The sequence below is a fragment of the Brachycentrus maculatus genome, unplaced genomic scaffold (assembly GCF_059751285.1).
Source record: "Brachycentrus maculatus isolate JH-2025_06_01 unplaced genomic scaffold, ASM5975128v1 h1tg000604l, whole genome shotgun sequence".
NCBI classification, from domain to species: Eukaryota; Metazoa; Arthropoda; class Insecta; order Trichoptera; family Brachycentridae; genus Brachycentrus; species Brachycentrus maculatus.
Genome location: NW_028281343.1, coordinates 47,042 through 119,130, shown reverse-complemented (window position 1 = coordinate 119,130; position 72,089 = coordinate 47,042). Strand labels below are relative to the sequence as shown.

General features: G+C 33.6%; 4 protein-coding genes across 5 annotated transcripts in view; 2 read left to right on the top strand and 2 right to left on the bottom strand.

Moving 5' to 3' along the window:
* The window catches only part of rump (heterogeneous nuclear ribonucleoprotein rumpelstiltskin), a 17,754-nt gene extending 6,983 nt beyond the window's left edge, over positions 1-10,771 (bottom strand). For both annotated transcript variants that reach the window (XR_015838838.1, XM_088273800.1), the window contains exons 1-8: positions 10,232-10,771; positions 8,730-8,892; positions 8,310-8,370; positions 7,764-7,920; positions 7,539-7,685; positions 5,417-5,692; positions 1,970-2,117; positions 215-543 (exon numbers count right to left, since the gene is read on the bottom strand). Coding sequence is in view for 1 of the 2 variants with exons in the window: in XM_088273800.1 (XP_088129926.1) it covers positions 215-543; positions 1,970-2,117; positions 5,417-5,692; positions 7,539-7,685; positions 7,764-7,920; positions 8,310-8,370; positions 8,730-8,892; positions 10,232-10,420 (1,470 nt within the window). In the remaining variant the exon portion in view is untranslated. The remainder of the gene's footprint in view (positions 1-214; positions 544-1,969; positions 2,118-5,416; positions 5,693-7,538; positions 7,686-7,763; positions 7,921-8,309; positions 8,371-8,729; positions 8,893-10,231) is intronic.
* Positions 10,772-12,351: 1,580 nt separating this feature from the next.
* IntS3 (integrator complex subunit 3) lies at positions 12,352-20,401 on the top strand. Its single transcript, XM_088273788.1, has 5 exons — positions 12,352-12,514; positions 12,729-15,341; positions 15,824-15,949; positions 17,188-17,322; positions 18,415-20,401. Exons 1-5 carry the CDS (start codon positions 12,440-12,442, stop codon positions 18,478-18,480), a joined length of 3,015 nt encoding a protein of 1,004 aa, XP_088129914.1. The 5' UTR covers positions 12,352-12,439; the 3' UTR covers positions 18,481-20,401.
* Positions 20,402-26,084: 5,683 nt separating this feature from the next.
* On the bottom strand, positions 26,085-33,013 carry LOC148301113 (uncharacterized). The gene is made up of 8 exons (XM_088273789.1): positions 32,778-33,013; positions 32,441-32,662; positions 31,635-31,788; positions 30,199-30,299; positions 28,898-29,027; positions 28,005-28,111; positions 27,744-27,858; positions 26,085-26,907 (listed from the first exon to the last, which is right to left on the bottom strand). The coding sequence occupies exons 1-8, from the start codon at positions 32,799-32,801 to the stop codon at positions 26,810-26,812; spliced, it is 951 nt and encodes a 316-aa protein (XP_088129915.1). The 5' UTR covers positions 32,802-33,013; the 3' UTR covers positions 26,085-26,809.
* Positions 33,014-35,461: 2,448 nt separating this feature from the next.
* On the top strand, positions 35,462-52,961 carry Mfap1 (Microfibril-associated protein 1). Its single transcript, XM_088273791.1, has 9 exons — positions 35,462-35,644; positions 36,327-36,529; positions 37,700-37,935; positions 39,554-39,741; positions 41,307-41,488; positions 43,115-43,236; positions 49,912-50,055; positions 50,556-50,652; positions 51,600-52,961. The coding sequence occupies exons 1-9, from the start codon at positions 35,578-35,580 to the stop codon at positions 51,789-51,791; spliced, it is 1,431 nt and encodes a 476-aa protein (XP_088129917.1). The 5' UTR covers positions 35,462-35,577; the 3' UTR covers positions 51,792-52,961.
* Positions 52,962-72,089: the final 19,128 nt, after the last annotated feature.

The window sequence follows — 72,089 nt, the reverse complement described above, 5'->3', positions numbered from 1 at the left end:
AAATATTTTATTATAACTAAATTATAATGTCTACCGGTTTCGCAGCTAACCGCTTCTTTTTCAAGACTTGAAAAAGTCGTGTGTCAGTACATTTCAAAAAGTCTTGAAAAATGGAAAATCACAAAGTTATTGCTTCAAACATAAATTATAAAAACATATTATTATACACCGAGGTTTTTTACTTAAAATGATCAATTTACTAGCAAAAACTTACAAATTTAATGATCACCATGTCCCCGGGCTTGTCCTGGTTGTCGAGGCTCACGTCCGCGTCCCGGGAGTGGCGGTCCACCTCGAAGGCGCGGGGGGGCGTGCGGACCGCGGGGGGCGTGCGGCTGCCGGGCGGCTGGTGCGGGAACCCCATGCCCAGCCCCGAGTTCATGCCCGAGCCCTGGTTGGAGCCCAGCCCCGAGTTCATGCCCGAGCCCTGGTTGGAGCCCAGCCCCGAGTTCATGCCCGAGCTCTGGTTGGAGCCCAGCCCGGAGTTCATGCCCGCACTCTGGGACATGCCGAGGCTGCGCCCGAACGCCGAGTTGCTCAAACCTTTAAAGGCGTAAAATCATGCAACTTTTTACACAGTGGTACAAACCAGAGCCCTTTTTATTTTTTAAATTACCTAGTTTAGTGGAATATTCCAATTCAGCGAAGGATGAATCGAGGAAAAATATTAAAAAGTAAACTAAGGAAATTACGAACATTCAGTATTTCAGGAATAAATGGGTGTTAAAATGAGCTTAAATACACAATGGTTTAAACTTACGATACCTAAGTACCTACCCACATCGTACTCCTGAGCTTACTTGTGGTAGTATTTTTTTTTTAAATTACCTAACGTCCAAGTGACTCTGAAATCTAGCTACGGCTTATGCAACACTGCTTATCATGTCCCTACTCAGGCTTCAACTTTTTAAGTTTTATAGCCTATGGCTACTCGTGAGTGGATTTGCTCTTTATGTTTAAGGTTACTATAATTTAATGAGTGAAAATTCTAGGCAAAAACACTCGCTAAACCAGAGCACTGATTTCACCCGTGAATATATACATACACAAAACCCTTATCCGTAATCAATGGTGCATAGGGCACTGCATGATATAGACGCAGTGTTATCTTGATCGTTTTATATATAAATATAAATATATATAAATATATATATATACATAGATATATATATATATCTTTATACATATATATATATATATATATATATATATATATATATATATATATATATATATACATACATATATTAAAAAAAATTTTTTTCTTTTTAAATTTATTTCTACATTCTATATTTTACCGGGACGCGCGTTTTATTTTAGCACAGGAAGGAAAAGGTTAATCCTATCAGAGATGGCTGTTGTGAAATCAATCACGGAACGTCACCAGATTGATCAAAACCATAAAACACAAAAAAAATATTTTGAACATTTTACAAAAATTCTATTGGCAGTCAAGGTGTTAAAGAATAGTAGAAAAAATGTCCTAGGAATACATTAACATATTGACTGCCTCGGCAATTTTCAGAACTCCGGTCTAAAAATCCAACCTTCAAAACATTATTTTACTTCTGGATTTTTAATAATTTTTTTATAATTATATTTTCTGTCAATAAATTTTCTGTTCATGTAAGCCAGCATTGATTTTTGTTCTCTCCATATGCGCTATCTACCCATATTAGCACTGGCATACTAGGAATTTTATCATAGCTGCATGAATATGACAAGTACATCTGTTAGTTTTCGAAACTAGTAGTATGTAATGAAATAAAACTCATTAAGTGGTTTTATACAAGTGTTTAATTACAAAAAAAAATCAACTTGTCATTCCACAAAGTTAATGCCGAATCAATAGATAATATAACAGTACGAGATAACTCATAGTTGGCGTCCTAGCAAAGAACCCAATCTACGAGTTATCTCGTAGTTGGCAGTCAACGTGTTAATACAGTTCTAAAGGAGATTGGTTTACCTTGGAAAGAACCGTTAGAGTAGGTATTAGTTCCGATCTGCGATCCCGGAAGAGAGTTGTTAACTCCCAAGTCTTGCAAGCCCAGACCGGTTCCGGCCAATCCGGCAGCAGCACCGGTCAATCCCGACAAGTCACCCGATGCCAGTCCCTAGGATTTCCAAATTATCACAACACTTAAAACAGGAATGTTTAACCGTCCCACCATTCCTAATAAGCGCTGCTTTAGGTTAAGTATTCGTTAAGTTGCAACTTTATTTTTCCTAAATCCACATAAAATTTTACGTAATTAATTATTTTCTTAAAACATCGAAAATCAGCATGGAAAAAATAAGTTTTTATTCGAAATAATTATATGGTTTTGAAGAGAACACAGTAATTGAAAGGTAAGGAGTTGAAAAAAATATGTAAAAATATTTCTCCATATATATTATAGCTAACAAAAAAATATCCGATATACATATTTTTTCAAATTGAGCATGAGCACACATGCAGCCCTGAGCAGGGCTGAACGCATTCTGATTTGAACGCTTGAGATCTAAGCCTTAAATATTTGAATTTGTCAATATCCTTTGCATGAACACATTGTTGTTTTTTCATCAACCCCGATCCTAATTAGTATACTAATTAAAAGTAACTACAAATCCAACTCCGATCTGTACAATGTTTTTTGGCATCCCTCGTGCTCTACCGAAAGTAAGCAGATAGAGCGCATATAAGCATCTCTCGCTCTCTACCAACAGTATGTAAAAGACGCTTTCATATAAATATATCATATTCCAAGTTTACAAACACGCCGATAATTATCAAGAACAGACTTATAAACTCCATCAAACATTTTGGTAAAAATACACTTTACAAGGAACAATACTCACTCGGCAGGCTTCATAATCGGCTACATAAGTTTTTCTCTTCTTATTTGGATAAGTACCCTGTATTGTGTTAATTTCACATAAACTAATATAAAATTATTTTTTGACATCTCATCAAAGATGAAGAAGAAAAAATTAAATTAAATTCCTATTCTCGTGGACAAAATAACAAGAGCTTGAATCAAATAAAGATAGAAAATAAATACTTAATATTTTAAGAATAATAATAAAGTTTTTTTTATATTTAAAAAATTATAAATATTTTGTTGATGTACAAAAATTGGAAACATCATTTGTTTATGGAAAACGGGTGATTTTTGTTTTTAAATTTACTTATTTGTTTATTGACTTTTTACTAAAAATTTAATTTACCAGGGGAATAAGTTCTTTTTTGCATACGTCTTGGGAGTATCTTTTTTTATTATAAAATTGTAATGGTTATTTTTATATCCTCTGCTAGATGACTATATAGATGAAATCGGGTTCAAATGACAAATCAGTCTTGCAACTTTGGTTCTTGAGCTGTTTTATTGTAACCCACTTTAATTATTATGAATCACATAAAATATTTTTCAGTAATTTCAAACTTTTGATGAATTTATAGTTGCACATTTAAAAATCTGCTTAAATATTTGACAAAAGATGATTTCTTTACAAACATCTCGGAGCTCTTGATGGTTGTGGAAGTTTCAAGTTCCAAATGGAATCTTCTATGTATTCTTAGTATGCCGGAATGTGGAATGGTGACAGGAACGTGCGGATAAATGAGAAGACATGGGAATTTACTACCCACATTCAAAGGGTAATATGAATTAAAAGTATATTCAATATGATTATTGAAATTGGAAGACTCTGATTGTGCATGAGGAGGAACGGTTATGACCATAAGACTACAATCAAAGACCTGTTACTTTTTTAAATTCAATTTAATTGCAAAAAATACAGTCGGATCCGGGAAATCACATTCCCAAAGACTCTAGACAAAAATAACAAAAAAACAAGAAATAAGTAAAAAATCACGCACTATTTACCAAAGACGCATTTTTTGAGATTTCATTATTTTTTATACAATAGTATATTCAAAAAGGTATTTGAAAATCAATTAGACTTAATAAACATAAATATTGGATCTAAATATTGAAGGGATGAATTGTATAAACACTAGACTAAAAACATTAACAAAACCATCCATTTTAATTAGAAAGTCGATGGATTTTCTAATCCTTTCTGTGTGGCAATATGTTGGAAACAAAGCCTTGTTCAAATTATGAATCAAGCGTCAACAGAATGACAGTTTGTATAGAAGATCCGGAAACAATATTCAGTATGGAGATACAGGAATGCAATGGGAATCTCGGCCTCAACTTTTCTCTATGTTGAATTGAAAATGTGAAATTTCGGAAGCCAATCCACCAACAACAATAAAGTTAAATGAATATAATCTTTATGCAGAATTTTCCCGATTTATATAATGGTACACAATATTTCTAGAACTTTTTCCATATCTGGTATACAAGAAATAAAAATCATATACTAAGGATTTAATATCTATGAAATACATGATACGGGGTTTTAATATGATTACACATATTACCCGTGGTTTTAATGTAATATGTATATATAACCACCACCAATGTATAACTTTATTTATACATTAGTGAATGTAACTATAAATATGTATACATTACATGTATATTAACAATATCTCTTTTATCACATAAAATTTTAATTTTAGGTTTTTACTAAAATTATATTTCAGGTATATTTAGAAATATCAAACGTAACGATGCCGGGCCTATTTGTGTATACATTTTGGAGATTCGCAGTTCGATTGAAATATGTACTTTTAACTCGAGGTACTTCATACAAAGGCGTAGATTTTTTAGAATTATTTAAAATACAGGTTAGGAAGTGCCCATTTATATTTCATTCACTCGATAACTTTACTTTTGCAAATCGCATCTTAGTTTGTGTTTGCGTTAAAGTTGGACAGCCTCGTAAAAAATAGATTGTGTCTTATTAATTTAAAAAGTACTATATTAATTGACAAAAATCAAAAACAATATGATTTTACTAGACAATGTATATCTCAAAGCGTGCCCATGCTTGCCTTGATATTGAGAAATTGCTGTTTCCATACCCTGTTTTTTGCAGCCAGGTTAGATGATTTAAACGATGGAATTACAGGATTTACAAAATATGATATTATTTATTGTTTTTTCTACGAGACATTGGATTATTCACCCTACGGGTGATATATATTAATATGAATTATATGCGTCTGAACCTTACACACTATGGATGGGAAAGATATTTATACCCGTTCGGTCGATTGATGCTTAAAGACGGGTATTTTTACCTTCTGTGCTGGCCTCAGAAAAGAAGGAATTACATATTTAATGTTTTTATATGAATATAATGTACCAATCTCTTTGTTGGCCTAACCATTACACTACGGAGGGGGACAAGGGTTAGAAAAATAAGAGATTATAAACAGCCTTAGGCTTCTAACAACAATAAAGTAAAACGTTATGATATGAGACGTGGGGCAGAGTTAGCGTAATTTAGACAAGTGCACCTGCTGCAGGAGCTGGGACTGCAGTTGGCCGAGGGCTTGCAGGGCCGGGACGGCGCCCAGCAAGCCGGGCGCGAGGGCGCCGGGGACGGGGGCGGCGTTCGCGGGGGGCAGGCTGGCCGCCACGTCGCGCAGAGCCTCCCCGTTGGGCCCCAGCCCGGGCCCCACGGCCTGCAGCCCCTCGGGCAGGCGCGCCTCCGAGGGCGCCGAGTTGGCGCGGTCCATGCGCACCGCCAGACGCCGCTCAAACAGCACCTGCTTGTCCAGCATCGAGATGGCCTGCAATCGCAAATGGGGTTTTATCACTCGGGAGGAACATCTAATTTGACATTCTCAACCTATAAAGGATTGTGTAAGACTCGTTTTATGTTTAAAACAGCCAATATACAGGCAGGCCTCATCTTTCGCAAAATTCGCTATTTCACACATTAAAAAAAAATCTTTTTTGGCAAAAATATTTTATTTCCAGTTGTTTCCCTTTTACAATATAAAGTGTGTATGAACCGGGTCCGTACTGTGAAAAGTGTTATAAATAAAATAGTCAATAATGAAAGGTTCATAGAAACGACTATGGCCAAAAATTATAGGTGTTTTCATAACTTTTGATAAAACTCCAGGAACCATCACACTTGAAAAAGTAAACCTGGATGTTAACAGTGAAGATGTTAATGAGATAATTGAATCTCATTCTGAACCCTTGACTAATTAATTTCTAATGAAAGTGAGAAAGAAGAACCTGAAGAAAGCATCAAGACCTTAAAAATAAAAAATATGAATGAAGCTTTTAACGCATCTCAAGACATTTGAAAAAAATATTGAATAATGTGATCCCAATGGAGAACACATATCTCAAGTGCGCAGGGCAATCCATAATAGCACTTCATGTTACAGAACTATAAAGAAAAGAAAAAAAAATAGTAAAATGCAACTAATTCTTGACAAGTTTATTATGTAATAAAATTTAAAAAAAATATTCAATATGTACTTAGCTGGTAATTTTTGATAAATACAAATTTTAAAGTACAATTTTTAGTGTTTTTTTTATATTTATTTTTTTACATCCCTCAACTTTCGAACATTTAACTTTCGCACACATTTTCAGGAACCAATAAGTAGAAAGTTGAGGTCCGCCTGTAATCAATATTTTCATTCATCATTTTCTTTTGCAAAATTAGCCTTCTCGCCAAATGAATACATAACTATATTTTATAATACTTTTACGTAATATGTACATAGTTGTATTACGGAGGTATACAAAAATTATGAGCCCGTATCTATTGTATTTTGTATCAATATTCTCGTTATTAGACTCGAAGTATAGTAAATACATATCACCGGGAAAGAAGGGGTAACTTTCCTAATTGTTGTTTTTACTACAACATTTTTATGTAAATATCTTCAATCTAAATTTATGTATTTTTAGATGAAAACATTTTTTCAATATGAAATAAAGCCAATTTCGCATAATCGAGAAAAAAAAAACAGAATATTTGACCCAATTAACACTGACGCAAGTGTACACATAAACAATGAGTTTTATTTTCAAATATGTTTAATTAATGAACATATTATATGTATTTCGGCTGTTTTGTCCGCCTCCGTAGTGTAATGGTCAGCATGGTCGGCTACTATTCTGGAGGTCCCGGGTTCGATTCCCAAGGGGGCTCAAATAAATATAAGTCATTTTTTCACTCTAATATTTACTCAATATTACCCTGGACTGGTACCTAAAGCGGAGGGCTGATCACCTTTCCTTCGTGTGTTAACGATCAAGATAACACTGTGTTTATATAATGCAGTGCCCTATGCACCATTGGGGTGCGGATAAGGGTTTGAATTGAAAATTGAAAATGAACATATTTGTAAATAAATAATAAACTTAGACAAAACTAAAATATGTCCAAATTATAGCTTCTCAAAACTGATTTCTGCAGGACCGAATCAAGTGAAGATACTTATTTTTGTTTTTGCAATTTTACACTTCTACAAAATCAGCTCAGATATCGAATAGCACATATGGACCTTCTTTCTCACATGTCATAATAAATTTAGTATAAAAATTGGCGGCAGTAGTGCTCCCAGCGAGTTAACAGGAAGTCGGTCAATTGTTTGATGCAGCAATTACCTGTACCGCTTCCACTGGATGGTCGTATTCAATAACAGCAAATCCTCTGCTATTTCCATCTTTATCCATGCTCAGATCGATATTTCTAATTTTCCCCGCCATTTTAAATACCTCCTTCAATTTCTTTTTGTCCACTTTGTAGTCAAGCTGAAACAGAAATATTGTTCAAAGTAAGCGCTGCGAGTTTTCAAGTAAAGGATTTTGAATTTTCCGAGAAAGACTTACATTGGCCACGAATATGCGGTTCAGCAGCGGTCCGCGCACACTGATGGAGTCTAAGAACTGGATGCTGAGCCCGTAGGTGTTAAATCTTTCACCGTCTCCTTGGAACCCCCCTCCCGATATACCAGACCCCTGCATGTTATTCCAGTTGTCTCGGCTTCTACAAACATGAATATTATCGCAAGATTTTAATACACATAATTCATTTTTATCTATTTAACTAACTAACTAACTAACCTTTACGCCGCTTCCCGTAGGGGTAGGCAGAGAGAATATCGCTACATCAATCTGTCTTTGCAATTTTTCTTCACCTCCTCCACATTCATGCATCTCCTCATACATACCCGCCGATTATTTCGACTCCTGACCTGACCCCTTTCAAGGTATTGACATACCTGATCATGCCAATCGATTCATGTATTTGAGATACCTGATCATTTATATTTAAAAGCAATATAAAAATTCCGTAACATATTTACAATCCTATATTTCACCCTTAGATAAGCCCAAAACAGACTCGATTATTTTACATAAAAAATGAGGATTTACCTTATCCCGGAAACATCTCGATCGTGTTTCTCAGTATGCCCGTACTTATTGCGTATAATACCTGAAAGACATTTCACAATTATAATTTTATTTATTAAAATAGTTTAGGCAGCAGGCTCTTTCATTTTTACAAGAATTCATAATGCAAACGCAACTTTATCTTATGACTTCAAAAGGCAGCTAGCATTGCAACACTGGTTTATAAAGTTATAAGAGTCTATGGCAATCGAACCGGAACCTCCAGTATGGTAGCCGAGCGTGCTGACCAATACACTACGGAGATACGTAGATAGGTAGAGTATAATTTCCATTAACTTGTGCAGTATATTATATAAATTAATTTTTAGTATAAAGTATATTATAAGCTTAAATTTGAATAAAAAAATGGTCAAAGGTAATCCAATATCAATAAATCTGTACCAGAATCTTCCTTCAAGACGAGCTTCCTTCCTTCCAAGGGGTACCTATGCAACACTTCCATGGCCTTCTTAACATAATCAGAGTTGGAGAACTCGACAATACCGCAGCCGCGCGGCTTGTCATTCTCATCCTTGAACAGTTCCACAAATACTACATCACCAACCTAAAATTAAAAATGCATGAAAATAGGATTTTTATTTTTATTTTTGAAACATTTATGTATTTGTTAAATATATATTTACATCCAAAATTATGGTTTTTGAACGAGATGAATCTCAAGATCTCGATTTCGCACCTCCGAGATGAATCTATAACCGTAAACAAATTGCGAGACTGAGTAAGAAATACCGACATCCGGAGCATGTGTAAGACGGAGGATATCGCGAGGTGGGGACGACAACGAAGGCGATACTGGAAGGAAAATATAAACAGAATGTCAGAAGACAGACTTCCAAGTATCGCCCTCCAAGGCAACCCTGAAGGGCGCAGACCCCCAGGCAGACCTCCGAAAAGATGGAAAGACAGCTGGGAGTCAACGTCCCAAGAGCGACATGCGGAGGCACAAACAGATCCCTAGGATCTACAAAAGAAGAAGAAGAAGAAGAAAGAGATGAATGGAGATCTGAGAGTGAAATATTGGTAAATGGAGACATTTTGGAGCAGGTAAATGATTTCGTATATTTGGGTAGTATGTTTTCTAGGGATGGAAAGATTGATAAAGACATAGAAAGGAGGGTGAATGCTGGGAACAAAATGAATGTAAAGAGCTAGGTATTCAATATTTCATTGAACATGTTGCGCTTGGGGCATGCGCTGTTGTTCGCTGCGTCTTTGCCGTCGGATCCAATCAATGCTGATGCTGCTGATGAACAGTTGCACGTTCTGAGCGAGTGAAACTATTCATTACTAGCAATTGTGAATCGTAACTCGTTCTCTTTCATAGCAGATATTTGGCATGATTATACTAATTTTTATCCCAAACTTCGGAGTAAATTTTCAGGCCTCCATGGTTCAATGGCATATTCATTATACATTGTATAGTATACAATGAAAATACATAACATTTTTTTTTTTAAAATGAAGTAAAAATAATGAAGTAATAATTAATGAAATTTACAATTTTAAGGAAACATGTACAATTTTTTTTATAAATTTGATAAAGTTATAAAATTATGTATATATGTTTTCATCCTCAAATAAAGTATTTTTTTATTAGTTTCTAAATGATGATTTGTTATTGTAGAATTTTATGTGATTTGGTAATAAAAATATGAAATTTTGAAAAAACTCATTTTTGTACTGTAGTATGTTTAAACACATGCCAGTTTTGTTTTTATAATTATTAAAACTATTCTTTTAAAAAAAATCTTTTCTTGTGCAAAAACAAAAATATTAAGGTATAGGACCCTCCACGCCATGTAGCGAGAATTTACATTAATTTTATTCAGAAGCTATCCCTATGAAGCATGAAGCGGCTAGTTTGTTATGTAGTAGGTACTTACATGGCGTTTGAAGAGATTTTTAACATCAGTCCATTTGTACTCGTACGGAATGTTTGAGACAAATACAGTATTTTCTCTAGCCGGCTTTTCCCGAGAGCGGTCCCTAGGATTAGCATCAGAAAAGCGTGAAGGTTTGTCACCTCTCCGGCTCCAGTCACGCTGCCGCTGTTCATTATCAAAGTTTTCCATTCCTGCTATATATTTTTTAACATAAATACGTTTAAACCAGGCGCCCGTGTACTATTGCAATAACTTGAATTTAGCAATCTCACTTATCGGCGAATCAAAAATAAATGCATTTACATAAAAGCTTTGACAGAAATAATGGCAAACATTAAAACGAATGTAAGCTAAGATCTACCCACAGACTAACTATGGATCTACCAGTATATACTAAACTGCTGTACTTTTTGAAGAAAAAAAAACAAAATATTACGAATTACTCCAAACTTCGATGAATGAGACGGTACGAGAATATATTTTATATTTTACTACAAACTCCAAAGCACCTTTAAAGCACTTCGAAGATTGTTTATGATTAACCGTCGGTGTTTTCTATTGGAAAATAGCATTTAGCAACTAAAATAATACTGATGGGTCCTACCTGCGTTCATTCCACAAAACAGCAATATAATTCGTAGCTTTTCATTACCTACTAAATGATTTAATAATAACTAATATGTTGTAATAATAATCCAATAATAATATAAACAAGGGTATTGATTAAAAAAACAGAGGCAAGAAATCAAACCCTACAGCTTGTTTGGATAAGAATATATAAAGGAATATTTGGTTATGAATAAGCACACACTAAAGCTAAAGAAGCAACTCAACGCCTGAATACAATAGATTTTCCCTTAATTTTCCAAAGAAATTGATTTGAGAGAAAATGTAAAATATTTGGCATAATCGATTTATAAAAGTAGAACACGGAAAAAATACGAACATTTTCATCCCTAACGTAAAATTGTCTGCATTTTCATTTTTAAAAAAACTCTCAAATTTTCACGGGTCATGGAGGATTTCTAGAATACCTCTTCCGTTTTATGGCTAATTATCTTTACTGTTTGTGAATGTGATGATCACAAGATGTTCCTCATTTAATGTGGATACGTCCATTTTTTTAAAGGAAAGATTTAAGTTGGAAACAGAATGTGTAAAAGAAGGTATGCAGTTGACAAATATTCGTGAGGTAATAGGGCATAAAAATTAAGCAGGTTTAATGTGTCTTATCTAAATAATATGAAAAATAAAAGCACTTTATGATAAATCTTGATTGGTATAAAATATTGAATATAGTATTGTTTTTAGGGATTAACTTTATATACTTATTATTTAATATACATATTCACTATTATTTTTAAGATGTATAAACCGGAAGGCAGCCAAAGAAGACAGAAAATATTTACGGCAAATATGAGAGGGAAAACAGAACGAGGACGACTGAAAAAGACTTGGCACGGCCAGATCAATCAGAACCTAAAACCTGGTGGGGTCAAAAGTTTACGTGATCGGAAGGCCTGAATGACTAGTTCACTAAATGTATGGACGTGAAGGAAGCTAGGAATTTATGTCATGATAGAAGTTTGTAGCATTCCATCCTCTCTACCTACCTCTACAGAGAAACGGCGTGATGGTATTACTAGTAGTAATAGTAATAACTAATATCTCTATTCAAAAATACTTGAAAATATTTTACTAATGAAAATATTTTATTAAAATAATTAAATCATCTACAAACTTAAATAAAATAAGTATTACATCACCAAATCAGAGTCATTGAGATTTAATTTTCTGTAACTTTTTTTCCTCTCTTTGCCACCATCATATTCTATTTCATTTATAATTCTCTTTTTTTGGTTGTCGTCAGATTTTATAAAGAACCTTATAATAAACTGCTTAAATTGCAATTATTGGGACTTCAATGTATTTCTATTATAATCATTCTTTGTATTTATATATGACAGCAATAAAGGATAAAAATTCAGTTCGATTATTCGGTTAGCAGTATTTATTTAGAACGAGGTAGGTACTAAAAAGCACGAACACTAAAGTTAGACTTTTGTTTTTGTGTATGGCTACCCTGAGAACTGGTGGCTCGCGTCAATTTTTGTGCATTCACAAACATTTTTCACTCCTCGGAGCGATGCAGGGAATGGCCTGCCCTAGTTAATCGTATTTTTTATCGCTTGGTCTGCATACGGGAGCATGGAGCAGACAAAAAATAGTACCTTAAGGTTATTCGTGTCATCAGTAGTCGAAAATAAGGACGAATTAGACGAGGTAGATAGAGATAATCTTAATATTATTAACAAAGGACTCCCAAATGGGTAGCCATATCGATCGGAATCCACGGGTCGCCGCCTAAGGCGACACCTATGTTTTTTTCGCGCCCTATTTTTGAATAATTTATTGAAACTTCACTTCAAAAAGTTCGAATGATTTAAAGCGCATAGGCGGTATTTCGCACTCTTAATTGTTTTCTTTTCTTTCACAGAGGTATGAACGCGCTTACATATATCTTCAAGGCATTATTTCGGGTTTGGGAGAAAAGGAGGCCCACGATGCCTTGAATAACGCCGTGTGTAAGGATAAGAACCACGAAGATGTTTCCCTCGGACTTCTGATGGGCATCCTCACCGAGCCCTCGAATGCGGCCAAATACTACCGAGATCTCACTCTCGTCTCGAGAGACGGACTCGCCTCGTTGCTGGCGCACCTGTCCACCCTCATTCTAGAAAGGTATCTCCGGTTTCACGATACCGCCAGAAGCCAGTTGATATGGCTCGTCAGAGAAATGATAAGGAACGCCGTCTCCAACATCGACAACATCTGCTGGAATCTGATGCGCTACGCTTCCGGAGGCGATATAACTCCCAAGAATATAAACTTGATCGAATCGCTGCTCGATATTTACGTGGAAAACAAATCGTGGTTGGATAAATTTCCCGCCTTGATATGTTCCGCCGTGTACACTTACTTGAGACTCATCGAGGACCACAACACTCCGCCGCTGCTCGCCCTCCGACAAAAGGAGGTGAACTTCGTAATATTGCTGATCCGAGAGAGGTTTTCCGACGTCATAACTCTGGGAAGAGACCTCGTACGTCTTCTGCAGAATGTGGCGCGCATCCCCGAGTTCAACCAGCTGTGGCAGGACATTCTGCTCAACCCCAAGAGCCTCTGCCCCACCTTCGGCAACGTCCTGCAGCTGCTGCAGACTCGCACGTCGCGCCGCTTCCTGCAGTCGCGCCTCACCCCCGACATGGAGAGGAAGCTCGTGTTCCTCACGGCCTCCGTGCGCTTCGGGAACCACAAGCGCTACCAGGAGTGGTTCCAGCGCCAGTACCTCGCCACGCCCGAGTCCCAGTCCCTGCGCAGCGACATGATCCGCTTCATCGTCGGGGTCATCCACCCCACCAACGAGCTGCTCTGCTCCGACATCATCCCGCGCTGGGCCGTCATCGGCTGGCTGCTCACCACCTGCACCTCCAGCGTGGCGGCCTCCAACGCCAAGCTCGCGCTCTTCTACGACTGGCTGTTCTACGAGCCCGACAAGGACAACATCATGAACATCGAGCCGGCCATCCTGGTCATGCACCATTCCATGCGCTCGCACCCCGCCGTCACGGCCACGCTGCTGGACTTCCTGTGTCGGGTCATTCCGCACTTCTGCCCGCCGCTGGCCGACAAGGTGCGCTCCGGCATCTTCAACTCTCTGCGCCAAATCACCGAGAAGCGAGTTCTGCCCAGCCTATTTCCCCTGCTGGACTCCCCCAAGCTGGACCGGGAGCTGCGGGCCGCCGTCCGGGAGACCTTCAAGGAGTTCTGCGTGGACGCGGAGGCGGCGGGCGGCGCGCGCTCCGAGGAGCCCGCCTTCTCGGACGAAGAGGAGGAGCCGCCGCTGGTGATCCACACGGAGGAGGACACGGACGACGACGACCTGCCGCTGTCCGAGGTGCGGCTGCGCGAGCGCTGGTCGGGCGAGGAGCTGGCGGCCGGGCTGGGCGCCGAGGTGCGTGAGGCGGCGCAGCGCGTGCTGGCAGAGAAGGACAGCCGCGAGGAGCAGGAGCGCGCTATGGGCGGGCTGCTGGCGGCCGGCAGCGGGCTGGCCTCCAACGCGGAGGCCGTGGCCGCGCTGGCCGAGTGGCTGGCAGCCGCGCTGCAGGAGTCGCCGCCGCCCCCGCTGCCGCTCGCCCCGCCGCTCTCCGCGCTCGCCTCGCTGGCCTCGGGCCCGCTCGCCGCCATGTTCGCCTGCTTCGCCTCCGACTCCAAGGAAGAAGAGAAAAAGAAGAAGTTGGTCGTCGAGATATTCAAGGAGATCCACTCCCAGAAAATATATCACAACGTCGGCTTCTTCCTTCTGTTCTATCTGAAGGTGATATATGTATCGGAAATCAACTTGCTGACGGATCCCGAGAAGAAGAAGGACGTTCCGTTCCAGTCCGACTTGTACAAGAACTACTGCCAGATTATCAAGACCGATCTGCAAGCGTGCATCGCCAACGATTTGAAAATATGCCAGGAATGCGACGTGAACATGCTGCTGTGGATCCTGCCGGACATCTTCAAGCACTTCAAGGACGCCTCCCTGAACCACATCCAGATCCTGCACGTGGTGGTGTCCACGGTGGACGGGCGGCAGCTGCGCGACCTGGTGTGCCAGACGCTGCAGGGCACGCTGCTCATGTTCAAGCCGGAGGGCATCATGGCGGTGCTGACGGCCAGCCTGGCGTGGGAGACCTTCGAGCAGTACTGCCTGTGGCAGCTGCTCACGGCGCACGACATCTCCATCGAGGACGTGCTGCCCATCCTGCCCAAGCTGGAGTTCGAGGTGCACGCGGAGGCGCTCACCTCCATCCTGCTCATGCTGAAGCAGGAGCGGCCCACGGTGGAGCTGGTGCGCCAGCTGCTCAGCCGCGAGATCAAGTCCGAGGGGGACAGCTTCGTGACCTCGGCCCTCATGTATTGGTGCCAGGACTACGAGGAGAAGCTGGGCGACCTGATCTCCACCATGCTGGGCACCCGCTACCCGGGCACGAGCCCCAACAAGAGGAAGCGCCCCGGGAAGCACGCCCTTTCTCCCAACACCCAACCTACCGCCGTACAAGTGAGCTTTGCCTTTTTATATCTACTTTATACTGTGTATCCTAGTTAGTTTCATATTTTTAACTTATTTTTTTTCACTCTTATCGTTCACTTTGTGTAATACTACTTTAATTGAAGTGGTATAATACAAAGTGAACGATTTCTAGTTTTAAAGTAACTTTTGCAAAGTAAGAATCGTCCTCTAAATACGTTACTGAAGTATCTGCAAAAGAAACGACCAATATTTTAACACAATATTGAGATGTAAACTCCATTTTTATTAAAGTTAATGTTTAAAATCGCACTTGTTATTTTGGAATGTTTTTCATTATGTTAACTTTATTTTGCGTTAATAACTTATTTTGTATTTTAATTAATAATTCAATTTCTATTTTGTTTGGTTTTAAATCCTCGTATGATTTTTTAAACATAAAATCTTCATAGAAGCGCTGTGAAGATTTTGTTTATTTTGAACTTACATTCGATGAAATTGTTTTATTTTAGATGTTGGGGCATTTGGAACAAATGAGGCAGTGCTGTTTCCGGCAAAGCGATATGTCGTTTTATAATTTGGAGTGCTTGCGAAAAGCGCTGCAGAATGCGCAGTCTCATAGTAACGAGGCTATCAAGGTTAGTATTCGTTTTTATTTATCATTCAAAATTTAACCATTTAAAATCCCGACAAATGTAATTTCCTTATTCGAAATTTCAACGAAATTCTGCTCTTAGCGCAGTTATTTCTACAAATGGTTTCTTGTTAAGGCAGAGATCTTGAACATTAAAATTAGAACGCGATCGGCTGTGCTGAGTGTATGATGTCACTCTGCGTCCAATTTTTTTATATTTTTTTATAATACATTGGAATATAACTTTTTTTTTAGAATAAATGATTTTTTTTTTAACTCCTTATCTTTCAGTAACTCTTTTATTTTCAAAACCATATATTTATTTCAAAGAAAAACTTTTTTTTAAAATATAAAAATAGTGTTTTAACACATTTCAGACGGATATTTTTTTACGCCTGCGGACCGCTGGCGACGGGATTTGATAATTATGTACATATAGTTAAGAGCTCAACAAAGAGATTGGTGTATAATATTCATATAAAAGAATTGGATAATTCCTTCTTTTTGCCTTTGAAATAAGGCGGGCACAGAAGGTTAAAATACCCTTCCCGTCCAAAGTGTCAAATGTCAAATGAAAAAAATGTAAAATGTAGTCTGGGTTTAAAGAAAATTATGTTGCGATTTCGAAAGGAATGCAAAGCTGAGATAAGCATTATCGATAAAATTAAAAAGGTGTGTTGAGATGGTTTGGACATGTGGAACGAATGATTGAGGCAAGAATGGTAAAATAAATTTATGAAGCGAATGTAGTAAAGGGAGCAGAGAAAGACCGAGAAAAACTTGGCAGGATCAGTTATGTCAAATACTTGAATGCGTTCAGATTAGGAGTCGAAATAATGGGGGGGGGTATGTATGAGGAGATACATGAACGTGGTAGAGGTGATGTATGTTTGCAAAGACGGAGTGGTGTGGCATTCTATTCTCTCTGCTTACCCCTGCGGAGAAGCGGCGTGATAATTAGTTAGTTAATTTGCGATTTATCATATATTGGGCCTTACTTTAAATGCAATATCTAATTACAGCAATGAGCAAATACTGAGAAGTTCCTGATTAGCCCACACTAGATTATCCCTCCTGTTACCAACACAGATTCAAATAAAAACATATTTATTTAGTTAGAAGAAACAAAAATCCACTAAATGATCTATAAACCTTGTACATAATAAGCAAGGTAAATAATAAATGCAATACCCATCTAAAAAAAACAATTCTAATTACATGTATGTATAATTTATATTGTAGAAGGAGTTTAGCGCCCTCTTTGCTCTGGCCTCCGAAGAGGAGCTGCCCGTGTCCCGGAGAGGCAGGAAGGGGGCTGCCGCGCCCCCTCCCCGCCGCCCCCCGCGCTCCAACCCCTCCTCCAACGAAGACAGCGAGGTAAGACAACAACCGCCATTTTATTCCCAGAGATAAATTCACTTAAGGTGCATTTTATTTTTTATTTTATCTCTTTATTTATTTATTTTTTTGCATTTATCGATATAATATAATTAGAAGTATAAAAATATTATATTATATTAACACATTGTATGCGGGAAACGGCAAATGTCATTTCAACGGCCCCTACGTAAATACTCTATCTGCAAATCTGTTACTTTACAGAAGAGAGCTTAGAAGATTTTTTCAACGTATTCGTTTTATTAATTAACGGTTTTATCTGAAATTCTAAACAAGTATTATACAGTAAAAAACATGATAAAAGAATGTATTAAATCGTTTTAAAACTTTATGCATTGTCAAAATTAAGTAGTTAGCGTTTTAGGAGTTCAGTTCATTTCGAAAATCAATGCAGATAACGTCTTATATGCCTGAAATTAGGTGTAATTTATTTTATATATATTTTTTTGTTTGTTTATATTTGTAGATAACGGTCAGTTGATAATATACACCAAATATCTCAAAATTGACAAAAATGTAGTTAGAGAACTTTACGTAGGGCACGTTGATTTAATGCAAACTGTGGATTGTCATATTACGGTCCCTTGTTTGTTGACTAATTGTCATTAGTTCTCCTTTGTTGACAGATAAAAGTAAAGTTTGTGCTTATAAAATCAACAGTCTCATAGAACAATAAAATTAACTTATGTATTAATTTTAAATCAAACACAGATCTTTTGAGTCTACTAAGTTGTATTTTATTAACAAAAACACATAAAAAATTATATTGCGACAATTGTTTCGCCTTGTTAGGGCATTATCAAACGAATGTCGTTTGATATTCAAACATTCGTTTGATAATGCCCTAACAAGGCGAAACAATTGTCACAATTGTTCAACATAGTAGTAGCTCTTCCTACAGGCATAACCATTGGCAGGTTGGTCCTGTATATAGGAATGTGAAACAATCTATGCCGACGCTGTCTTATGGTAATATCGGGAACATACAGACCAATGCTCCTTATCCACTTTAATCTTATAAAATAGTATATTTCTGACAATCCTAATGGTGATGTATGCTTTTGTCTACAGGAAGAAGAGATAGTGAAGCCAAAACAAGCCAAACGAAGAAAGAAGGCTATATCGGAAAGTGATTAATTTATCTTTGTAAATTGATAGTTGTAACACCAAAGTACACCACTATTTCTGTACAAAATGTATTCAAACAAGAGTCCACCGATACCTCATCAAACATATGTTTTTGAAAAATTTACTTAAAATTTAAATAATCATGTTATGTTATTTATTGTTTCGGCATTCACTTTGTGGTGTGACATGATTAAATTAAAAATAAAACACTCGGGTATTATATTTCATTACAACTAATTTTGGAAGCGACAGATGCTTAAAAGTGATTTTTTCACTGTAATATTTATTCAATATTGCCATGGACTGGTACCTGAAGCGGAGGGCTGATCACCTTTCCTTCATGTGTAAATGATTAAGATAACACTGCGTTAATATGACACAGTGCCCTATGCACCATTGGGGTGCGGATAAGGGTTTATTATTTATTTTATTATTTTTAATTTGGTCATGTTATATTCCGGTCAAAACTCTTTTTTTGATAACTATTTTTTAAATCTGCCGTAGTTGTTGAGGTATGGCGGGCAGAGAAAACCATTTCAGTTCCCATAAATTGGCTACGGTTTGTCGAACAACCAAAGATGAATGTCATTTTTAGTCAATGGCGATTTATTTTTATCACACTTTTTTGTACATAAGAGTCATAAAAATAATTTAACCATAGTGATGGAAAATTGTTTTGAACAAACTTTAAAAGGATTAATACACTTTGAATATTTTTGGTTGTCTTTTGCAAACATCACGTATGTACATATTTATTTAGGCATTGAAGTGTCAAGTATTATGTTGCTATTTATATATATAAACTTTGTTATTTTGATGGTAAGTTATTGATTGAGGTTTTACTTGAATAAGGGTATTCCTCATTCAACACCTTACCAATTCAACCACTGCTCCGACTTAGCTCTGGGTCTCTAGCGCGGAGACGCACTCAATTAGTCTTATTTTCTGTTGCTGTCTTTTCACCCACCAATCAGAATTAGGAATAAAACCAAAAAAAATCGCTTCCATAAAACAAAATTTGAATCCGATAAGACTGCTGAAATTGGAATAGCTTATTCTTTTAAATTTTTTAATATGTATACAAATCACAGATTTTTCACACTGGCAAGTTTGTCCCGCGGTTCAATATGTTACAGGATTTAAGATAAGAAACATTTTCAGTTGAATTGAAATGAAAAAATCTTGAATCGAAAAGATTTTATTTTTATTTTACTGAGCTTCGTGTACATTGGCGGGTTTTTTTTTTGCTGTAATATTGTAATATTCCGCTTACACTTCATTTTATTATATCCAGTTTAAATCTCAAAATGATTAAATTACGAATAAAAATTAAATGTTCAATGTCCAAAATAGGTGAATCAAAAACAAATTTCATAAAATTGTGCATTGATCTCATTATATTGTACTCTTCTTTTAAAATCAAGGAAAAAAGAACACTACCTTTATCTTTTTTTTCTCAATAGTTAAGTTTTTGGTCTGCCATTTAAAAAAAAAATATTTATAATTATTGACTTAACACAATATAACCCTGAAAAGCACTTTATTGAATGTTATACACATTCATTTGGATAGGTATTCAAAAGAATGAAAATTCTTACACTTTCTAAAACAATATTCCCAGCCATAATATGCATATTTTATATGTAGAGTACGCAAGCAGATTGAAAATATGTACATTTTCTTGATGATATCTGAAAAAAAAATAGAGAAACTGTCATTGATGGCACTTAACAGTTATGAATTACAAAATCAATACTAATCTTTTACCAAGTTGATAACAATTTTTTTGTAGTTGGTGTTGTGCGACCTCTAGCACAAAAATTATCCAAAGTGTTTTTTTTTCAATTTAAATATATGTATGCAACTGATGTTCGCGCTTATTTGTATAATGCATACATGTTGACCAACAAAAGAAATAGAAATACAATAAGTTCTGTCACAAATTGCATGAATAAACTTTTATATGCTTAAATGTATCCCGAATGCTTTGTAGAACAGACAATTTCCCATTGTTCAATCCCCTACCCACGCTTATATACAAAATGTTTAGAAAAGCTGTGTCTAAATTTAAAGATCATGTTTATATTTGTGTTTTAACTGAGTATAATTGTAGTTAATAGTGGAAATATTGATGTTTAAATCCATATACGTAATATGAAATTGATGACACTTTGTGATGAAATTAAATCATTTTCTATGTTTATATGGAAACAATTTTACTGAAAACATTGTTAAAATTTGATGTATATTCAATGTTCGATGTTTACGTAAATGTTTATCTATAATATATATATAACACTACAATAACCTAAGTAAGCCTTGTGTATTGTGATTTTGTAGAAGAAAAAATATATGTGTAATGTATATACTCGTTTCTCATACATTTTCTAAATTAATCTCGCAAGGGATTTTTTATGTTATCCTTGATATTTAAAAATGGTCAAATTTATGGGTGAAAAAAATTAGATTTTTACTTTTCATCTTCGTAACCAGTCGAGATAATTAATACAATATTATTTTAATCCCTTATATCAAATAGGTATTCACCGCTTTGAAATTAGGCATTGTGGTATTACAATATGAATAGGGTAAAACATTTTATAGGTTATCTTTTCAAGGGAATATATGTTTTTTTTTTAAATCATAAACCCTCATCATTCTTTCATTAATCTTAAAAAAAAAACATTCTTATCAATTTATATATTTTTCTATTCCACATTTTTAATTTATAACTAGAATCAATTATAATATTTTTACAGAAAGAGAGATAAATAAATGTACATATATTAGTATTATAATTCTACGAAATGAAGAACACATATTTAATTATTGCGTATCATATAAATAAGTATAAATATATTAAAAGAACACATTTAAATGTGAATAAATGTAACATTTTGTTTATAAAAAATGTTTAATTTTAAGAAAAGGATGTAGATCTATGTGTGTGTATTTAATCAGAAGCTTGCAATAAACATCAGCAATACTTAAGGTTTAGGTGTAAAAATGCACGCATATAATTTGTGTGGTTTGCGAAACAAAAGTAGATTATTCGTGTAAATGCTGTAAAATTTTTAGTCGATTGTAAAAATATTTATTTAAGTGAATAAAAAATTCCATAACAGTAAGACAAATTTTGCACTAAATCTGTTTATATTCTAAGGTAAATTTTCATTAAAACTTTGTTACGTTAAAAGTTTCTCACTCTAGTATTTATGTTGTTTTATCGTTTTAAATGAAAATAGTTTTAAAAGAATTTGTAAGTATATTTTGTTGATTTGTCATGCGGGATGGCGCTGTATTCTATTTTATATGACATCACCAATAAGTAGATTGACTTGATATTCGTTGGAGACTATATTTTATATGTTGTAAATATTTCCCATTATGTAATTGTACAGTGCAGAAATAAAGATATTTACAAGACTAAATGATTAATTTATTTTTATATGTATGCTTTATAAACTAACTTTTTGTCCGCCTCCGTAGTGTAATGGTCAGCACGCTCGGCTACCGTTCTGCGGGTCCCAGGTTCGATCCCAGTAAAATAAATATAAGAGATTTTTCACTGTTATATTTATTCAATATTACCCTGGACTGGTACCTGAAGCGGAGGGCTGATCACCTTTCCTTCATGCGTAAACGATCAAGATAACACTGCGTTTATATGACGCAGTGCCCTATGCACCATTAGGGTGCGAATAAGGGTTTTTATTATACATAAACTAAATATTTACTCATATTATCCTTGGCTGGTCCCTGAAGCGCAGGAGTGATCACCTTGCCTTCATGTAAGTAATGATCAAGATCACACTGTTTTTATGATGCAGTGCCTTATGCACCATTGGGGTGTGGATAAGAAGAAGAAGAAGATATAAACCTTAGAGATTGTATGCGTGTGGATGAGACATTTCTATCTGCGCAAGACTAGCTACTGCAAAGGGGTTGGTCTCTTCCGTGGCATGTTTCAGGTGAAGTCCCGACAATGGTGGTGTTGTAAGTATGGCTTACTTAATGTAAATTGAGAACAAAACATAGAACAGGTGAATATTAATGAAAGTGCATTTCTACCGTTTCAAAAAAATTGCATCCCATTTAAAACTTCTTCTTCGTCTTTATTTAGGACTATGTCCTGTCATTCTCTGGTCCGCTCCTGGGAGGTGGAAGACCAGCTATCTCTCCATCGTTAAGGTAGTTTTCCAGGGGGTCTGATCCCGCTTATGCTGCTGCTGCTGCTATCCTCACCACTCGATCCGAACTCGCTCTTCCCTATATTTGGCCATGATAACTCAAAAACAAAATACAAAATTCAGCAATCCACACCATGGTACAGGGAAGCAAAAATATTTGTAAAACAATTGTTCCTTATATGGGTGAAAAGGGAAAATAAAAAGCAATAATATTAGGAAACACATATTTTATTAAATGATTTATTTAAATTCTTGACAAAAAGTCATAAGCAGTATACATTTTATTTCTTTTTCACCATACAAATTACACTTACACTTTAAATTTATAATAATGTGTCTTCACTGGGTTTCCCCATGTCGAGGCCACATTTTACAATATTTTTAGTTTATTACCATAGTAATCTGATAACTTGAATCATGCAATCGTGGATGACATGGCCGATAGAATTTATTTCAAATCTACCCACTTCCATTATTCAGTTATGAATAACGTTTTAATACACATTTTCGTTATTTAGTGACTATGGACAATGGAAGCAGGTTATACAGTTTTATTGCGCGATGTTCAAAATTTTTCTGACGCAGAAAAGTTCTTTGGACCTTGTGGTTTTATGCGTATTGTTGGTAATTTGTGAGTTGTTTTGTTGGGAGGTACGTTTTCATATTGTGTATAAAATTTACAATGTGATCTAAACCAAATGTTTTTTTTTTAAATATGAAGTTCTCACAGAAATTAATCGCCTTGAAAGTAAAATTAAGTACCTATTATAATTTGTTTTAATTGCTTTGTAATATTTTAACTAGATTATTTCAATTCTGTATAGACTTAAAACTTTTGTAACTCAAGATATAAAACAAGCACAAAATCAGACTTGAAATTAGTTTTTATTAAGATTTTTTTTAACATTACATAAAGTTTAAAAAAATAGGTTTCACAAATGTTACATTTTATCTTGGAATAACTGGTGTGATTAAGTAAATATATAAATACTCAAATACAAGGCTACACAAGAGTTTATTAAAAAAAACATGCCCTCTTGTCATAAATCCCAATAATAGCTAATATGAGTACTTTTGGGTACACAAAAATGGTCTACATAGCTTAAGAGTCTGTTAATAACATATCGCTCACTACTTTCAACAACGTCATGTATCAAAAATTGTTAATATACAGTTGTGCATGTTTTCGGAATGCCCAGAAAATGTACTATATCCCAGCAAAAGCGGAATATTTTTAACTCAATATTTACCCGCTACAGGGCAGAAAGTGTTGTTTTTGCATTTGGAAGGAAAGGTATTGTTAATTATTTTTTTTAAATATATTAAATATTTTTCAAATGGAGAAGAAACATTCAGGTTTAACATAACAAGATCTGTTGCACAGTAAAAAGTTCAATAAGTGGCTTGATATTTATTTTTAATACATTGTATTCTATTTTTAAACTTTAAAAACGATCTCCTGAAAAATCAAGTTTTTTTTATGTATGACGTTGTTAAAAGGAGTGAGCGATATAGCGATGATATAATTTGTAGATTTATTGCATTCTACAATAATGACTGATACAATAACATCATTGCTATATGCTTGATTCTCAAGCATTTTTGCATTCTTCACCCAGACACTTGGTAAAATAAAATAAATCCTTAACCTGTTAACCGGGGAGTTTTAACTATGCAACTCATTCACTAGGACATGTCAGTACGTCACACCCAGTGGACGTAATTTCATATTTTTTATTTATGCTTAAAATGAATGGAAAGACTATGAAATACATATATTTTCATTTATTTATATATAAATCACAAAGGAAATACTAAATTACAAACAAATAGAAAAGAATACCAAAAAAAAATGGATACATCGAATTTTGATGGATACTTAAAAAAATGTATTCTAGAATAAAAACATAGGTAGGTAAGTGTAAATACGTAACTATCACTGCTCACCCAGAACACGTCCACCACTATCAATAGTGAAATGATGCTGAGTCCCTCCGTGTCTTAAATTCATGTCAAGACATGTATGGATGACTAATTACCTTTGTTGTTCGAAAATATAGGTCCTGTGCATTTCAGAGTGCAACATATATTTTAAGGACGTATTCATACCCCTATCTGATTTTGTTATTGTTTGACATATTTATACGTCCCGCCCGGTTAACAGGTTAATTCAAAATTGAAGACAGAATTATAATCATCAAATAATATCAAATTTGTAAAAAAAAATATTTTAACAACTACACTTTGTATGGATGTATCTAATAAAAGTAACTCTAATTTTTTGGTCACCCGATTGGGACGGTATTCGTAACCATTTCTCGGTTTATATTTCTTTCCAGATTAATTTTTTATGTGAAAAATATTAAGACTTATAAATATGTTATACGCAAACAAATTTGCACACTGATTTATTCATTTATTGAAAGATCTTATTCAAATATCAAATTCATCTCCTTGCGAAGAAGTCGTTTTTTAATTCATGTTTATGTTTTATACATATATTTTATTACTTATTTTCCTATACAATCTATAATGCTGGTTTAGTTCATCCAAAAGAACCAGGCAGCTTAATATAATTAAAATTAATGCCCTATATAAATTATCCATTAAAATTATCTCACTTTCAAAACCTAAACATATATGGACTTATTTATAGGTAAACAATTTTGTATTGCTTGTTATAAGCAGCAGACAATAGTGGACTAGATGCCTTTTCAAAAAAAGGTATTTTCTCATGAACAAAAGCAATATTTGTGTTCCCACGATATACACAAAATTTTTAATTCAGCATCATCCATTATTCTCAGGTAAGCCTAAGAGGCTTGCCGTTTGAATAGGAATCAAGTTGTGGCAGAGTGGGTTCGAAATCTAGGGTCCACGATGGTAAATATGGGACCACCACCCAACTATGTACATACATAGCATTGATAATCATGGGATGGTCGGTACATTCAATAATGTTTAAGTACACAACAACAAACAGATGAATGAAATGCACACACACACACACACACATATATATATATATATATATATATATATATATATATATATATATATATATATATATATATATATATATATATATATATATACATACATGAAACTTTAATATTTTTTGTTGGAATGTGAATGTTTTTTTGGAATTAATCTATGTACATATAAGCAGGCAGTTTTCGAATTTTGAAAATTCGACTTTTGCACATTTTACTATTTCATAGATCCCAACTATCTCATTAAAAATATTAGTTATCCAAAATTATTATTATTATTATTATGTTTTTTTTAAATATTTTTATATTATATTGATAATATTATGTTTCTTAAACAAAATATGACTTGTTAGATATTGCAACTACTGCTTAGAAATGCCGGAATTATTATATTTATATTTAATTCAAATATAGCAACAAAAAATTTATCAAAACATTTTTTTTTATTGCTATAGCCAATGAAGTTAAAAGTATGATTAGTTTATGTACAAAAAATAATAGAAGATGGTGAAACATGGTTTAATGATTCTTTAAATGATCTTTTTTCATATGTTTTATTTCTACCAATATCACTAAAAAATCTGATCACGATATTATAAATAGTTAATTTTAGGCCAAAGTATTTCTTATATTCTTGTATTTTTTGAGTGAGGATATGTATACATAGCAAGAAAAAAAATATTACACTTAGAACTATAAAATTATCAAATTCCACATAAGATTTTGTTGAGTATTAAATACAAAATAATGAAATTTGGCACTCTGAATTATCAAAATAAATAAAAAATATATAACACGGATCAACCAAAAAAAAATGGTTTGATCCATTCAAAGAAATATATATTCAAAGTAAAACGATATCTTGTAAGCCTACACAATAAAAAAAGATGCCAGGCAGACAAAAAACTGCATATCTAGATTTTGGTATTATAATTATATTATTTTACATTCATAATGAGATATTGCTAACATGAGTGATATTTCGATAAAAGACTAGAAACATTGAACAAATCTTCAGAAAATAAAAATTGCTTCAGCAACGCGTGAAACATACATAAACGTATTTTATTGGATAGGTAGATATGAAAAATAATTTTTATTTTCTAAAATATGTACTTAATAAAATTTGGTCACAATAAAGACTCTTTTACAAAATTACATTTTCCCTTTTTTGTATCGATATCTGGCTTGCGCTTTTGTGTATTTATTACTGGTTCTTTCGGGTACACTTGTCTCTTCTTCAGGTGGAGTTTCTGAAAATCATATATTTTTAATACAAATGCATAGATAATAGTTTTACAACCAAAAAATAATACAAACAGCCTGATATTCAATATTTCTTTTAGGGCTACTTCAGAAAAGCCGAAGTTTAGTCTTCCGTGGGGTGACTGATGATGCTATTTTTAATATATGCAATACAATTACCGCCATACGATTCCGATATGGAGGGTACCAAAAGAGTTACTTTAGCTACCACAAGCTGGCCCTGACACATTGTCAGTTTCTGGATCACCCAGAGAAGAATCACCCTCCCTGACAGACAGGGTAGTGCATCATAGCGTTTGTTTTTCCTTGAAGCTTTGGTTTATTTGACTATAAAGTTTTTATCCACCGACAGTCGTAACACATGGAACCAGGGTGACCCAGCTAAGTAGGGATGTATTCAATATCATTGGTAAGCGATGCTTTTATTTATAGGGGAATAAAATGACGGGACCTTAAGGCCAAGTATTTGATAACTCAGGTAACATTTGACACAATTGATTTTTTATTCTTCTGAAAACACCGTTTTTGTATTGAAAAAATAAGTTTTTCTTCGAAATAAATAATATAGATGGTTTTGAAAAGAAAAGAGTTATTGAAAGGTAAGGAGTTAAAAATAAAATAATAATTTTTTTAATATTAAAAAAAGGCCAATTCCAATACATTTATATTTTTTTTTAAATCGCACGTGAAGCACGACCCACCTCATGTGTGGTCGTCCGTGTTCTGAAATTAAATTCCCCCTTAAGCCGGCTCTCTTTTAAAGAAGTTTTACTAATGTCCATGTCTCTCATATTCAGGTTCAACTGTATATGTATATGCTAACCTTCATGTGTGTCTGATGATGAATCAGCCGTGATCCTTTTTTTGTGTACTATATTACCTACACCCCATGCGATACACGCTACTGGCACTGCGAAAGCTATTTTGCGTACTGCATTCTGAAAATCAAACAAATAACTTATTTGTAAAGAAGATTCACCAAAGTATATAATAATTCAGTGGACTGTCAATTTACAAGAATTTTAAGAGTTTTTATTGTTGTTCTTGCGGTTGTAATAAAAAAATATTCAATGTTTTAACTTACTGGTAAACCTAAATTATCAAAAATGGAAACAGTACAGTCCATTATGGTAAGGGAAATAACCACTGCTAATCCAATCCATATAAATTTCCAAGGCTGCTTTTCTTGAGCTGTGAAAAAATAAACATTTATCAGACATACTTATTACTCAAATTTCCGGAAGATATATTTATGCTTCAATTGAAAGATCTACTGCATGTTACTTTGTCGGCGATACCTACGAATTTAAAGCTTGAATTGAAAAAAATCGTAAAAACATGTAAAAGTACTTATAAACTACCAACAGCAGTTTAACAAAAAAGCCATTCACGACTGTTGGAATTCTATACACCATAATACATATGTATAATAAAACGTTTCTTTAAAAGGTGTCTCAACATGATATGAAACATGTATCGTTCTTCCCTTTTTTATGAAAGAAGGTGTAAATCTGAACATTCCAGGGCTTATGATCTGACCTTTGGCTGGCTTAAGCAATCACTTTATACACTTGTATAACGTTTACCATTCTGCCCATTATTGAAAATCTATAATATATTGCATTAATTTCACCAACGTACCGAAAACCTTACCGGTATGCGGAAGGATCTAAGACTGTTGCATAAATATATGTTTCAAGAATAAATGCAATATGGATTTCAACAATGGTAAACGTTACACAAGTGTATAAAGTGATCGCTTAACCCAGCAAATGTCAAGTTGTAAGCCATGGGATGCTCAGACTTTCATCTTCATCTTTCATCTTTCATCTTCTTTCATAAAAAAGGGAAGAATGATACATGTTTTATATTAAGTTGAGACACCTTTAAAATATACATCTCATTCATAGGGTGAATAATCCAGCATCCGATATAAAAAATAATATTAATATTTGTAAGTAAAATGTTGTTAAAAACCTTCTTCCTTTGTATCTGGTGGATTCAAACACTTTTCGATACCGTAGTTTCCCAACTTAATATATCCTTTGCCAAGAGCAAGTCCGCCTACAGCGACAGCAAGGGTCAATGCAACTTGCTTTAAAGGATTCTAAAATAGAGTATAACAAAAGGTCATTACTACAATAAAAATCTATGCATCATTTTTTACACAATCTTTATACATATTCCGACACAATTATTTAAATGACAATGCCAAAATAAAATAAATAAAATTGTAGTACGTAGCGAGGTCCATACTTATAAAACAAGAAAAAGAAACAGAATAAGATTAACAAATAAATAAAATAAAAATAAACAATAATAATAATAATTAAATAAATAAATAAAAATAAGAAACAGCTCCTACCCCCTCTTCAACTTTCAACGTCCCAAGGACCCAACTCTAAAATTTAGAATTAACTTCACATACGGTGTTTGAAAATGATGCGGATGCATCGAAACACGTGTCACAATAGATTTTAAGAAATAGTGGTATTTACTAAGTAAAACTTTAATTGAAAATGTAAAAAGTATTAAAAATAAAATATGATGCCAAAAAGTATTATAAATTGAAAGGAAATTGAACAAAATATTTAAAAAAAAAATCATTTTAATGATTGTAATAGTATTTTATAAGTAGGATAAAAATTTAAAAGCTAGTAATTAAGTATTTGATTACTTGATAACAGTTAAATATGAGGATTGCCTTTTAAGTTTTTACAAAAAGTGGAACAGAAATGAACATGTTGGAAACAAAGTGTTTATTGCTTTTTGAAATATTTGCCTTTAAGGTCTGTACATTTTTGCATAAGTTCCAACCAATTCTGGAAACATTTTTCTCAACTCTGAAGCTGGTTTTGAAAATCTTCAACAGCTTCTTGAGGGGATGAAAATCGCTGTCCACGCATCTTTTGTTTGACAATGGGGAACAAGAAAAAGTCATTAGGCAATAAATCGGGTGAATATGTCAATGATACGTTAATTCCATGTTTTTCTCCTTCTAATATTCAATTGTTTGACGTACTTTATAGAACCTGGCATTGTCGTGATGAAGAATGATACCTTTTTTGTTGTTTTTCCTTATTTCATAGAAGTTCATTCTGGCTGACTTTACAATAACAAATGTCAATGTTCACAAATACAGTGATGCTACAACTCGCTAACGCCATCTATTGTTCGTTTGTAAAAATACAAAAGCAACCCTCGTATTAAATAATATACATAAAAATATTATGTAAAATAATAATACGGAAATTATACTAATTTTTAAATTGAATTACCATTGGGTGTTCGTGTGTCATCAATACATAGTCATAAATAACAAAAACAACTCCGATGATTAGGCCAACGCAGGAAGAAATCCATGGAAGCTTGTCGTCAACTGTAAAATTGCAAAATATAATAGAAAAGTATTTATTTTGTATTTATAAATAATTTCAAAGATTCAATTACAAATAATTTATTGTGAATCTATATATTGAGAAGGCTACTATGTAGAAACATTTTTGAACGAGTTCTGTCATGATATAACCAGCATTTTTTTAAAATGTTTTTTTTTGTGTTAAAATAAAAACTTTGCCTAGTATTAAAATGTAACAATTCAAAAAATACAGTTTCGCAATGAACACCGTTTAATATTTGAATATTGTTCAAAATTTATTATTAATTTTTCATGTTTGACAAATTTCAAAAGGAATTTTTGCCATACTTAAAACTGATTGCTGATTTTCAATGGAAAATTTGAAATTTTCGCTTTGAAACCGAAAGTCTTCAAAAAAATAATGTTCTGTCTCTTTTTTTTTTGGATTCGTTTCTGTACATAATGGGCAAGAGGTCATTTTAACAAATGTTTCGATATCGATTTTGCTAAATACAATATTTCAGAATTGTTAGCATTCAATACTGGGCATTCGGCCATTTTATTCATTGATATAAGAGACCCAGAAATGAGGAAAACCTCTTGATGAGAGAGCTGGCTCGAGGTCTCACCATTTTACCCCTCGGTTAGGGAAAGCATTTTTGAAACGGAGAGATTTAAATTGGAAAGAGAATATGCAAGTGTGTATTCAGTTGAAAAAAATTGACGAGGCAATGGAACATAAGGATCTATTGGATTTGGTGGTGTCTTATTTGGAAAATGTGACAAGAAAAATAAGACAAACAAATGACCTACGTGACGGATCTTGATTGATGTAAGATACTGAATCCATTGTGTCTATTGTATTGTTATGTCTTTTTTTTTTTAAATTTTAAGGATTATTATTATTATTTAACTTTATTCATTTATTGTGAACTATACACACCCACTTTTAATTTTTAAGAGATATAAACTAAAAATCCTATAAATCCTTTTACTTATTTTTTTTTTACAAAAATGTTAACAATATTAGTATACAACCACTCATATTTATATGGTTATATACTAATATTATTAACATTTAAAAAAAAAATACATAAGTAAAAATGACTAACCATAAAGTAAATGCTTTAAATATTAATAATATTGAGAATAAATCCTTGTACATAATAGGCATGGAATATTTTCTAAGGCAACTAACAAACATATATAAAAAAAGAGAAAGCATGAATAAAAGAGAAACCTCTGTGTATAAGAAAAATGTCCTGGTCCCTTGGAATTTCACATATCCAGTTTTGACCGTAATACACTATTTGAGATCGAAATTAAAAAAAAAATTATTAATCAGTTATATTTAACCTTCATTTTTCATTTTCCGAGCTAAAGTTACCCTTTTGATAGCCTCCATGATACTGGCATCATGTGGTTGTAATTGCAGTGCGAGGGTATATGAAAAAATGGCATCATCAGTCATCCCCACAGCAGACTCGACCTCGGCTTTTCTGAAGTAGCCCTAAAAATAAAATAAAATATTGAATACTCTCCTTATCATTCATCGTTCACTTTGTGTAATACCACTTTCAAAAACACTACTTTGTGACTGCCAGTTTCGGAATAATCATCACATTCATGCATCTCCTTATACACACTCGTCGATTATTCCGGACCCGGCCGCTTTCAAGTATTTGACATACCTGATCTCTTTCCTCACTCATACGTTCCACATGTCCAAACCATCTCAACACACCTTTCTTAATTTTATCGCTAATGCTTATCTCAGCCTAGCATTCTTTCCTTATTTCACCATTTGAACATCTATCATACATTTTTTTGCTGAACATTAGCCTGAAGGATCGCATTTCAACTGCATTCAGTCTGCTTTCAACCTTCTTTTACAGAATTTCTTAAATAATGCACAGCTGTTTGCAAATTTATAGTTCATGGGTATAGTCATATGGGACACTAAATAATTTATCGGATGCTTTTAATTAGGTAAAATCAGAGCTGGGGAGTAAAATTTCATTAAATATAATTAAAAATACGCAGAGGAAAAGATTCAAGTCTAATAAAAATATGGATAGTAAAGAGATCCCCAGTAGATAACAGATTGTTATAAGAAAGTTCAAATGTAGTTTAACAAAAATACATATATTTATACAAATTACCTTAGCCCACTGTGGCTGAAGACGTATAGTCTGTTTTGCATCTTGCCAAGAAAGGAAATAATGTTTTAATTTCAGGTAAGCCAGTGAACGATTACTGTAGAGAGAGAAATTCTCCGGGTCTATTTGAATGGCTTGCGTATAAAGTAAAACGGCTTCCTTAAATTTCCCATCCTTGATACACTCATTTCCCTTCTCTTTTAAAATCTGCGCATCATCTACAACCTAAAGATAATTTAAATAGACAACATACAAAATTCAATTAAAAACAGAAATACGTATGATACATAATTTTTATTATTTAACTAAATAAATCCAAAAAAAAAACAAAAGTCTTTACCTCATTGGTATCCTGATTTTCCATTGTTTGATAAGGCAAATTCACTCACTAATCTAAACATAAAAATCCGACGAAAAATAGCAGTCAGCAGAGCATTATATACAATTAATTCATTTTACTATACCAACTAAAAACGCAGATAATATAATAAAATTATTTTTCGCAGAAAAATACCGACAAATAACTAGAGTAAATTAGTTTGACACTTGACATTTTACTTGACATCTGACTGATCTGACCATAGACTAAATAGTATAATACACATATACCCAAAGACTATAACATACTGTCTAGTACAGTGGTCTCCAAACTCAAAAAGGATGTGAGCTACATAATGGATCTTTGTCAGATGGGAGGAATATCTAATTTAACTTACTCAACCTATAAAGGATTGTATTAGACTCGTTTTGTGTTTACAACTAGGAATAATATTTTCAATCATCATTTTCTTTTGGAAAATTCGCCTTTGTAAATACGCTGTTTTCGTAAGTAAGTAATGAATGACGTCACAGAAACGATGAACATATTTTGGTATTGGTAACATTGCTAAATTATTTGCGGCTCTATTTGTTGATGTCTATGGTCCATCCTCCCCCCCCCCATACCCTCATATTTGTATAATACAATTGGTAGTTTATATAGTGGTAAACAAACAATCCACATTACTACTATAACAGCTCTAAAAACCATAGACAACAAACCATTTGACGTTATAAAAAGTTCGAAAAATATTACTGATAATCAAGATATAAATACTTCTTTTACGCGGAGAGCAATGGCAGTTGGTTTAGGCCATTCACAAGCACAAGAATTGTTTTCAGCTATAGATGTTCCTGTTATTGCCCTAGGCACATATACGTTTCATACGAAACAGATAGGAAAAGTATACACAAGTTCATTTTTCTTTACAACTTATGTTTGTTTTTTGGCAAATCATCCAATGAATGTTTAATAATTTATATTTTATTAACCTTCCCCTCCCGGTGATATGTATTTACTACAACTCGACTTTAAAATGAGAATATTAATATAAAATATAATAGATACGAGCTGACAACTTTTGTATTCCTTAGTAATATAATTATGGATTACATGAACGTATTATAGTATAAACTTTATAATTATATTAGAGCCCAAGAACTGAACCACAGGAAGTTTAAAAGTCTTTTGGAAGAATTGAACAGTAACTATTGTGACATTCTTTTACATACCTCGGTGAGATGGCTAAGCCGAGGTAAAGTTCTGGAACGGTTTTATTTTTTGAGGCATGAAATTATTTTGTTTTTACAACAAAATAATAAAATTTACAGCGAACTTAATAATGACGGATGGTGGTGTCTTTTAGCTTTTCTGTGTGATATCACAGAAAAACTTAATGAACTCAATCGTGGCCTACAGGGCGAAAATAAAATCATTTCGCAGATGGCGAATAAAGTGTTTGCTTTTGAAGAGAAATTGAACATCTACCATGAAGAAATAGAGACCAAGTATTGCATAACTTTCCAACTGTTATAAAAGCTAAACAAGATGGTATATATGTTTCTGAAGAAAACTATAAGATATTTTAAAATTATTTAGCTGCCTTAGCTAAGGAATTTAAGAGCAAATTTCAGGACTTAGGTAGTATTGAGAATTGTTTGCTACTCATAAAAAATCCCTGGCACCTAGATATAGCAACTTTAACACATTTAGCTGCATTGGGATATAATTATGTAGTGCTTTTTTTATATGAATTTATCGAATTTAAGAATGATACTAATCTGAAAGCTATTTTTGAAGAAAAAAGAGAGGGGAAGGAATACATCTATTTTTGGGAATTAGCTTCTGAAAAATACAAGACTGTAAAAAATTGTGCCTGCCTGCTCCTCACATTGTTTGCATCAACATATCTTGGTGAGTCATCATATTCCAAAATGAAATATGCGAATAATGCGTACAGGAATCGACTTACCGATTCTCACCTTGATGACGTATTGAGGGTAGCATGCAGCAATTATAAACCCGATTTGTCTAAAATTGTTGAAAATTTATCCCAATGTCAAAAATCACACTAATTTCAAAATACACGATGGATACATGATACTTTTGAGTTTTTTTTTCACTATTGTAATTTTGAACGAACCGTATGCTGATAAGTGATATGTACTATTATTATTCCGTTTTGGTTATATTTTTATAAATCTCAAATGGTTTTCCAAAAAAAAGGGGGTAGTGGGTTTCATGATATTTTTGTCATACCAGTATAGTGTTGTAGCCCGCGTAGCTTTACAAAAATATGTATTTGGCCCGAAGAAAAAAAAGGTTGAGTATCATTGATCTAGTTCAGTGATTCCCAAAGTGGTCTATATCGACCCCCAGGGGTCTATGGCAACTTGCAAGGGGTCTATGTTTTAATTTGAATTTAAAATATAAATGTATAAAACCTAACATGTGTGGTTCAAAGTGAGTAACACTACATATACCGGCTGTCAAAAATACATTTGAAGTTAATAATTTTGATAAAAATCAATATCAGGTAAGGCAAGGGGTCTACGAGATAAAAGAGTTTTGGAACCTCTGATCTAGTTGATACATGTTACCCCGATTTTTGTTTCCAGTTAGAACTTGATATAATTTTTCTTTCTGGCAAGCAATTTAGGATTCACACAAGTTGGTAGCACTGCTTTTGCAATTTTATCATTGGTCAGTCTATGGTCTTTATAATTGTTTGACAGTTGTTGTCAACAGCTCAGCCTTATAGCGTTTTTTGTTTTAAAATAATAGCATTAGTTAATAGTAGATTGAAGATTCTGTTTTAAAAATGAATTCTACACTTCAAATGGCGATCCAAAGTACTGCTGGTGCAATCCCAGTTCGGAATGACAAAGGTATTTCCACTATTTGTGCATTAAAGTTTTCACCCTCTACCATTGACAATGCCTCCATTCATTCAATTTCGACTGTATAAATATAATAAAATTGCATGTTTTTAATTGAAATATTTTAATGTAAATGTACTAAGACGAACACGCAAAGAACGAGATAATGATACACTGAGAATCTCAAGTCAAGAACCTAACCTTAAATTATATTTTATTATGTGTTCTGAAACCTCAGACTTGTATTTCATATAAATTTTTTTTTTATTATAAAATAAATTATTGTATCTTATGCTCAGTCAATTTCTATGAATTCTTGGTCATATAAATAACTAGTAACCATCACAGTAGGCAGAGAGAATAGAATGCCACATCACTCTGTCTTTGCAAACATTCTTCGCCTCTTCCACGTTCATGCATCTCCTCAAACATACCCACCAATTATTTTGACTCCTAACCTGACCGCTGAGTGTTTGGCATACCTGATCATACCAAGTTTTTCTTGGTCTTCCTCTGCTCCTTTTTCCAACTACATTCTCCTGATAAATTTGTTTTACCGTTCGGTACCGTACGGTTTCAATTGGGGTACGGATCACGGTTTGGATGAATGAGTATATGTGTATAAAATAAAAGTAAAATAATCAAAGTATATGTCAAAAAATATATAAACATGTTAAACAAAAATTTTCAGGTGAAGTGTCTATGCAAAAGGTTAAAGTTCAGAGATATATCTCTGGAAAAAGACCTGAATATGCGCCAGCTTCCTCTTCGGATGAAGAATCGGGAGCGGAGGACTTTATAGACCAACAAAAACTGGAAAAGAGACATCATTTTCTTCCGCAAGTCGTCAAAGAGCCCAAAGATGACAAAATGGATGTGGATTCTGATAAAGAGGTATGTTATATTGATGGAAGGTAAAAGAAAAAGTAAAGGGAGAAGTCTGGAAAAGAGTGACAAGGCAACGATTTGTAAGTATGGTTTCATGAATTGAGTTAGCAGTCACTGCGGTAAAATCTGTTCATTTTTAATTTAGGTTTTACTCAGTACATACCACTATTTCTAAAAATCTTATAAAATATATGGTAATTTGAAAATGATGCAGAGTGCATCAAAACAGTGTCACAATAGATTTTAAGAAATAGTGGTATTTTCTAAGTGAAACTAAAATTTTTAAAAAGTATGAAAGTTACAGAACAATCTACTGACTGGTTAGGCGTTTTCCATACAAACCGGAGGTGATGATCGTAATGATTCATAGCCAAATCTGCTGGTGTGTATGTATCGCCCATGTGAATTGAAATTATGATTTAAATGACAGATCACTGATCGCAAAAAAAATGGCAGTGAGAAATTTATTACTATGCCTCATCAATTTTTGTCAACTACACTCCTTCTTTTGCACATTCTGTTTCCAATTAAAATCATTCTTTTTCAAAAATTGAGCCTACCCACACTAAATGAGGAACATCTAGTGATGACGTCTTGTCTTATCATGTTCTGAAATGGTCTAATGGCGAAGGTATTAGTCCAGAACTTTCTTTCGCTGTAAATTAATCATTGTCATTTTACTGGGTGGTTTTAGGCATCTCTGGGCAAGCGTAATAAAGTAATAAAGTCCCGTCAAGATGTTTTTTTTTCTTCTTTATTTTAAATTCTTTTGCATTATATAACATAAATTCAAATACAAAAATATGAATAAAATATAAATATGAATACAAAAAAAGATCCCACAAAGGCATGGCCTGTGTGTGGGTATACAATATAATTTAGTCATAGTAAAGGGTATAAGGGTATAGGTTTTATAAGTAGAACTAGAATAATAGTGTTAATATAAAATACACAAAATACTCGACTCTCAGAAAACATATTTTTATTTAATTTTTTTAAAAATAAAATTAAAAACTTTAAAAAAAAAGTTGAAAACGTAAAAAGTGAAAAGCTAGCGAGCATGTACTACAAGAAAAGGGAGCTTAAATCTGTCTCTTCTATAAATAATCTAAGCAAATTTTTAAATGTTATCGATTCTTTTTTTTTGGTACTTTTCTATTGCATTTTATTTGCCAGACCGACGATCCTCGTTTGCGCCGTTTGAGGGCTGCTAGGGCCGCCCCGGACAGCGATGACGGGGGCGAGGTCAGGCGGCGCCACACGGTGGAGCCCGAGGTGCTGATGGAGGCGGAGCCCGCGGCGGCGGAGGGCGCCAGGGCGGCGGGGGACCGCAGGAGGGGAGAGCTCAGCAGTGGGGACAGCTCCGGAGAGTCGGACGAAGAGCTGGATGAGGAGGAGATCGAACTGAGGAGGTGAGTCAACATCTCCAAGGTAAAAAATGTACATGATTAATTTGGAGTTTTTTTTTTTTAATTACCTAACCTCCAAGTGACTCTGAAATCTAGCTACGGCTTATGCAACACCGTTTATCATGTCCCTACTCAGGCTTCAACTTTATATGTTTCATAGCCTATGCCTACTCGTGAGTGGATTTACTCTTTATGTTTAAAGTTACTATAATTTCATGTAATTCATGAGTGAAAATTCTAGGCAAAAACACTCGCTTAATTTGGAGATCTTTATTTCCCTAATGATTGGGAATATATCGTGGGTATACTGGCAAAAAACGTTAACTCTAAATTATTTATTTTAACTGCAGACAGTTGGTAGAATTCCATTTTAAATTTTTGGGTAATATATCCAAAATTAAACAAGGTTATTGGATTGAATTCTACTTTTATTTACATATCGTAGTCGTACAGGAGAAAGTGACCAACTAACAAAACGTAAAATGTTCAGGAGAGCCATTTAAGTCACTTTTGCTAGTCATTTTAAACAAGTCAATATATTATATACTTCCAAGTTTAAAATACTTTGAAATTTTTTCAGGGCAATATTACGCTAGTAAGATATCAAATAGTCAATGATCATGTATTTGTACAAAATCCACTTGGTCACTTTCTCCTGTATGACTATGATATATATAATAATATGTGACGCGTTTCGCCTTATTAAGACATTATCAAACACTCTAAGGAGTGTTTGATAAAAGACAAAATGCGTCACATATTATCATATATCGCTCACTCCTTTCAAGAACGTCATAAATCAAAATTTGTCAATTTTCAGTTCTGCATGTTTTCGGGATACCCAGAAAATGTACTATATCCCAGCAAAAGCGGCATATTTTAAACATAATATTTACCCGCTACAGGGCAGAAAGTGTTGTTTTTGCATTTTGAAGAAAATGTATTGTTTAATTATTTTTTTTTAAATAAAATAAATATTTTTCAAATGGAGAAAAAACCTTCAGGTTTCATCTCAAAAGATCTGTTGCACAGTAAAAAGTTTAATAAGTGGCTTGATATTTATTTTTAATACATTGCATTTTATTTTTAAACTTAAAAATCGTTCTCCTGAATAATCAAGTTTTTTGATTTATGACGTTCTTGAAAGGAGTGAGCGATATATGTAAATAAAAGTAAAATTCAATCCAATAACCTTGTTTAATTTTGGATATATTACCCAATAAGTTAACCTGTTATTTAAGCATTTAGCTTGAATAAAATACCCGCTGTTGAACTTAATGTTGAATTTATTTTTAAAACCACATAAATACGACATTTTAAACTACCTAGTGTATTTCGCCAGTTTACAGAACGTTGAAAACTTTATACTACTGCATCATTAAGTAAAAATTGCATATTTTCGAGTTGACTTAAGGGCCTAAAGTGCAGTATGACCATAATACTTCTTCTTCTGCTTGGTGTAGGCCTTGTGGTCTGGTTTTAAGATAGATTAGCCTCCTGCAATGTTGATTCGCTGTCGATCCATTTCTTTCATAGTCTGCCCGGAAGTCGTCTACCTTGAGGTTAGCCGTGCAGCGCAATATGAAGATTAACTTAAAATATTTATTTCATGTTTTTGCAGAAAGTTGCTTCGTCAGAAATTGATGTCTCGGGCTGTGGACGAGGAGAAGGAGCTTCTGGAGAAGGAAGAGGAAGGTATCCTGCCCGGAGTGGCTCCTCCGGGGAAGAAGGACGAAGATGAATCTGATGACGATGATGATGATGACGATGCAGAGGATGATGAGTATACGGACAGCGAAGAAGACACTGGTACGACACGTTCTAAATCAATATTATAACAAATATCAAATTTAATCACCATTTGAACCACTTTGCTATTAACCTTTTAACCGCGTTAACTTTGTTCCTAAGAGACGCCCATGCGCAACGTATTTTGCCGTTTTTTAAATGATTACTTTTATCATGTATTTAGTTAAGAAACGATTTATTTTCCTAAACAAAAACGTTCAATGGGATTCATTGTGCCTCTTTGGTACTCTATAATACACGTGTATCACATTATTCTTCAAATATATCGTGATATAAACAAATTTAACATAAATAAATCAAAGCACGCATCGTGTGTCACTCTTACCCACTGGCGATGCGTAGCGTCGAGAGTGAGACAGATATAGGGCATGATTATGGCGCGGACTAATTACCGACCCGCAAGAAAAATCAGGGATCTGTTCTTTTATTTATCCTTGTGATGTTACAAATTATTAGTCAGATATTTCAACAGATGTCATAAGGCCAAGGATTGACGTATTATTTTATCCAAAGTTCCACACCATGAAAAAATCTCTCTAAGTTGAACTGAGGTTCGAAACTTGGAGCAATGTAAAAACACAAACGCTTATGTCAGCCGCGTATGGGGCATGTTTTATTAAAACACATACGGTCATGCGAGCCGCGTGGATCCGGTTAACATGTTGACTGCCAACTATGAGATAACTCGCGTTCTTTGCTAGGACTTCTACTACGAGTTATCTCATACTGTATTTACTTGCCATATTCGTGCAGCTATGATAAAATTCATAGTATATCAGTGCTAATATGGATAGATGGCTTCTGCGAAGATTACAAAACATTAATGCTGGCTTACATGAACAGAAGAGGCTTGTGTCAGGTTGTGTTCCCGTGGTTAGTGTCACGGACTCTTAAGTCAGAGTTTCTCGGTTCGAACCCACTCTACCACAATGTGATACCTATTTCTATTAATGAGCCGCTTAGGCTCATAGAAATAGTATGAAATTGAAATATTTGTGTAAATAATAATAATATAATAAAACCCTTATCCGCACCCGAATGGTGCATAGGGCACTGCTTCATATAAACGCAGTGTCATCTTGATCGTTTACACATGAAGGAAAGGTGATCAGCCCTCCGCTTCAGGTACCAGTCCAGGGTAATATTGAATAAATATTGCAGTGAAAAAATCACTTATATTTATTTGACCCCCCCCTGGGAATTGAACCCCGGACCTCCAGAACGGTAGCCGAGCGTGCTGACCATCACACTACGGAGGCGGACAAAAGGCGGAGGTGTAAATATTAAAAACACAAATGTTTTTCTTTCTAAAAAAAAAAATATTAGTAAATGAACAGATTTTTTTAAAGTAATATAATATGATTATATGATATTGGCTTTTTGGACCAGAATTCTGAAAATTGCCGTGGCTATCAACGTGTTAATTTCAAACACTGCAGATTATTTTAACTACATATCCGTTCATTCAGTTGAGTGTAGTGTAAAATTTCCATATATTTCTATATTCTTTTTGACAAGGTATTGTTTCCACAAGCGATGTATCACATATTATTTTCTTAAAATAGGACCCCGACTCAAACCGGTTTTTGTCCGCGCCAAAGACCGTCTGACAGTCATAGAGCGCGAGAAGGCTGCACAGAAACAAAAGCAGACAGAAGCGGAAACCAAGAGAGAAAAGGAAGAACGGAGGAGAGAGGCGTTGAGATTGGTAGAAGAATCTGTGAGAAGAGATTTGCAAGAGAAAAAGGTTTGTTTCACGGCGTAAAAACCTCGTATAATTTATATTTGAAGCAATAACTATGTGATTTTCCATTTTATAGTTAAAATGTAACTTTGTTTTAAAACCACTATAAATATTTTATTATATCTTAATTATAATTAGATAAATTAGAAATATTAGAAATAAAAAAGCAATTAATAATAATTTATAACTAATAAATAAACAAACGATTTTTCTAAAAGTCCGTTATTAAATATGTTTCCAATCACTCAATATCCCTGACGCCATTTGAATGTGACTGCCAATCAACACAAAAAATAATGCCACTTGAGATCTTCCCAAGCTCTTTTGCCTAGCTGCCAAAATATTTTGAATTTTGTTAAGTAGAAAGTGTTTTAGTATTAATCAGTCTTGGAAAAGAAGCGGTTAGCTTTGAAACCGGTAGACATTATAATTAAGTCATAATTAAATATTTATAGTGATTTTCAAACAAAGTTATATTTTACAACATTTTGAGTGTGTCCAAATACTTGTTCACAAAATCTGGATTATCTCCAATTACAGGAGTTATTTTCGTATTATTATTATTATTTTTTTTTGACATCTCATCAAAGATGAAGAAGAATATGGAAGTCAGCCCCGTAAATGCCCAGACTTCCATATTCTTCTTCATCTTTGATGAGATGTCAAAAAATAATATGAAAATAACTCCTGTAATTGGAGATAATCCAGATTTTGTGAACAAGTATTTGGACACACTCAAAATGTTGTAAATAAATTATCTGGTCAAATTATAAGCTTAAATAATAAAAATGAAAATGGTATTTTCTGGCGTTTCTCATGTGTGTGATTATAATCCAGGATTTGGACCTCACATACTAATATAAGAGTTTCTGCTTAGTAAAAAGCTTCTTTACATCTCACCAATAGATGTCTCTAGTGAAGTTCTAGTGATTCAAGAACAAGGTTTTTAAATTGGTTCATATATAAAGAACTTCCAAGAATTTGAGTAGTGTGGTTGTCAATAATGGGTAGAATTGGTGAATGTTACACGTGTGTAAAGTGATCACTTAAACCAGCCGATGACGGTCGTCAGCCCCGTAAATGCCCAGACTTCCATATTCTTCTTCACCTTTGATGAGATGTCAAAAAATAAGTTATATTTTAATTATAAAAACCATGTCTTTATTGATATCTCAGCATAGATTGAGAATAATGTGGATGTCTGGACATTTACAGGGCTTACTACGGCCTCTGATGGGCTGGTTTGAGTGATCACTTTATACACGTCCAGCATTCATTATAACTCTACTCAAATTATTCACACTATGTATTAATTTTAAATCAAACACAGATTTTTTGAGTCTACTAAGTTGTATTTTATTAACAAAAAACACATAAAAAATTATATTGTGACAATTGTTTCGCCTTGTTAGGGCATTATGTAATGCCCTAACAAGGCGAAACAATTGTCACAATATAATTTTTTATGTGTTTTTTGTTAATAAAATACAACTTAGTAGACTCAAAAAATCTGTGTTTGATTTAAAATTAATACATAAATTAAAATGGAGTTCTACAAATTAAACGCCAAGTCAATAAATTATTCACACTACTCAAATTTCATGTATTTTAGTTTAAATATTCTTTCAGGTGGATACGGAGAGCAATATAGATGATGTCTGCACTGATGATGAGAATGATGAAGTTGAATATGAAGCGTGGAAACTCAGGGAGATGAAAAGAATTAAACGAGATAAGGAAGAAAGAGATATGTAAGTAAAAACCAAGACGCTTAAATCATTATATCTAGTTATAAGTGAGAATGGAATGAAAGATAGGAGTAATTTTTTATTTTAAAAGTTTCATTTAAAATAAAATTGTGACCATTTTCTGGACTGTGTTTCACAGTTCAATATGTATTCCACTGACTTCAATTTTAAATTTTGGAGAATTTAATTTTGAGATATCAGAATTGGCAACTGTTGAGATCTTGCTTATCGGGATTTGGATCTCAAGATTTTGAGTTGTCAGTAAACTGTGCTGTTGGGATTGATATTATTTTTTTTCCTTTATTTATGGCGGTAGCCAATTTGTACATAGTAAATATAATACATGTAATAATTGTTTTATAAAATAATAATCTCTTTTGAAGTATATTAAACAAGGATGAACATATTAGACAAGGAATTATACATTAGCCTGAAGTATTGTAATTTTGCTTCATATTATAGTTAGCAAGTGACATTATTTACCTTGCTTATTATGTACTTGTCCGCCTCCGTAGTGTAATGGTCAGCACGCTCGGCTACCATTCTGGAGGTCTCGGGTTCGATTCCCAAGGGAGGTAAAATAAATATAAGTGATTTTTTTAACTGTAATATTTATTCAATATTACCCTGGACTGGTAACCTGAAGCGAAGGGCTGATAACCTTTCTTTCAGGTGTTAACGATCAAGATAACTCTGCGTTTATATGATGCAGTGCCCTATGCACCATTGGGTTGCGGATAAGGGTTTTTATTTTATTATTATTATGTACAAGGTTTATAGATCAATCAGTGGATTTTTGTTTCTTCTAGCTAATTAAATATGTTTTTATTTGAATCTGTGTTGGGAACAGGAGGGATAATCAAGTGTGGGCCAATCAGGGACTTCTCAGCATTTGCTCATTGCTGGGAAGAAACCACATAAAACTCCTCAAGAGAAGGTGGACTGAACGGGAATGTCTTCATATTTTTAGCCATTACAGTTTTGTGCTGTGAGAACTTTGAGCTCGCAGAAGTTGGAATCGACAACACGACGAACTGTCAAACATACAACTGCTTAGTTATAGTGCTCCTAGTTTTTTGTGTTTAAAAATAATATAATCGAAGTTTTGTGAACCAAATGTTATCGTAGTTTATTAATTATATAGTTTTGCATTAAAACTATCGTTTTCTGTGCCCTTTATTTATAAAACTAGAGTCCTTTTAAACATTTCAAGTTATAAATCATTTTTTTGCAACAATAATATTTTTTTTTTTTTTTTTTTTATTATTTTTTTATATATTTTTTTTGTTCTTTATATTTAAAGTCTTTTACTTTAAAACTTATTAAATATGGAGGCAGGTGAAAAACCTCCAGATCCCCCAGATCCTAGATTTGAAGATTACTCCAATGTGGGTTCGCCCATTATTCACCCAACGGTGAGGTATAAGCGAACCCTTAAGGCAGATTCTTTTGAAGAAGGTCCTCCACCGTCAAAGCAGGTAAGTATGAACACTCATTCGAGAGATGAAACAATGAAAAATTTGTATACAGAAAAGGATGTCGGTCCTTTTATTGTTTATATTCAAAAAATTGCAGAAAATTCCTCCATCAATAGCTTAGAGGTAGGAAAACTCCTTTTTAATAATAAAATACAGGAAATCATACCTCGAGGTGGTATACGGGCTATTGGCCGCAATAGGATTGCCATAGAACTTAATTCATTCGAGGCTGCAAATAGTTTTGCAGAGAAACAAGGTATTCTCAATCAAAATAATTACAAGGCATACATCCCATATCATATGGTGTCACGCATGGGTTTGGTTAGGGGCATTCCGACAGAATGGTCCCATGAGGACATTCTGGAGAATGTGACCCTCCCAGATAATTGCGGTAGAATTATCAAATCTCGCCGTCTCTCTCGGAAAGTAACATCTCCAGACTCTTCTAATCATACATGGGTACCGACCCAAACAGTCGTGCTTACGTTTCAAGGACAAATTCTCCCTAAAAAAATTTTCTTTTTTTACTCCGCTGTAGAGGTGGAATTTTATATGTTTCCCACAATGCAATGTTTTCAATGCTGTAGATTTGGTCATTCGAAACCAGTATGCCGTTCCCAGCCTCGGTGCTACAAATGTGGATCCAACCACCTAGGAGAGTCATGTTCCGCTTCCTTAGAAAACGCCAGCTGTATACACTGTTCTGGCAACCATTTTTCTACCAATCGTAATTGCCCAGAGTTTATACGCCAAAATTTGATTAAGAAAAATATGTCAGAATTAAATATTTCCTATTTTGAAGCTTCTAAACAGACGTTTAGTAAGGGGAAATCCTATGCGGATAGCTTAAAATCCTCAAATAAACATCCTTCTCAAAACATTTCAAAATCCTCTTTAGATGGTGAAGCTACACTCAATTCATTACCCGCCACAATTACCGCTCCCCAAAAAAATCGTGCCAAATTTACATACAAAACTCCCAGAGCTCCTCTTATTCCCGGCTACGACCGATCCAACCATAACTCCCTTCTCATCCATCCCAATGGCTCGGTAAATTACCAATCACCCGATGGATGTGCTATCAATCAAAGCTCTTCCCCAGCCATCAACTCAAACTCTGCTGAAAGTTTATCACAGAGTCTCGCCTTCTCTAATGAATCTTTCTCTAAATCCATTCTAACCATATTACTTGATCTCTTACTCTCCCAAAAATCCTTACCGTCCAACGTTGCTATTATTATTCCTGTCCTTCAAGCTTTCATACAAAATGGCCCAAATCACTTCAATTAATTCTCTTTCGATTCTCCAATGGAACTGTCGTAGCGCAGTATCCAACAGAGATGACATCAATCTTTTAATCCGCTCTCACAAAATTGATATTGCGACCCTATCTGAAACCTGGTTCTCTCCGGGTTCAGTTATCTCATTCCCTGGCTATTCTTGTGTCAGAGACGACCGCCTTGACGGAAGGGGCGGTGTAGCTATCTTAATAAAAAATAATTTAATTTTCGATTTGATTCCACTTCCATCACATCCCAGAATGCAAATATTAGCCATAAAAATTCTAGATTTATCAATTGTTTCCGTTTACTCAGCTCCCAGAAACGTATTTAAGCAATCATACTGGAGATCTATCGTGAGTTGTCTCTCCCCAAATTTCTACATTTTGGGAGACCTTAATGCTCATTCTACGTCCTGGGGCTGTACGTCGTCCGACACTGCAGGAAGGGCCATCGTTGATTTCATGGAGGAATCAAGCTTATGTATATTGAACAATGGTGATCCAACGCGTATTGCTCCGGCTAATCATAGCCAAAACGCCTTGGACATCTCAATCTGTTCCTGCAACCTGGCAAGCTTGTCCTCTTGGAATCTATTGAGTGACCCTTTCTCCAGTGATCATTTCCCTATCATCATCAAAATGATTAATTCCTCAAATCACAGTCATCATAAACCCAAGAGATCTAACTATTTGATCGGTAGGGCTGACTGGAAAATCTTTGAAGATTCATTGAATGCTAAGTCCAAGTCCCTGTCGATCGATGGTGACAATAACAACCCCAACACAATAGCTAACAAAATCCACGAGTTGATAATTGAGGTGGCCAACGTTGCTATCCCCATATCTAAAAAGGTTTTGCACAAGTACTCCCCTCCTTGGTGGGATAAGGAATGCACGGAAATGGTTAAAAATAGAGCATCCAGTATAAGAAAGTATAAAAGAAATATAACTTCTGACAACTTTTTGGAGGTTAGACACGTACAGGCCCTAACTAAAAAATTTCTTAGAAAAAAAAAAAGACAGGGTTGGCAAAATCTCTGTAACTCTTTGTCTCCCGAAACCCCACTCGGGGATGTGTGGGATTCAATAAGAAGATTCAGAGGATCATACTCTCCGAAGGTGAACACTTCCAAATGTACATCCTGGATAGAGGATTTTGTTGGGAAACTTGCTCCATCTTACGTTCCCAGTATTTCCGAACTCCCTAGAGAACCCCCAATCCTTCCAGGCGCTGACTACCTAACATCTCCGTTTTCACTCGATGAATTATCGATGGCAATCCAATCTTCTGGAGATTCTTCTCCGGGCCATGACATGATTCCCTATTCCTTTTTCAAACACTTTCCTAAACCATTTATGATCCTAATCCTAAAAATGTATAATCTCATTTTAAAATCTTGCACAATCCCAGACTCCTGGAAAAGACAAATCATAGTCCCGATCCCCAAACCTGGTAAGGATATATCCCTTGGAACTTCATACAGGCCAATTGCCCTCTCATGTTGTTTTCTCAAAATTCTGGAACGCATGGTAAAGACTAGGCTCGAGTGGTTTGTAGAGAGAAATAACCTCCTACCGCACTGGCAATTTGGTTTTCGAAAAAATAAATCCTGCATCGACAACCTAAGTGTACTAGTTACTGATATCCATGTTTCACGGTCCTGTAAAACCGACTTAATCGCCTGCTTCTTGGACGCAAGTAGTGCTTATGATAATGTCCTTCTCCCATTACTGCTGGAAAGAATGAATGCCCTCGGGATCTCCAGTGGTGTTGGCTGCCTGATATTTAATATGATGTGCAATAGAGATATTGCCATAGATACTCCAAAAGGATCCGTGATTAGAACGGTGTACAAAGGTCTGCCACAGGGATCGGTATTGAGTCCACTGTTATTTAACATCTACACTCAGGATCTTCAAACACATATTCCCCCTGAAATCTCCATTTTGCAGTATGCGGATGACTTCGTGCTGTATACATCAGACAAATCCACACCTCGCGCTTCGAGTGTATTGAATAGGGCACTGGAACCCGTCGGGGCATGGTTCGAGGAAAGTAATTTGGAATTGGCTCCGTCCAAAAGCCAAATAGTAGTATTTTCTAGAAAGCGTAACATCCCCGAGTTAAATATAAAATTGAGGAAAATTCGGATTCCTGTGAAGGACAATGTAAAATTTTTGGGCGTCACATTGAATAATAAGCTGTCATGGAACAAACACATTGAAAACATTGTGGCTAAGTGTGAAAAGAATATTAACATCCTACGGGCAGTTTCAAGAGTGTGGTGGGGTGCCCACCCGACTACAATGAACATGCTTTACTGCGCTCTTGTCCGAAGTCATATTGATTATGCGTGCTTTATAATGGACCCTCTTCCAAAGTATCTGCAATCTAAATTGGATAGGATACAATATAAATGCCTCAGATTAATTTTGGGAGCAATGAAATCATCTCCTGTGATTGCCTTACAAGCGGAGTGTGTTGATATGCCGTACTCTTTGAGGAAAAAACTATTATCCAACAAATTCATCCTCAATAGGACTAACGATAGTAATCATCCAATTTTTCCGAGGCTTCAACTTCTTCATGCTTTTTTTCAATCAACCTCAAACAAAAATACTGACAGTCCTCCTATTCTCTGTAGATCCTGGCATCACATTGTAAACACCATGTCATGTCCTCTTGAAGCCACTCTTCCGTTATATAACATTTCATATGAAGCTGCTATTTATAAACCTGATGTATTTCTTTCTATTGGAATAGATAAGACCTCGTTGGTTCTTAATGCCTCTTATGTTAAACGATTATTCATACAAAAGTTGGAAGAACTTTGGCCTAACCACGTTGCAGTATATACTGATGGCTCAAAAAGTGCCGTAGGAGCGTGTGGTGCTGCATTATATATTCCTTCCCTTAATATAGAAGAGCAATTCCAATTACCTCGGGAAGCATCCATATTTACAGCGGAATGTGTGGCCCTTAGAGAGGCTCTGAGAATAATTATTAAACAATCCTTGTCACCGACAGTAATTTTTACTGATTCTCTCAGCGTTGTGAACCTTTTATCTTCAAATAATAATCACTCTGTCCTTAAAAATAATCATATTCTTTGTGATATAAAAAGAATGTTATATATGGTTAATGTTGAAAATAAAATTGTCTCGATAGTTTGGATTCCATCTCATATAGGAATTACAGGTAATGAGAGGGTGGACTCCATGGCCAAGGAAGCCCGGGACTGTGGCGTAGTTCCCAGTCTATTCACCCTTCCCATTCCTGACTACCTTAGTGGGCTCAAAGCTGGTGCAAGCGAGGAATGGAATGAAATGTTCTCCATAACATCCACTGGATCCTATTACAAGTCAATCCAACCCGTGATACCCAAATCCCCTTGGTTCCGCAAAGTTAGGATTCCCAAGCTGAATGTGTCCCTTCTGTGTAGGCTGAGGATCGGACACACAGTACTTGCATCCCACCTCAAAAGGATTAATATTCTAACTTGTTCGTTGTGCGCGTGTGGACAGGAGGATGAGACTGCTGACCATGTATTTTTCAACTGCCCCTTACTCCCTAACCTCGAGTTCATTCAGGACATTCGGTCTGAGGGTTTGTCCTTCCCGCTGAATGTCCAACACCTATTGTCAATGAACTCGAAAAATGTTAACGGTGCGATTATTAAACATTTAAAAAAGTTTAGCAAAAGCGTGTGACCCCAAAAAAAATCAATAAAAAAAAAATATTATTTAAGTACATAAAATCACTAGTATGGCAGGTATCACCCAAAATTGGGTGCTTTGCCAAAAATAAACAAAAAAAAAAAAAAAGTTGGAATCTCGTGATTTGGGTGTGTTGAGAATTTGAGTTGTCAAGATTTTGACATGATCATCAATAGTGTATATTCTTTTCTTATTTTTCAGTTTGGAGAAGGAAGCGTTAGAGATTGAGAGGATGCGTAACATGACAGAAGAGGAGAGAAGATTAGAAATGAGAATCAACCCTAAATTGGTGACTAACAAGAGCGCTAAAGGAAAATATAAGTTTTTGCAGAAATACTATCACAGGTTTGTAATATATTTGTGTTTAATTGATTTGTATAATATTTTAAGCAAAAACACTTGTTTTTTCACTCACGAATTACATGAAATTATATTAAATTTAAGCATAGAGTAAATCCACTCACAAGTGGGCAAAGGCTATAAAACTTATAATGTTGAAGCCTGAGTAGGGTCATGATAAGCAGTGTTGCACAAGCCGTAGCTAGATTTCAGAGTCACTTGAACCTTAGGTAATTCAAAAATTGATTTTTACTACATGAGTATTATTTTATTTTTAACGACTAGTTTCGGAAGCTACAGGTGCTTCCATCTACGGGTTTGAATATAAACTAAAGCATTAATAAAGATAAATAATTGTCTGTATTATAAGTGTGGGGAAGGGTTAATTTAGGGGGAGGGGTGTGTTAGGGGGTGGAGTTTGAGAATAACCGGAACATGGAAAGCAAAGGTGAAGAATTTTGAAATAATTCCATGATAATTACTCTTTGAATTGTATTTTTTTTCAGAGGTGCTTTCTATCTCGATAAGGATGAAGATGTTCTCAAACAGGACTTCTCTGGACCGACACTGGATGATCACTTTGACAAAAGTGTGTTGCCAAAGGTACAGTATTTTGTTTCACTATGCCCTGGCCAAAAATTGAAAACTTTTTCTACTTTAATGTGTTTTTCATCTCAAGTATAAAGAATTCGATTTAAATGTAAAAATAAAACACTCCTACCATATCACTTTTGAGTTTATTAAGGCCCAGTAATCAATAGCCCGCAACTTAATTTTATTTGAACTCAGGTAACATTTAACATACCATAGAACGGGGCTACTTGAACATTGATGACTTACTTGAGCCCAGTACAAAAACATATTTAGATCTGTATTTGGTCTACAATAATGAACATGATTCATTGTTTACAATAATGAACATGATTCATCGACATGATTCATTGTTTCCCTGACAGGTGACACTTATTGTCACGATACTTCCATCGATACCACGATCTAATTATTTTTTTTCTTACTGGGCTCAAGTAACACATCAAAGTTCAAGTAACCCCGTTCTAGAGTAACTGTTTTTTTTCTAAAAACCTGGTGTTTGTATTAAAAAAAATTGATTTTTACTTCGAAATAAATATATGGTTTTGAAAAGAAAAGAGATAAAAATATTCTTTCAGTATATATTCTAAAAAACAAAAACGAAATATCCAATATATACAGTAAAACCTCCTATAACGTTGAGATAGGTACCGCGTTCATCAATGGGAACATTGTAAGGGTTTAATGTTTTTAAATTGTATTTTAATTTTAAATGACTCAATCCAGTCTTTCCCGCTGTTTAAAATGTAAAAATACGATTGAAAAATTAACCACTTGTAACATTCTCTGATAATGCGGTACGTATCTCAACGTTATAGGGCGTTTTACTGTATTCTAAAAAAAATTGGTGTGAAGAGACGTGCGGCTTCAAGCGATGCCGGAGGCATACTGAATTTTGTGATTGCGACTAAGGCTTTTATGTAAACATGACAAGTTTAATTAATGTTTTCTGTTGTTAGGTGATGCAAGTGAAGAAATTTGGGAGATCTGGACGGACAAAATACACTCATTTGGTGGACCAAGATACCACCCAGTTTGATTCACCGTGGTCCACCGAAACACTTCCTCAAAATGCCCGATTCCACGCCACCTCCAAGACTGTCACCAAGCAAGTTTTCGAGAAGCCATCCCTTAAAAGGGTCCATAAGTGAATACCTCATTAGTTTAGCCATTTAAATTATATTTACTATTACAGATTTAGGTGTATTCATATACATATTATTTTTTGACATCTCATCAAAAATTAAGAAACATATGAGAGTCTGGGCATTTACGGGGCTGACGACTGTCATAGGCTGGTTTGAATGATCACTTTACACATGTGTAACATTCAACAATTCTACCAATTATTGACAACCACACTACTCAAATTCTTGGAAGTTCTATATACATATCGCTCACTCCTTTCAAGAACGTCATAAATCAAAATACTTGATTTTTCAGGAGAACGTTTTTAAAGTTTAAAAATATAATACAATGAATTAAAAATAAATATCAAGCCACTTATTGAACTTTTTACTATGCAACAGATCTTTTAGGTAAAACCTGAAGGTTTTTTCTCCATTTGAGAAACATTTAGTATATTTCAAAAAAAAATTAAACAATACATTTTATTCGAAATGCAAAAACAACTATTTCTGCCCTGTAGCGGGTAAATATTAAGTTAAAAATATGGCTCTTTTACTGGGATATAGTACATTTTCTGGGCATTCCGAAAACATGCAAAACTGAAAACTGTAGATTTTTGATTTATGACGTTCTTGAAAGGAGTAAGCGATATGTGATCCAATTCAGAAACATTGTTCTTGAATCACTAGAACATCACTAGAGATATCTAATGGTGAGATGAATCTTTGATGAGATGTCAAAAAATAATATGAAAAATAACTCCTATAATTGGAGATAATCCAGATTTGTGAACAAGTAATTGGACACACTCAAAATGGTGTATTCATATGTATAATTGGAGGGAAAATATTTTAAGCGTGTCCAAAAAGTAAGATTAGGAGGTAGTTTTTATTGTACGGTAGAACTCTAAATCCTCGTCCGCCTCCGTAGTGTAATGGTCAGCACGCTTGGCAACTGTAGTGAAGGTCCTGGGTTCCATTCCCAGGGAGGGGGGGTTCAAATAAATATAAGTGAGTACTTGAAGCGGAGGGCTGATCACCTTTCTTTCATGTGTATCATCATAGATCAAGATAACACTGGGTTTATATGATATAGTACCCCATGCTCCATCGGGTGCGGATAAGGGTTTGAAGAAGGAGAAGAAGATCTCCAATTATTTGAACTCTGACTATCCGAATCTCTTTCAGAAAAAAGAAGGAAACTCACACTGCGATTTACAAAATAATTATTCCGTCTAGTACGCTATTGCCTTTCCCCCCGCAAAGTCACCTGTCGCTGTTTTGGTTAGTCAGTCAGTGTATCATTTAATTAAGAAATGTTTTTTTTCTTTAAAAATAATATTATTTCCCATTTTCAACAGAGCAGAATTATATGATTGATTAAAAAAATAGACCCTTTTTTGTGAAAAAATCCAACTAAACAAATATGGTCCGATCCCAATTGATTAGGATACATGGAGTTCTACTGTACTGTCAATACGGAAAAAAGCTAGTTGAGATGGAAATAAGGGAATAGTTGGAAATATTTGCATATAGCTGTAATACAACATGATGTTATAGTGAATCTACAAACACTTCAATTGTAGTTAATTTTATGCAAAAGTATGGAATATTGTCTCAGTGTAATGTGAACTGATGTCATATTACAATTTTACTATTCAAAAGAACAGTATATGTACTCCCGATTTTCCGAGATGCAGCTTTTTGAAAATTCTTAAAACTTCTAGATATATTGATCAAACTCGAAACACAGTGTGCGAGAGTTCACTAAAGATATCTATGGGGTGATGAGGAAAGGTATTTTTTAAGCAGAAACTCTTAAATTTGTATGTGAGGCCCGAATCCTGGATCATATTGACATACTTGAGAAGCGCAATAAAATATAATTTTTTATTTTTATTTAAGCTTAAAATTTGACCAGTTATTACAATATTTACAATATTTTGAGTATTTGGTGCAAATGAGTACAAATACTTGTATTTGGACACACTCAAAATGTTGTAAATGTGTTCGGCATTAAAAGTACTATTGTGAAATATTTTTGTTTTTATATAATATTTTTGCAATGACTCAAGTGTCCTGCATAATCCCCTTCTCTGTTAACCTGACACGGGAAAATCGGGATTTTACTGTATATGCATAATAAACAGGACCAAACTACATGACTCAGATTATGTTTTTAAGAGATTGTAAATAAATAAATACTACAATTAATTATAATCTGTTATATTTGCACATACAAAAAATTAATAAATATATGAATGATGTAACTATCCTATTTATTTCATTATTCACCTGTTTGTCTTCTCTGACCTATATCCACAACCAAATGGTCCACAGGGCACTGAATCGGATCAATGCTGTGTTTACTTGGATTGTGAATTATATGACGGTACGGCTGAGTCCTGTGCTCCAGACTCTTAGATATGGGAGTGGAATATATTTGATGAGATGACGTAAGTAAAGGACATTACTGCTATGCGGGAAAGGAGATGGAGGAAGAATTGTTGGTAGAAATAGAAGAAAAACAGAAGTGCCTAGGGCACTAGGGTTTGCATGGTATTGCCGGCAATTATTTTCTTCTTTTTTTTTACTATTGTTACCAATTTCAAGTCATTTTTCTCTACACTGCTGAAATATAGACCATAAAAGCAGCAGAAAGGAGAAAAATTGACGCTATTGAAATGTGGTGTTGGAGGCGCATGCTCCATATTCCAGGGACAGCTAGATGCACCAACGAGTCCATTCGCCAGGAACTACACTTGGATGGCTTGACTCTGGCCAATGTCCGTACATAAGGGATTCTTCAGTTCTTTGGACACGTTGCATGTGACAATGAGGATAGCGTCGAACTACTGGTTGTGATCGGTAGCCTGAAGGGGAAGAGAGGGAGAGGAAGATGGACCGAAGTTAAAGCAGCAGCTGGCACCTCGGTGGTTGGAGCGCTACATGCAGCGCAGTCAAGGGATAGCCGGAGAAGAGTCATTGCTTCCATAAGGGTCACAATCCTCAGTAATGAGGAATAAGAAGGAGAAGAAGTTACCAATTATATACTGTGGGAATAGCAGAAAATTATTTAATTCCAAAATTGAATATCGATTTAACTGAATATCAATATCGCTCTTCGGCCGCTTTTTTTGCCCTGAAATGGTTGAGGCCAAGTATTCGTTAGGTTTCCTTTTTTTGTGTCGGCTGTGGTCCCGTGGTTAGTGACGCGGACTCTGGAGTCAGAGTTTTTCGGTTCGAACCCACTCTACCACAATTTGATACCTATTGCTAATAATGAGCTGCTTAGGCTCACAGAAATAGCAGGAAATTGAAGTATTTTTGTAAAAAAATAAAAACGAAAGAATATTAGTTTCTCTAAATCGAGGTGTGGATGAAAAATCGAATGTTTTTTTTAAACATCGTTTTGCGTTGAAAAAATAAGTTTTTCTTCGAAATAATTAAATGGTTTTAAAAAGAAAACAGTTATTGAAAGGTTAGCAGTTAAAAATTTATATTTATAAAAAAATAAATATTTTTTCATATATGTTTTTAAAAACATAAAAATTTCCTAATCACATTTTTTTTAAATAATGAGCGTGAGTACACGACCAGCCCTGAGCGTGGCCGAACGCATTCTTAAGCGAGACTTAAGGCTTAGATCACGCTTGAGATCTAAGCCTTAAGTCTAATGGCAAAGGTATTTGTCCAGAGCTTACTTTCGTTATAAATTAATCGTTGTCATTTTACTGAGTGATTTTAGGCATCTCTGGGGAAGCGTAATGAAGTCCCGTCAACATGTCAAAAAACTTCGTTTCGAAACTCGATAATTCAACGAAAATTTTCGCTCATTAATAGCAAAGTTTAATAAAGGCGTTTTAATGACTACCTTCTTCTTCTTCTAATCCAGGCCTGGCCAACCCACATAGCATCCCGGGCCGCATCGATGACATAAAATTTTCCCAAGGGCCGCATACAGACATTAGAATTTTTTTTATAACAACGAGTTTTATACTTATTGATTATTTGGAAGTACATATTATAAATAATTTGAATGCGGAGGTAATCAGAAAGTAAACTCATGGTAATTGTGACGAAAGAAAACATTACTCGACCAGAAGTGAGTAGAAAACATACAATGAATCAACAAAAAATGTATTGGTATAGTAATAAACAATTAAAAATTTTAACCATCAAAATTATTCATCAGGACACATAAATCAAACAATATAAACATTTTTATTTTAATAAAAACCAATTTATAAATGACCACTCAGTTTGAGATTTGAGTTTCTCTTCGCTTGCTTAATTTTTCTAAATCTATTTTAATAGTTAAAGTTCCCCACTTTAACTAATCGCATCAATAAAAAGCCGTCGGAAGACCTCAAAAAATATGGTCCGACGACTTTTTTTTTAAAAACGTTTTTTTTGCAATTTTGGACTAAGTACTCGTAGAATCCACTTAGTCCGAAAATCGCAATAAAACGTTTTTCAAAAGAAATGTCCCTTATTGTGTTTTAAGTTTGGACAGTCGAGCCGCTGTGGGGGTGTAAAAACTGGCTAATATCCAGCAGTGGAGGACTTAGGGCTAAAGAAGAGGAAGAAGATTATATTACTGTTGTATATTCTACACGACAGGAGCGTTTTATATTTCAAAGCATGTATAAAGTAAATCCCCCTATAACGCTGAGATAGGTACCGCGTTATCGGAGGGGACGTTATAGAGAAGTTAATGTTTTTAAATTGTATTTCAATTTTAAATGACTCATTACAGTCTTTTCCGCCAGTCAAAATGTAAAAAGACAATTTTAAACATTAACCTCTCATAAAATTACTGTATTTGTGTATAAAGATTTAAGCACAATCAAAATAATATTAAAAAGTACATAACACACTTTGGTGATTTAATGTTCACACGTTTTTGTAAACCAGTCCATGCGTGTTTGTTTTTCTGACGCTACGTTTCGCGGTCCAAGTTTTTTTACGGTTGCTCGTCTGAAGTGTTTTTCGCGTACAAATTTAGTGTTATTATCATGATTAAGTTGACGTTTTTATCAGTAAAAGTTTTATAATGCGAATGGAAGTAATGAACAAAAAAAAAACGCTTTTATAAAAACCAATTTCACTTTCGTGTTTTGTCATTTTACTTAGAGCCGATAACAGCCGTGTCTTTTTTATAAAACAACTATTGATATGCAAATTTGGATATCAATAATTATATATAATTATACATATCTCATAGTCCGCCTACGTAGTGTAATGGTCAGCACGCTCAGCTACCGTTCTGGAGGTCCCGGGTTCGATTCCTAGGGGGGGTCAAATAAATATAAGTGATTTTTTCACTATAATATTTATTCAATAATACCCTGGACTGGTACCTAAAGCGGAGGGCTGATCATCTTTCCTTCATGTGTAAAACGATCAAGATAACACTGCGTTTATATGAAGCAGTGCCCTATGCACCATTGGGGTGCGGATAAGGGTTTGAATTGAAAATTGAAAATGAACATATTTGTAAATAAATAATAAACTTAGACAAAACTAAAATATGTCCAAATTATAGCTTCTCAAAACTGATTTCTGCAGAACCGAATCAAGTGAAGATACTTATTTTTGTTTTTGCAATTTTACACTTCTACAAAATCAGCTCAGATATCGAATAGCACATATGGACCTTCTTTCTCACATGTCATAATAAATATATATATATATATATATATATATATATATATATATATATATATATATATATATATATATATATATATATATATATATATATATATATATATATATATATATATATATATATATATATATATATATATATATATATATTTTTTTTTTTGACTCACTCTATTATCACTACTCTTATTGCGTGGGATACTGGCAAAATACGTTAACTCTAAAATCCTTGGGATTATTCACCCTGTTATTTAAAGTTTTTAGCTTAAATGAAATACCCAATTGAACTTAGTAGAATTTGCGTTTAAAACCACATAACTATGACATTTTGAAGTACAAAGTGTATTTTGCCAGTTAATAGAACGTAAGGATTAACTTTGAGATAAAAAAAAATAATCTAAAGCTTCTAGGGCTAATGATTCCGCCATGACAGTAACCGTCAAAAGAGTAAGAATTTTATTTAAAAAAAAACATTTATTTTACTCTTTCTTGTCTTTAATGAAAAAAAAAATATTCTTTTTTTCTAAAATTTTACATTAAAAAAATTGGAAAGTTCGTTTTAAAATAATCCCATTTTCCGAAAAAATAAGTGCTTTTGGTCGTTTGTATTTTATAAACTGTGAAAGTAATGAAATCTTATTGAAATATAAAATTATCTAAACTCGTTTTTTCACAGAAGATTAAAATAAGTTAAGTGGTATGATTAATGAGTAAATCCTTTTAAAGTGGAAAGAGTAAAATAGCTCTGGTGTAAGGAAAGTAAAGTTTCGCAATGGCATGGACGCCCAAAGGCTCTTTTCCCTTTGCATCGTGGATTTTATTTTATCTTTGCATCGTCCTTTATTAGTTTATTTATTTATTTACGTTATTTTATTTTTATTAATTTCAAAATACATTACATACATAATTCATATATACATATAATATTCCCGAAGAGCAATTTCTATTTCTCATTTTGGGACATGGGATTAAGGTTAACAAGACTGGAACACAAATAATAAAGTAACAAAAAAGTTTTTTTTTTAAATAACCAAAACTAATACTAATAATAAAATAAAATAAAATAAAACCCTTATCCGCACCCCAATGGTGCATAGGGCACTGTGTCATATTAACGCAGTGTTTTCTTGATCGTTTACACATGAAGGAAAGGTGATCAGGTACCAGTCCATGGTAATATTGAATAAATATTACATTGAAAAAATCACTTATATTTATTTTACCCCCTTGGGAATCGAACCCGGGACCTCCAGAACGGTAGCCGAGCGTGCTGACCATTACACTACGGAGGCGAATACTAATACATGGCAAAATAAAAAAAAACAATAAACATGTATAATAAATAGGCACAAGAAGCATATTTAAAAGAAATAAATGAGAAAATAAGAAAAATGAGAAAATATGACAAAAATATTCAAGAATGTGTAACATTTTGAGTGACTAAATACTTGCTGATTATCTCAAATTACATGAGTTATTTTTCATATTATGTTACATCTCAACATAAAGGAAGATAAATACGGAAGTCTGGGCATTTACCTCACATACAAATAAAAGAGTATCTGCGCAATAAAAAAGCTTCTTCATCTCACCAAAATATGTCTCTAGTGAAAATTTTAGTGATTCAATTACAATGTTTCGAAATTGGATAATATGAACATATAGAACTTTAAAAAATTTGAGTAGTGTGGTTGTCAATAATGGGTAGAATTGGTGAATGTTACACGCGTGTAAAGTAAGCACTTAAACCAGCCTATGAGGGTCGTTAACCCCGTAAATGCCCAGACTTTCATATTCTTCTTCATATATGTTGAAATGTCAAAAATATTTTATCCTAACTAATTACTTGCTTCTCACCAAATGCAACACCAATATTATTTCCAATCAACAATTTAATAATTTAAATTTAAGTACTGCCAGTATTAGTAGTTTGAAATTTGTAATTATGTGTATGATGAAATTTAAATAAATATACAATAAGCATATTTTACAATCTAGATAAAAATGTCTATGATAATCAACGACGAGGCGGTTTGTTTGCGTTGAAATGTATTTACAGTTATGGAAGGAAAATATTTGTTATCCGGCATAGATCCGATTTTTCCATTTCAAATTTTCCAATTACTAACGACCGCCTGCGAACGCCATGTGTGCTGCGAAGCCCAACGCAACTAGCAAAATTTATGGTCAACTAAATAAATACGATGTCCAACACATTCGCGTTCATAAAAACGTGTGCTCGCTAGTTTACAAGAAAAAAATGCATACTAACACCAACATAATGTATATTAATTATTCTTAAAAATTAATCAAATGATTCGGCAGACACTATTAATTTTCAATTGAAGTTTTACTTAAGATCTACTGTGACATGAATTTCGATGCATTCCGCATCATTTTCAAACTCTGTAGAGGTAATATTTTTTACATATTCATGACAGCATATACCTACATAGCAATGTGCATACAATCATACATATTAAAAAAAATTACTACTGGAAATATAAGGAAGTTTTGAAGAAAGCATACAAAAGAATAATAAAACCTACAGCAAAAAAATCATAAGGAAAAACGAAATCACCAATATACATGTACATCATGTTATGTAATCCGAGAGGAATTGCCTAAATCTAGTAATGCTGAGATGAAATAGATCTACCTCTCTCCGACAGACCAATCATCCTCCTCACAGGCATTTAGAAAAATTATTTAAAAAATAAAATAATGATATTTATGATATATCTTAGTAAACTTTAAAAAAAAAATTGTCACACACACATATGAATGTGTACAAAAATGGCGAAAATTGACAGAATATATAATGAGATCCGAAAAGACGATCCGAAATAGATCCGAAAAGACGATCCGAAATAAGAGTGATGCGTTTATTAAAAACGGTTTTAAGTTATGTTTTACGTTTATTCGCCTCCGTGGTGTTATGGTAAGCGTGTTTGGCTACCGTGCTAAATGTCCCAAGTTTGATTCCCAGGGGGGGAGGGGTGAAAATAAATATTAGTGATTTTACACTCTAATATTTATTTAATATTACCCTAAACTAGTCCTTGAAGTGCAGGAGTGATCACCTTGCCTTCATATAATTTACTTCAATACGATGCAGTGCCGTAAGCTCCATTGGGTGTGGATAAGGGTTAGAAGAATAAGTTTTACTTGTTACGCTGAAAATTTAACGTTGAATAATTTCCTTAAATAGACTTGAGGGAAATGTATTATAAAGCCGTTAATCTCCGAGTTGAATATAATTCCGACCAAAAAGTACTTTAAAACAATTGAATTTTTGTTTTAATTATTCCGTCACTCTTGGACGGACATAATTCACTTGAAACGAAATTAAATTAAATCGTATCAAAGAAAAAATATCAAGAAAGAGTTTTTTGGGAAATTATTACTTGGCGGACCCCACGCTGTGTAAATTATTATCGCGGAACGCGAGAATTCCTTAAGTAAATGAAGCCTTTTAAACTAAACTCGCATTTACATAAACTGATTTTGTTTTAATTCAACCCTGGCAGTCCGCGGTTAACCCTGTACTGTCCAATGCAACCGATCTGCTTCGAAACGCGGGAAGATGTTAATGAAAGGAAGGGATATTATTCGTCTTCTCTGGTCTCAATCCTGCGGATTGGTCTGTAGCAACAGATGACATCTCTTTCGCCATTCTCGCCTATTTTCGGAAGTCCTCTTCAGCTCTTCATATGTCGAGCAAGCAGCCTATGTCTTCGTATAAGTCGCTTAGGTATTCGCGGCGTGGGCCTCCTCTGGCGTTTATTCCTTCGATCGTCCTCTGTATTATTTTGTGCAGGAAACCCTCTTGTCATGTGCTAGGGATATTATTAATTTATGAATATTGTGATGGGTTCAAATTTATTTATTTATTTTATTTATTTGAACTTTGTACAATATGTGTGTACATTGGCGGGCTTATTGCTATAAAGCAATATCTTCCAACCAACCAAAAAAAAAACAGACTAGTGTGAACGATCTAGGCTTTTACCTTTTGATGTCTGTTAGAATCTGTCAAATTGTATGTGTTTTAACCAAAATCGCCATAATCAAGAAACTATCAGTTATTACCACGATAGGATTTTTTTATGAGTCCTTTTACTTGTATAAAAATGAGACTACTAACTAACTATCTTACCATCCCGCTGCTTCCGCACTGGGGTAGGCAATAAGAATAGAACGGCACACCACTCTGTCTTTACATACATCCTTCGCCCCCTCTACATCTCTTATCTCTTTATACATACATACCCACCGATTATTACAACTACTGACCTAGCCATTTACAAATATTTTCAATATTTGATAACGCCAAATTTTCCTTGTTCTTTCTCTGTCTCTATATCTAACATTTGCTCCATAAATTTGTATTACTATTCTTAATCACTCCTTCGATTCACATGTAACTATCTCAACACGCCTTTCATAATTTTATGGATAATGCTTATCTTAGCCTTTCATTCTTTCCTCATATCACCATTCGAACATCTATCATACATCGTTTTGGCGCACATTAGTTTGAGAGATCGCTTTTCGACTGCACTCAGTCTACTTTCACCCTTTTTGTCCACGCAAATACATGCTTCATTTCCAAACATTAAGGTTATGTTATAATATCCCATGCGTGGGATATTATTTAAAAATTATGTGGACAAAAACATTTAAACGAATTCGTTTAGGAAAGAAACAGTGAACAGTGAAGGGTTAAACTTTTTTTGTAATTTACATACATATCTCCGTTCTCCCCGTGGCCACGAATATGGAAAATACATACATATTTTGTATATTTTAAAATATATTTTTCGTCATTGTTAACTCCACGGGGATTCCAGAAATTAACGGGAACACAATATGAAATATGCGTAATGAAAGGAAAAAATATGATGTACTAGTACTTTGATTTTATACAACTGTTATTCTCTACGTTATCCTCATCAAATGATATAACCCGCATAAAAAATGTTATATTTTTCATATTTGAGACTAAACTTTTCCGTTATTGTTAGTTTCACTGGAATTCCAGAAATTATCAAGAAAACAATATGAAAATGAACGTGGATGAATGAATGTACGTTTTATTATGTAAACTGTTATTTTTCTTCACGTTATCCTCATTAAATGATATATGTTCTGTATAAATAATATGTTTTATTTTATTTTTTTATCATTCAAACCATATACGGGGTGGCGCAAAATGAATCACCTTATCGGAAAATGTTATCATGGTGTTGTACGTCAATCATATTTAACATTTGTGAACTAGACAGCCGCAGTACACAAATTAATATATATAAATATATATAAATATATATATAATATATATATATATATATATATATATATATATATATATATATATATATATATATAAATATATATATATATATATATATATATATATATATATATATATATATATATATATATATATATATATATATATATATGTATAATATATATATATATATATATATATATATATATATATATATATATATATATATATATATATATATATATATATATATATATATATATATATATATATATATATATATTTATATAAGTACACATATAAAAATAAACAATTCACTTTGTGCAATTATACGTAAGTACGCCAAAAGGGACAAAGATGAGAATGTTAATATTTTACATTTTTATTATTTTCACTCTTATTTTTATTTTTCTTAAACATTGCTTGATATTTAATTTCGCTTCTATAAAAACTTTCCTGAAATATTGAATTTTAATCCCTGCGACCTCGTTTAAATCCCAAGAGACGTCGTCGAGAGAAATCATAATTTAGCGAAAAATATCATACTGTCGAAAGTTAAATGTTTGTCGAATTCATAATTATTGAGGACTTTTATTATTTCATATAAAACATTCAGAATGCCCGAAAAAAGACTAGCAAAATAAAAGACTTACGGTTTTGAATAGTCGGCATGCAGTGCTTTTAAAACGACTAGAGAAAAATGTTATATTTTATATTTTCCTTAGTTTTGTTATCATCACATTGGAGTATGTTAATAAAAAAGCTTAAAGAAAAGTTCTCGCAAATTTCCACAATTTAATGTTTGAAAATAATATGCACCAGAAAGATGACATCTTTAAAAAATTTACCACAAGGAACCACTGAGAATAATTTGACCAGCGACCGGATTTCGTCGTTACCGACATCATCAGACTGGTGGGAGGCTATACAAATTGTTATGTTATATATAAAACAAGGCAGGAGTTGATAACCATGATTTGATATAATTTAATAAAATTAAAATAAAGTGGAAAAGCTAAAAATCTTGGTTTTCATCTAATAATATATTAAAAATGCAATTCCATCACGAAGTGTCAGTGGATAATATAAATCTATTAAAAAGAAACTTTTTAGGTTCTAGAAACAGTTGATTTTATGATTATTATTTTTTTTACACTTATGGAGTTTTATTTCATTACACACGACTAGTTTCGAAAACTACAGTTGTTTTTATCGATAGGTGATTGATTTTATTCATTGCTCTCATTGAATTAGTTGACTATGTATTCTTTTTTAGTTTGGTTTTTTTTTTCCAAAAGCTCGCATTTTTTCTCCATTTCACTTGTCACACCATATAACCAAAATTCTTCTTCTTTTTTGTGTAGGCCTTGTGGGCTATTTTTAACGGGTAGTTGATTCCCAGTTGTCAGTCTATCTCTTTGGTGGTCTGCTCGGAAGTCGTCAACCTTGAGGATGGCCGTGTAGTGCAATGTGGGGGAGTCTGGATGGGTCCATTTTCCTTACATGCGCAAACCATTGTCTTCTGCGTTACCTTCCCCACCTAACGACATCTTAAATCTTGCATATTTTTCTTATACTGGTGTTCCTAATTCTATCTCGTTGACTCTTGCCAGATATGCTCCTTAGAGTATTCATTTCTGATACACGGGACCATCGAAATTGTTAACTAATATTTATAATTATTAAAACGTGTTGAGCTAATGTATAGTACAATTTGTAAGCGTTTACTGGTTGTTTATGCTACGTATTAACACAGTAAGCGCTTAGACTATCTATGACATACATATGCGACGGAGAGAGTAGAAACATTTCTCTCACTCCATCCTTCCAATTGTTGGTTCATGATTTTTAGTCTTCTTTTCTCTTTTTCAAAAATTTTGCTCCACCGAGTCTAAAAAAGTTTCACTTTAAAAAAATATTTACTTCGATTGCTATTATATATGATAGTCAGATGTCTAACCACTTTGCAACAAAGTAGACGAAATGTATTTTATATGTCTGAAACAAAACCATATGACAGGTTGGATCAGTTTAGGTTTTTGTAAGTTAGATTAGATCTTATTTATTTTCTTCTGTCGGCATAGAGTAAAAAGAGTAGTTTTCGTCGGATATATCTCCTTCTCCGAATTCTATTAATTTTACGTTCCTTCTTACCCTTTCTACCCGCGTGACAATATTCGACATAGTCTACAAGAGAACATACTTAGGAAAGCTTTATTCATTGGAAAAAGCTTATTCAAACGGATATGTCCTTATCTCTTAACGGTCTCCTGAATTCTTTCCATTTTTACAATTTATTATCGGACATATGAGATTGAGATAAATTCCCTGGTTGAAAAATTCATTAAAAATGTGCTGAAAGGGTGATAGCATATTTTGTAAAAAGTTTTAATAAAGGCCCTTAAAGGGTAAGACACCGGAAAAGGTTTATTTATTTATATTATATTTTTTTAACACAAAATTTTATACTTCAATTGATTTGCAAGAGATTTATACTTTTAACATACCTATCTTAATATTATGTAGTAACCTTTTCTTCTCCAATAAAGAGACTCTCTCGTGATTGGAGAGGGATTTACACTTATTGTTTATTGTTTATACTTATGGTTGATTCAATAGTTTTTTATCGTATTATTTATCTCGTGTGCATGTCTGTGTATGTGTTTTTAAAAAATTCATTCTTATATATTCTATTTTTTATAAATGAAGTTATGTTAGAATTTCATTTATGAATATATATTGTAGTCATACAGGAAAAAGTGACCAAGTGCATTTTTTACAAAAACGCGATCATTGATTATATGATATCTTACTAGCTTAATATTGCCCCGAAAAAAATCCCAAAGGATTTAAAACTTGGAAGTATAATATATTGGATTGTTGAAAATGACTAACTGTATATATATATATATATATATATATATATATATATATATATATATATATATATATATATATATATATATATATATATATATATATATAAATATAAATATATATATAAATATATAAATATATATATATATATATATATATATATATATATATATATATATATATATATATATATATATATATATATATATATATATATATATATATATATATATATATATATATATATATATATATATATATATATATATATATATATATATATATATATATATTTATGTATAATATTATGAAGACTAAGAAAATTCTTTAACAAGGTAAGTAAAAAGATGTTACGGAAAGAAAATGATACGGAATGCATCGAAGCACGTATCACAACAGACTTTAAGAAAATGTGGTATGAACCAAGTAAAATTCGAACAATAAAATACATTTAATTCGAAATGTCATATTTAGACATGAAAAAAACTAATAATATTTTACGGTTGCTCAAAAAACTTTTTTGAAGATCGCCCTCTTTTTACAATGTAGAGTGTGTATTTAAGAGTAATTTGCTAGCAAGGACAATTTTGTACAAGACCCTGATAATCCTGCGAAATTTATGACCCTTTTCCTTAATAAGAATAAATCTTCTCGGCTGAATTAAAGAATAATGGGATTCCGTTTTTCAGGAATCCTACCTACATTTAAAAATTCCCGACGAAATAATATTATTACGTGAAAATGGAGAATAAGTCTACGTGTATTACTTTGAACACCTTTTTAATACCAAGAGGAAGGGATTATCACCGGGCTTTATTCTTGATAAAGATTTTTTGGGGTAAAACCATGAAATAATATAATATATTCTACAAACACATACGATATTTGTTAATAACAATCAAATCTCAATTTTTATTACATTGTGTGGTACCACAACGCTCTAAGAAAAACCCCATAATTTTATTGTATTATTTAATGAAGTTATTTTTTTTTTTAAATTTTATTTTATACATTTGACCGTATGTTTCTACTTAATACAATATTATAATCTTAGTTGCGCTGAGCCTCTCAAAAAGAGACTGAGCTCTTGTGCTTGGAGAGGGATTTTTTTTCATCTTTTTTGTTGTTGGCAGTATCATGTTATACGTACTTTTTTATTTATTGGGGAACATATATTTTTATGCGGTCTGAGGGAATTATCTTGTTTAGCTATCTATTGTAAAGTCTGCATATATTTATAATGTTCGTTAAATTTAATTTTTAGAAAGCTTGTGTTTTTATATTATTAATTTCTAAAGGGAGACGGTTGATTTTTTTAAAATTTTAATAAGTACATGTAAATTATTGAAATTATGGTAAAAAACTATTCTTCTTCTTCTTCTATCTATTTGCTTTACACAGTGGTGCATAGGGCACTGCGTCACATTAACGCAGTGTTATCTTGGTCGTCACTCACAAGAAGAAAAAGTTATCAATCCTACGCTTCAGGTCCAGAACTTTTCTATTTTACAGAGTGAAAAATCAATCATATTTATTTTTAATCCCCCGGAAATTGAACCCGCGGCCTTCAGAACGGCAGATAAATACGCTAACCATACACTACGGAGCGCAGGAGTGATCACCTTACCCTTATGTAATAAATGATTAAGTGAACACTGCGTCAATTCGATGCTATGCTCTTTATATCGTTAATGATATGAGTCTGCAGAAGAAAAAGGTCATATAAATAAGTCGAAAATTATCTTTCAAGATGGTTGAAGAAGTTGCCTAACTTGAAAATTCTTATTTTTAAATTTTTTACGAGTGTACTGATTTATTGTTACATTTACCTACAAAAGAAAAGTTAAATTCTTTGAATGGGAAGAAAAATGTCGGTAATAAATGTAACAACGTAAGAGTTATAGCTTTAAATCCAACAGCCTTTTTAGGGCGAAGCCTAACTATCCCCCCTTAGATAAATGCAGTATTCAGTATTGTATTCTTTTGAAAGTTTTCCTTTAGCAGGGATGACGAACCTTTTTGAGACTGAGTGCCAATTTTTTTTCTTCGTATTTATTTATTTTCTTATTATTTATTATTTCTTTTTTCACAATACAAATAAAATTTGTAACATAATTTTTTTACAATATCATATATTTTTGATGAACGCCTCACTAAGCATAACCCATAACGAGACGTTAATTTACATGATTAAAAAAAGAGAATATATATATGTATATATATATATATATATATATATATATATATATATATATATATATATATATATATATATATATATATATATATATATATATATATATATATATATATATATATATATATATATATTTATATATATATAAACAACACAAAACAAAGTAAATTAATAAAAACAAAATTGTAAATAGTTATACGACCAAAATATTTACACATTGCAATAATACCTGTCCGCTTTTTGTTGTCTCTATCTCAGATTCCGCCTCTGTCACGTGCCACATCCGATGAAAAAAATGATTCAAAGGTTTGTGTAACTTCAGATTTTAAATTTAAGCAAAGCAATACACCGAAAAATATCGTAATGTTCTGATTCATGGAAATTAAAATAACTAAAAATAAAAAGACTGAATTAAAAAATGTAGAACCCTTAAAACTTTATCATTAATGAGATTTTATTCCAAAAAGATCACCCCTGGGACTAGTACCGTGCGGGAAGTTTTTTTTTAAGATAACTATTTGTGTTTTTATTATTTACACAAATATTTCAATTTCATACTATTTCTATGAGCCTAAGCGGCTTATTATTAGAAATAGGTATCAAATTGTGGTAGAGTGGGTTCGAACCGACAAACTCTGACTTGAGAGTCCGCGACACTAACCACGGGACCACAACCCGACACTATTCCACAACGACAAGTATTAAACTATGCTATATTTAGCATGAATGTCGTCATATCCTTCGTTGCAGTCGTTTATGAAACTATTGAAATACACATGGCTATTTAAATACATTTTGAATTTTCTAAAACTATTTCTAAAACTTTTTGTTTTTTTTTTTTTGTTTAGGTACCGTTGAACGGGGCTACTTGAACTTTGATGTGTTACTTGAGCCCAGTACAAAAAAAAATTAGATCGTGGTATCGATCGAAGTATAATATATACAATAAGTGTCACCTGTCAGGGAAACAATGAATCATATTGATACGTTCATTATTGTAGACCAAATACAGATTTTTTTTTTTGTACTAGGCTCAAGTAACAAATCAAAGTTCAAGTACCCCCGTTCTACGGTAATCATTTTGATTTTTTTCTCTTCATTCTCCTGCTATGCAAAATCGTCTCGAGTGCCAAAGGTTTGCCATCTTTATCCTACAGTATAATATCTCTGCGTGCCAATACGTTATTTGATTTATTGAAGGATTTCAAGGTTGATTTAAGAGGTCTGAAATAAAGTGGCGTGCCAAAAATTGGACAGATTTTTCTGAAAATATTGGTTGACCGGAAACAGCTTTCTGTGGTTATTTTAGACAGATATAACAGAATCGTGTTTTCTATTTATTTCCCATTGACACGCTTCGCAAGAAATTGTAATTCTGTAGAAGGTAGGAAAATGATACGTATTTTACTAAACGAGTAAAGAAATTTGGATGTTTCTTAATATTTCTTTGTTTTTTTTTGGATTGCATTTTGGAAACGGATGTTAAATTAATTTTAATTTCAAAGGAGGTAGGGAAATGATGAAATATGAAACTGTCTTAGATAACTATCCGGAACATACACACCAATGCTCCGGATAATTTCAGGATTATCGATCGCAAAAATGCGTACCGTAGAACGGAGCTACTTGAACTTTGATGTGTTACTTGAGCCTAGTACAAAAAAGATTTAAATCTATATTTGGTCTACAATACTGAATGTATAAGTGTCGCCTGTCAGGGAAACAATGAATCATGTCGATACGTTTATTATTGTAGACCAAATACAGATCTTAATATTTTTTTTGTACAGGGCTCAAGTAACACATCAAAGTTCAAGTAGCCCCGTTCTACGGTATTCTATTCTCTCTGCCTATTCCTGTGGGAAAACGGAATGACGGTCGATAAGTTAGTTAGTTGAAAAATGTGTAGGGATGTTTTATGTTTTAATGATTTTTTTAAATGGCCAGTATAGAAAGCTCGCTTTAGAAATGAGGAACTTAGATAGCCCAGATAAATAGACGCGTTAAATGCTGAAAGCACTAACAAATTGCAACATTTCTGCAGCAGTCGGCAACAAATGACCGTTGCGTCTTAGTGCACTCTATTTAGGACCAAAGGGAATAGAATTTTAATCAGTAGAATAATGTGTTCGTACTTCAGTGGTAGTAGAGTACTCAGGGAATTAGTTTTCCGTATAGCGGAAAGGAAATATACCCGCTGTATCTAGTACGGTCGACACGAAGTCTAAGGCGTTATCTTGGTTAGGTGACGTTCATTCCCCTATTCAATTCGACTAGAGTCAATATTGCTGCCGTTTAAAAAAAGAAATGATACGGTTTAGTAGTTTGGTGCTGTGCAGGTATTTCATTGAGTAAATAGGGTGGAAATACAGTTACTGGCACTTCCTCGGTTACTGGCCTGTTTTTATAATAATATCTAAATATCATCTGATTTAAGACACATTTTTAAACCCTTGTCCATACTCAATCGTGCTAGGGCACTGCAGCGTAGTGACACAGTGTTATTTCGATGTTCGAAACATATTTTAATCTATCCATTTGTAGTTTAAGTTTAACTTAGTAAATACCACTATTTCTTAAAATCTACTGTGACACGTGTTTTGATGCAATCCGCATCATTTTCAAACACCCTATAATAATACGAAATGCTTAAAAACACGTGTCACAGTAGATTGTAAGAAATAGCGGCATTTACAAAGTAAAATTTAAATTAAAAATGGATAGATTTTACCACAAAGTCACTGCCGAATCAATTAATGAAAATATTTTAATCTGATGATGACAAGGTTCTTGTTAAAACCGGTTGGAGAAAAAATGTAGCTATAAAAATTGATTCAAACGAAAGTTGTTTTATTTAAAAAAAAAATTTTTCAGGAATCATTTATATTGTAAAACTAAGGATTTTTTTTTGATTTTTCTGTTTCCAATTTAAATCTTTCTAGTTATAAAATTGGACATATCGTAGTCGTACAGGAGAAAGTGACCAACTAACAAAATATAAATAGTTCAGGAGGGCCATTTAAGTCACTTTTGTTTGGCAAGAAAATAAACATCAATGCAGTTTGTCATTTTTAACAAGTCAATATATATTATTACGAGAGATAAAAATACTTTGTGTTTTGATCCACTCTTACATTTTTATTAACGAATAAATATGTGAGTGGATCAAAACACAAAGTATTTTTATCTCTCGAAATAATATATCAATATGATCCACAAAGTTAATGCTTTCAATATTCAAAACAAGTCAATATATTATACTTTCAAGTTTAAAATCACTTTGGGATTATTTCAAGGCAATACTAAGCTAGTAAGATATCAAATAGTCAATGATCACGTTTTTGTAAACAAATGCACTTGGTCACTTTCTCCTGCACGACTACGATATCCCCACTTCATCTATGTTGAGATGTCAAAATGTAGACTGTATAAATTCATATTTGAAAGGTGTTCAATGGGATTCCTTTAAAATAAATTATGAAGGTAGGGAAGATTGTGGTTCCGGTCACCTGGTAATAGAGTGACTGGAAATTTAGAGCAAGGTGGAAATATCTCGAAGATTCCGCCACTATTCCCGTTGTGGAATTTTCTATATGCACTTCATCTCGACGCTGAAAAGCCCAGATAATGCCTGGCTGTATGGAAACTGCATCTAGGAATATATCGGGTGACCATCGAGCAAAACAAAGAAGATTAATAAATAATCATGGTAAAAAATAATTGAAAATAAAGAAAAGTTCATCTTTGAGATACCAAAATGACACAAACAACACGAAAATGCAATACCAAACAACTCCGACAAAACATGGGAACCAATTTTTTTTATTTATTTATTTTTCATAATACATAGATACATTCAAATATACATATTAATTTCATATATACATTTATTATATGTATTACGCTTCAAAATTCTTCAATACCCTTTCTACAGATATAGAAATTTGAAGATATTTAAATATTTTTTTTATAAATTTCGAGTATTTATCATGAATTTCTAGTCTAAAAACACATAAAATAAATTGTTTTTCACATCTCATCAACGATGAAGAAGAATATGGAAGTCTGGGCATTTACGGGGCTGACGACCGTCATAGGCTGGTTTAATTGATCACTTTACACACGTGTAACATTCACCAATTCTACCCATTATTGACAACCACACTACTCAAATTCTTGGAAGTTCTATAAATATGAACCAATTTAGAAACCTTGTTCTTGAATCAATAGAACTTCACTAGAGGTTCAACATTCATCTATTGGTGAGATGTAAAGAAGCTTT

Excerpts from the sequence above, each read along its gene's own strand:
- IntS3 (XM_088273788.1), top strand. The coding sequence starts at position 12,440 with ATGGAGCAGACAAAAAATAGTACCTTAAGGTTATTCGTGTCATCAGTA. Across the intron at positions 15,342-15,823 it reads CCCAACCTACCGCCGTACAA|ATGTTGGGGCATTTGGAACA; the intron begins GTGAGCTTTGCC and ends GTTTTATTTTAG. Across the intron at positions 17,323-18,414 it reads CCTCCAACGAAGACAGCGAG|GAAGAAGAGATAGTGAAGCC; the intron begins GTAAGACAACAA and ends TTTTGTCTACAG.
- LOC148301113 (XM_088273789.1), bottom strand. The coding sequence starts at position 32,801 with ATGGAAAATCAGGATACCAATGAG. Across the intron at positions 32,663-32,777 it reads AAAATCAGGATACCAATGAG|GTTGTAGATGATGCGCAGAT; the intron begins GTAAAGACTTTT and ends AATTATCTTTAG. Across the intron at positions 31,789-32,440 it reads TTCAGCCACAGTGGGCTAAG|GGCTACTTCAGAAAAGCCGA; the intron begins GTAATTTGTATA and ends TTTTATTTTTAG.
- Mfap1 (XM_088273791.1), top strand. The coding sequence starts at position 35,578 with ATGAATTCTACACTTCAAATGGCGATCCAAAGTACTGCTGGTGCAATC. Across the intron at positions 39,742-41,306 it reads GGACAGCGAAGAAGACACTG|GACCCCGACTCAAACCGGTT; the intron begins GTACGACACGTT and ends TTCTTAAAATAG. Across the intron at positions 50,653-51,599 it reads ACAAAAGTGTGTTGCCAAAG|GTGATGCAAGTGAAGAAATT; the intron begins GTACAGTATTTT and ends TTCTGTTGTTAG.